Here is a 72,089-nt window from a genome sequence, read left to right on the forward strand (position 1 = left end):
GGGAGTCGGCTGCAGGCCGAAGTGCTGGGCACGTTGGGAAGGGGAGGTCTCTGTGAGAACACAGACACTGGAGGTCCTGAGTTGTGTCCTGACATCACAGTTCCCTGGACCTTCTTCTCGGATTCCAGTCTTTCCTCCTCTTCGCAGCTCGGGTGTCTGTGTTGGGGATCCCCTGGAGAGTGCATTTCTGAGGGCACCGAGACCCTATGTGCAGTGGGAGGCTGCAGCTGATGCCCCCGGGGATTTCCTCCAGGGTTTCTTCTAGGGTCCCCCCCACCCCTGTCATCCCATCTCATAGACGCCTCTAGGCGATGCCCACTGGGGGCTGCAGCTCCACCCGCAGCTGGGGGCCACATCAACATGACTGCGCCTCCCGCTGGCACCAGACACCACCACTCACCACTGCTTGCTTGAAAATAGCCCCAAAAGAACATAGATTCCAACATGGGTATTTCCATGAGAATAAAGGAAGTCTGAAAAATCCATGTAGAGTTACTTCGCACCGTGTGAAAATCAATAAATGTGTGTCTGTGTGTAAGTGTGTCCAAGTGCATATGAGTGTTGCCTGTGTGTGTGCAAGTGCATGTGAGTTGTAAGACCATGTGTATGCATGTGAGTGTGTGTAAATGTGTGAGTGCGTGTGTCTATGGGTGTGTGTGTAAGTGCATAGGTGCGTGTATGTGTGAGTGCGAGTGTGTGTGAGTGCATGTGTAACTCCATGTGTGTATGTGAATGCCTGTGTGAGTCCATGAGTATGTGTGTGTGTGCCTGTGAGTGCATGTGTGTGTATGGGAGTGTGTGAGTGCATGTGTGTGCATATTACTGTGTAAGTGCATGTGTGTGCATCAGTGCATGTGTATGTGTGTGAGTCCGTGTATGTGGCAGTGCCTGTGTGAGTGTATGGATGTGCATGAGTGCATGTGTGTGTGGTTGTGAGTGCATGTGTGAGTGTGTGAGTGCATGCATGAGTTTGTGTGTGAGTGCATGTGTGTGTTGCATATTTGTGGAGTGCATGTGTGTGTGAATGTGGCTGAGTGCAAGTGCATGTGTGAATGTGCTCGTGTGTGTGAAAGTGTGATTGTGTGAGTGCATGTGTTTGTGTGTGCATGTGTGTTTGTGTGTGCATGTGTCTAAGCGTGTGAGTGCATATGTGAGTGCATGTTAGTGTATGAATGCATGAGTGCATGATAGTGTGTGTGTGTGCAAGTGTGTGTGAGTGGTTGTGAGTGCATGTGTGAATGTGTGCAGGGGTGTGTGTATGTGTGCCTGTGTGTAAGTGCATGTGAGTGGATGTGTGAGTGTGCATGGGTGTGTAGAGGTGCATGTGTGTCTGTGAGCGCATGTGCGTGTGTGTGTCTGTGAGTGTGTGTATGAGCATGTGTGCATGAGCGTGAGTGTGAATGCGTTTGGGAGTGTGTACATGTGTGATTGCATGTGTGTGAGTGCATGTTCATGTGATTGAGAATGCGTGTGTGTGTGCAGGTGTATGAGGGCGTGTGTATGACTGTGCATGTAAGATCATGGTGTGTGCCTGCGTGTGTGTGTGTGCATGTGTTTGAGTGTGGGTCCATGTGTGTCTGAGAGTGCGAGTGTGTGCATGTGTGTGCATATGTGAGTGCATGTGTAAGGGTGTTTGTGTGTGAGTGTGAGTTGTGCTTTTTTCTTTTTGAGATGGAGTCTCGCTCTGTCGCCAGGCTGGAGTGCAGTGGTGCCATCTCGGCTCACTGCAACTTCCACCTCGGGGGTTCAAGCCATTCTCCTGCCTCAGCATCCAGAGTAGCTGGGATTACGGCGCTTGCCACCACGCCCAGCTAATTTTTTGTATTTTTAGGAAAGACAGTGTTTCACCAGGTTGGCCAGGCTGGTTGTGAATTCCTGACCTCAGGTGATCCGCCCACCTCAGCCTCCCAAAGTGCTGGGATTACAAGGATGAAATGTGTGTGTTTGTCTGTTTATTTTTAATCTCAGATCCCACATCCCACAGTTTTTCCTCCTCGTCACAGGCCTGGCTACGTTGCGGCATTCATGATTTCCTTCATGAGCAGCGGCATTTCCCATCGGGTGGGCAGGTGGGCCTGGGCTGCACCGTGTTCTGCTCTACTCGGAGCGGCCCCTCTGTCCCTGTGGCATCGCCTCTCGGCTCCCGGCCGGCTGGGCTCCCTGTGTCACCGACTCCCAGGAGAGGCTTCCGAGGCTGCTTTGCCTTCTCTCCAGGCCCGGCTGCGAGGGATGCCTGGCCAGGGACGGGACAAACCCCGCAGAGGGGGCCGTGCGGAGCCCTGAAGGGAACCGGGCAGGGCGGGAGAGACAGATGGCCTGAATTTCCCACCGATCGCCGAGCGGCACATTGGCCGGGGCCGTGATGGATGAAGTCCTTCAGCCTCAGTCCCATGGCGCGGGGGGACCACCACCCACACAGCACACACCACACACACACCACACACACAGCACACACCACACACCACCCACACACCACCCACACAGCACACACCACACACCACCCACACACCACCCACACACCACCCACACACCACACACCACCCACACACCACCCACACACCACACACACACCATACACCACACACCACCCACACAGCACACACCACACACCACCCACACAGCACACACCACACACCACCCACACACCACACACACACCACACACCACCCACACACCACACACACACCATACACCACACACCACCCACACACCACCCACACACCACACACACAGCACACACCACACACCACCCACACACCACACACACACCACACACCACCCACACACCACACACACACCATACACCACACACCACCCACACAGCACACACCACACACCACCCACACACCACACACACACCACACACACACCATACACCACACACCACCCACACAGCACACACCACACACACACCACACACACAGCACACACCACACACCACCCACACACCACCCACACAGCACACACCACACACCACCCACACACCACCCACACAGCACACACCACACACCACCCACACACCACCCACACACCACACACACACCATACACCACACACCACCCACACAGCACACACCACACACCACCCACACACCACACACACACCACACACCACCCACACACCACACACACACCATACACCACACACCACCCACACAGCACACACCACACACCACCCACACACCACACACACACCACACACACACCATACACCACACACCACCCACACAGCACACACACACCATACACCACACACCACCCACACAGCACACACCACACACCACCCACACACCACACACACACCACACACCACCCACACACCACACACACACCATACACCACACACCACCCACACAGCACACACCACACACCACCCACACACCACACACCACACCACACACACCACACACACCACACACCACAGCACACACCATGCCACACATCACACACCACACCCCACACCACACACCACCCACGTACCACACAGCATTTTCTGGACTGGCAGTGACTCCGGCCTTTCCTGCAGATTCTTCCCAGGAGCAGGCCTGGCCGAGGCCTGCTCTGAGCATGCGTGGCCTCACCGCCGCCGAAACCAGACCCAGCACAAGCCAGTGCATGCAAGGGGATGTTGATTTCACGTTTCCTCTCTGAATCCATTAATATTTTATGAGGCCACACAGAGGGTTCTTGCACTAGATGTTTCTCTCTCTTTTTAATCATGTAATGTGCTATAAAGCATGATATATTGACAAGAGGGAAGGGAAACCAAAGTTTGTTTAGCTCAGAGGGGGGAAAGCCAAACACACATTTTGAAGATTTCGACAGACATCCCTGAGGCTGAAGGGTCGCTCAGGTCATTTGACGTCTTGACAAACGAGTCTGTTCTCTTCTGGTTTCACAGCTGGAGTCGTGGGCACGTCCCAGCAAAGGGACACCGTTCGCAGAAATAGCATAACCTTCCCAGCACGGGTGCCCCAGCCTCCAGCCAGACCACAAGCCAGCTCCTTTCTGAGACCAGAGGCCAGCACTGTTCTCAAAAGAGGGAAGGGGAAGCAGCCCCCAAAGCTGACCATGAATACTCCAAACACGTCGTCCAGTCTCCTCTCTCTCCTCAGCCCCCAGGCTCCAGCCGCACCTCTGCAGTACCTCCTGGTATCCCAGATTCCAAACTGGATGGTCCTCAAGGGCTGCCGTGACTCCCCTCTCCGCCCTCAGCACTCACCCGCTCATGGGGGAGCGTGGGGACTGCTGGGAGCTCCAGAGGCATTTGCAGCACGGGAGAGCCAGTTCCCATTTATGAGTGACTGCCACTGTCACGGGCACCGCCCCCTCGGTGCCGGGTGCATTACTGAAGAGTGAGGCCAGCCCCTAGTGTGGACAGTCCAGAGGGAGAGTAGAGTGAGCCCCACCGTGTGCGCAGTCCAGATGGGCAGTAAGGCCAGCTCCCCAGTGTAGAAAATCAAGATGATGAGTAAGTGGATTATCCAGTGTAGATAATCATGATAAGGAATAAGGTAAACTCCCCAGTGTAGACAGTCAAGATGAGTAGTAAGTAAACTAGTAAACTCCCAGTGTTGACACTGATGTGGGTAAGAAGATGAGTTCCCCAGTGTAGACAGATGAGATGGATATTAAGGTGAGCTCCCAGTGTAGACAGCTGGGATGGGGAGTAAGTGAGCTCCCAGTGTAGACAGTCTAGGTGGGTAATAAGGGGAGCTCCCACTGTAGACAGTTGAAAATATTGATTCATCATTTTTATTTAAAATGCAGAAATGCAGTAGATTCCCTGCATTAGTGAACAAGCATTTGTTGCTTTTGTGACTTGTGAACAGTGTCACACTTCCGAGACATGAAATAACAGGCCATTTGCTGATCCCATGCGAAGTGAGGTTCTGTGTGAGAGAAAGTATCTGAGCTAGAGAATGGGTTGGCCAAGCCCCCTGTAGCTCAGTTCAGCGGGCTTTTTTCTTCTTTCCTCCTTGTCAGACATACATTTTACCAGTTAATTTAGAAGCTGCAGGGATAGTCACCAATAAGAGGATTCCAAACTGTTAAGAATTAGAAAGCGAGGTTATATGGGAAACAAAACACGTCATTGTAACCACAGAGTGGCTCAAGTCTATGTAGGGTGAGAATGAATTTCAAATCCTTTCAAACACTGTGAGAAGCTGATCTTGATGTTCTTTTGAAGTTTTCAGCTGGCAGCGAGCTGAGCTGAGGCTGGCACGCCTCTCCTGGGTCCTGTCACCTGAAGAGGAGGAAGGCCTCCAAGGCTCCTGTGGACAGACAGCAGGGGCACTTTCCCAGCTAAAGCACGAGCTCTGGCATAGGTCTCTGCCTCCAACTTGAATAGACCACATCAGCTTCTCCCCAGGTGATAGTTCCCCCAAGCAGAATGCACATTGCCAGAGTCCCTCCGCTAATTTGTACTCCTCTGTTGTGATAGGAAATGCGAGTTCCTTGGCCGGCATTCCTATTTACCCCTTTTTCCCTGATTTCCTTTGAAGTGGCGATATGCCCAGCTATCACCTTTATTTCCAGCCTGTCTCGCACCTAGGAATTTCCAAAAAATGTAATTTACAGTGATAGAGTGAAGTTTCCAATAAAGGAACTTGAATTTTGTGCCCCCTTTGCCTTTCTCTACATCTTTCTTCTTCTGACCTGGAATGTGAAAATGATGGCTAGAAGTCAGCAAGCATCCTGTGACCACAGGGTAACTTCGGGGAGAGAAGCAAGGAGGCATTAAGGATGGCGGGACCGAGAGATTAAACGAGCCTCGGATGTCGTGGACTTACCGCACCAGCCCTGAATTGCTTGTCTCCAGACTTCTCATGAGAAAAAAAAATCTAATTTATTTAAGCCATGATCATTTGGGGTCTCTACTACCCTACTACAGCCAAACACCATTTGTAAATGGCACATTGTACTTTTTAATCTTAAGAAAACAATGGACATATGCTTCACATTTCACCTTAATCATGCAGCTGTAGCAACAGCAGCCTGCAACATCTCATTATCTAAGGGCGGCTTCACTCTAATGAACTAACAGATACCAACGAGTGAATGTATCACTCCTGCTAATTAGTTGTTGTGTTTTCAAATAGGGTCTTCTGGAGTGATGACTTTACCTATAGCAGTGAAATTTTGTCACTTGGCAGGCTAAGACAGATGCTGGGGTATATGAGTAATTTAGGTCTCATTAAGTCATAGTGTACAGGTGGCACCTTAGCTTTCTGTGTGCTGGCCCAGCCTTTAACCAAAACAGCTTAAAGACTGGGCCTTTAGAGGCTGAGTAAAGGCCCAGTTCTACCAAAAACGGTATACCCTACCCTGATTGCACTAGACACGAAGATGGTACCTGAAGCAGGATGACTCACAGAGAATATAGCAGAGCCAAGGCAGAAGTGCAGACGAGTAGGATATGACTGGAATTTGAGGAACTACATTTCTCAAGTTATCACTGTCTGTCCAAGAGTTTTGACCACAAATTGAGTTCCCTTTTTTTAATTGTGATTAACAAACATCAGACCAGCTTAAACATCAGTTAGACAGTCTATGCATAATGTGTACCTTTTCATCAGAAAGACGGTGCAGACACAGAAGGGCTGGAATCCATCAGGGTCAGCAATTGAGGAAGATGAATGGAAGAGCGGGGGAGTAATTTGCTGCCATCCATGAAAAATGCGCTGGCAGAGAGTCTCGGGGACTTGCCAAGCCCCCTTTTAGAGCGTTGTCCAACGCTAATTGTCACTCCAGATTTGATATTCACATTAGCCACAACAAGTGTTTCCAGTTTGGAATCCCTAAGAACTCTTCAAATATCTGGCATCCATGTGTTAAACAAAAATTTTCTCCTAGCTGAATTTGTTTATAAGTTATGAGTGGGACGTTAACAAAGCTTTCCGTTGACCAGCACAGCGCTCATTAACCAATAACAAAGGCTTAGCAGGCAGCGTATGATCTCAGGAGTCATTTAAAAATTAAAAGGGACAATAATGCTGATCTAAATGGTCAGTTTCCTTGCTCTCTGCAGAGACAGGTACTGTATCTGTTCTTAATTTGAAGAGTAGCCAGCTGGCTCCCCACTGAAATGTGATATTGTTATAAACAAACTCGCATCATAAAGCAATTGAGCAAGGAAGGCCCTCTGGAGGGAGGGGACTGCCTTTTAGTTATTCAGACAGATAAAGAGGGGCCAGGATTGCCCTGCGAAGCAAAGCAGGATGTGAAAAGCAGCTACGGCGGGGCTGTCAGGCAGCAATAGCAGCGTCCAGCTGGTCACCTTGCACACAGCAGCAGGTGTATTTATTATATCAAGAATCCACCTCCTCAGTGCACATTATAGGAGCCACCTCTTTCCATTAAATAACAACATAATCAATTGCATGAATCGTGGCTGAAAGAAACATTACCTTGCAAAGGTGGATGGTCTGGCAGAAATCTTGCCACCATTCTAAGGGGATTTAGAAAAACCTGTGAAGTTAGAGTAAGAGGAAGTTGAAATTCTATCAAGAAGCTTCTATTTTTCACCCCAGCCTGAAGGTGGGGATGATAACCACAGACGTATAGTTGGCCTCTTAGGGCTGACGAAACAAGTGTGATGTTTGACAGTAATAGCTGTTACATAATTCACTTCCTACTTAAGTTTTTAATAGTACTTGGGCACACATACACGAGTAATGGAGGAAAGAAAAAATTGGGTGAGCCTAATTTCTCACAGCAATCTCCACACAGCTGGATGTTTCTCAAACATTTTAAAGTGTTTTGATCAGTTAAAAAGATTTAAAGCATTATTTTCTTAGAAATTCTGACAAAATGTTTCTACGAAATTAACTAGTTGTTCTAAATTACATATTATTTCATTAATTGCCAATACAGGTTATATTTTTAAAGCAAAATCACATTAACAATCCTTTCATGTAAGAATCTTCCATTTCCAAAATTCTTTGGTAATGTAACTTGCAAAATAATCTGTATCCTCTCAGCTTTCAAACTTCTGTCTATTGGGCTGTTCATCCAAATAAGTGTGAATTAATTAGATCCATAATTCCACGTTAATTTTGCAATTAAAATGAAAAATATTACAATACCACCTTTTGTGTAGTAATTTAAGCTTCAGGTGTGAGTTTATTGTTCCTCAAAATGGGCCAGGAGAGGAAAATAAAGGAGCTAGGACCAGGCACACAATTTTCCTGCCTTGGAGGGCACAGGTGCTGGAGAAAGTGGCCCAGGAGTAGAGGGTGACTGTTGAGGGCCACAGGTGAGCAGATGAGACGGGCATCCAAGGGAGTAGCAAGCAGTGTGTTGATTCCGGCCAGAGAGTACCAGGGAGATTCAGCTGGATGGAGCAGCGTCCACAGGGTGGTCTCCACAGTTGGAATCCACACAGGTCCCAGTACCTGGGCCTGGGGACCAGGACTCTGAGCTGTCGAGAGGTGAACTTGATGACGGCACGAAGAGCATGGGCCAAGCCCGAGTCCGTGAGGTCAGGACCCTGTGGAGGAGGCTGGGAAGGGTGGTGGGGGTTTCCCCAGGAACCAGTGCGGAACGCAAGTGTGGACATCCCCAGGACAGGACCCTCAGTGGTCAGGGGGCTGAGTCTCGTTCCTACCACGGCCCTCCTCAGCGTGTGCAATGCCTAGGAGGGGGTGGCCATGTCTTTGTGGGTGCTCAGCAGGTGCCTGGTGCGCAGATGACGGAACGTGGAGTGGAGCAGAGTCAGAAAGGGGCCCGAGGGAGGTGCGCGTGGCCTTGGCACATGGAGTCACGCACCAGGGCAGGAGACCGCATCAGCACCCTTAGAGCCGCGGGCAGCCAGCACTCCTGGAGTGCCACTGGGTCCACGATGATATCCTGGGCGTCCACTTAGTACTAAGCCCCACGGAACCCAGGATCAGGCTAACAGGTACTGAGTCTTCCAGGGTACTTTTGCCCAATCACAAAATGGTTCAGGGTCTGAATCAAGTAGAACCTGACGGCAGGAGGTGCAGAAGTGCACCTGAGAACGTGGGTGGAGGCTCATCCCACTGAGATGGGAAACGAGCTAGAGCCAGCAGGCTTTGTGGACTCCAGGTCTTCCTTTGAAATGCAACCCTTTTTCCTAAACTGTCCACATGGAGAGCATCAGATAAACACAAGGCGTCTTCCCCATAACAACCTGCCAATTAGATGTGAAACCCGCAGCAACATCAAGGATTTTCTGGCCCAATCCAGGAATCCTCCCTTTGGTTTGTAAAAAGGAACTCCAAAATCATGTTCCCAGATCTGGGTAAGTCCGGGAAGAACCAAGGTGCCATGCCTCTAATGAGGGCCAAGCCCTTGCCTCCCCAGGGCTGGCACCGAGGGGGGCGCAGACACCAGCTTCAGAAACACCCCTGTGTAAGTCCCGGGCCAGGCCTCGCCAGCCTCACTCTGCCCTGACCTCGGTCCTCAGCTGACAGGGCATAAACCCCCATACCCCAGCTGCCTGCTCCTCCACCAGGCAGGACCCTCCTGTCTTTGTCCCTCTCGTTGTGGAAAGCTGACTCAATTTACCCACCGGCCACCTTTCCCACATGTACAGGGAAAGTTTGATCACAAATAGGAATATTTTTAAAGTCATGTGATACAGAAACGGGAAAAACTTCATCAAGAAGGACATGTTGTAAGCAAAGTCAATGTCGACCTCAGTTGAAACCACCGCTCCTTTCCATGCCTCAGCTGCGCCGTCGCGGGGCTTGTCGGATCCACGTCGGCGGCTTTGTTTTCACATCTGTCAGTTAAGGATCCAAACGAACACGGTGGCACCGAACCTCCCGCTAGGCAGCTTTCCTGCTCTCCATCCAGCATCTGATGTCTATGAATAATAACGATATGTTACGCAGAGTCCCAAATACCACATTTGCAACTGGAATTGACAGACTGTTGCATCTAATATGATCTGTGTCACATAAATGAAAAGCATAGTCAATTCTTCAAATCGACAATCCAATATTTAGGGACTTGCAGGATGAATGAATTTAAACCCACATTCAAAATAAGATAATTAGTCTCTCTTGCTTGATGAATGATACTGTTGTCAAGTGATATCTTTCTGTCACAAGTTTCGGACCAATAGCCCAAAATGAAAATTATCCAGTAAAACGTGATAATTCAGCATTCTGCTGCACAAAGTTATTTGAGATGGGACCATAAATCTTTTGCTAAAAGATGCCAAGCCCGAGGCTCAACTTCGCTGCAGAGAACGCGCTCATTCAGCGTTCGCCATGTCTTCTCAGCCAGCACTGCTCCCCCCGGCAAACAGCATCAGAGTCAAAAATGTGGAGACCAGCCCAGAAGGTCAGGCACATTCCAGGTATCAACATACTTCCAGTGGCTGATGAGCCCTGGCCCTTAAACCGCCAACCCTCCAAATCCCAGGGTTTCCATCCTGCACCCCCAAGCCTCACCTGGCAGAACACCACAGGACCCCCTGTGTACCAGGCTGGGCAGCCTGGCTTCAAGCCCTCCTGCCGGCATCCTCAGGGGCTCAGGCCAAGGCCACGTGACCACTCTTGGAAGCACCTGGGCTGAGCAGATCTTCCCACGGGCCTCATCACAGACCCGTGGTGGGAACACAGGCCCAGACCTCAGCGCCTCGGGGGCAGGCGGCGAGACCACAAGTCCACACCAGGCCCAGACCTCAGCGCCTCGGGGGCGGGCGGCGAGACCACACGTCCACACCACGCCCAGACCTCAGCGCCTCGGGGGCAGGCGGCGAGACCACATGTCCACACCACGCCCAACGCTCAGCCTGCCAGGCTGGCCTGGGCGCCATGTGGCTGATGGGCACCCACAGTGAGCACCGTGATATGCTCCTCTCTTGCCTGGAAGGCTCTAGACGCTGGTCCTCCTCAGCGTCACACCAAGCCTGCTCAGAGGTGCTGAGAAATCCGGGGAGTCCCTGCAGGGAGGACACGCTTCTGACCCCTTGCTGGTCAGAAATGAAAATTAACCAATGAAATGTGAAAATTCGGCATTTTGTCATACGTGTGTTTACATGTGTATATAAACACGTGAAGATGAAGGGAAAGCAGGGTTGCTATGATAGCAAACAGATGAATAAAAATAAAACACACCATGTTCTCCATATTTTCATATTTTTCAATTGTGAGACTTTACATTCACTTCTGAAACTTTTTAAGACAAAACTTAAAATGGAAAATATCAATCCACTGTGAGTTAATTGCATGCGTTTTTGGCTTCTCCGGCACGTCAGCGGCATAATGTTCACCTCGCAGGAGGAGCTCGGCCTCAGAAGCTTCCTTCCTCTGGCTTCTCTCCTGGGGCGCGTGGGCTGGATCCCCCGTAAGGAGGCACTAAGGTCAGCAGGGCCGTGCGGCCGGGAGGTCTAGGTCCACGGTGAGATCAAGGCTGCGCTGTGTCCTTCTGAGGGGCACGTGTCCAGCGTCCCTGTCCATCTAAGCAAAGGGCGCTTGTGCCGTTGGTGGAATCCGTGACTGAAGGCCAAAGCACCTGCACCTGTGAAAACATCAGAACATGGACTTTTCCACGGCACTGACCATGGCACGAAACTAATTGTGTAGGGAGACAGTTAGAAACGACAAAGATGGTGCAGTGTGTGCTCAAGGTGGGGGTCAGCAAAGCATCTCAGCTTGCAGAGCAGCACCAGCTCAGAGCAGGGGCTCTGTGTGCCTTGGGGATATGAATGGATGGATGGACGGACGGATGGATGGATGGACAGACGAATGGAGAAGAGCTCCGCAGTTGAGGAAACGCGTGAGATGAGATGCAGCGTGGCCATGGGTTTCCCCACGTTTTACTTCTACTCTGGGCTCTCCTGGACATCTTCCTTCACATAGAGGGTGTAAACTCATTAACGCCGTCTCTGCTCCCTGTGTTTAGGACCTGGATGGTCTTTGCATGGCAACAAACCCTTTCCCTCTAAGCCAGGCCCACCCCAACAGCCCCCATCATCCAGCAGGACCCCCATCAGCCACCAGCCCCAGACGCCAGCCCCACCTGCTCCCAGATCCCCTGTTTGCCCTCCTGGCCTTGGGAGTTGGATCCAGCCCCAAATCCTTCATGGGACCCTTCAGGCCCTGCCACGGACAATTATAAAGGCCTCACCCGGCTGGCGTCTTGGAGCAGCCTCGGGAGAGCTGCGCTTTGGACTCCGGCCCCTGCCGGCCACACTCTTTCCACATCTGCATGCCTGCCCCGACACCTCCACTGGGGACCCCTTCTTAGGGCCTCAGTTGAGGGGCTTTTCTCCGTCCAAGCCAGTGCCTTTCCATTTCCTTCCCCAGCTCCAGGTCCGTGAGGGGCAGGAACCCATTGTTCAGGCTTCTTGGCAGTGAAAAGACTTCGTCTGTGCCATGTGCCCAGACCTTCAGCCAGTGTGGGTCTGTGGAGAAGAAGGGACATCAGGGCTGCTGCCCTTCTTGCTCACCACATGCCTATGCCGTCACAGAGAGGCTGGATGTTGACTTTCGGTGACTCATAACCAAAACTACACACTCACCACCCAGTGCTCCACAGGCCCCTGGCCTGAACTGCAGACCCCAATTTCAGTGGCCACCATGCCTGTCTCAGTTTCAGCAACTCTGCAAGCAAGGACCCCATTTCTGAGCCCTGGTTCCTGCACAGGCCACAGCCCAGGGTGAGATGTGCACCCTCCATGCCTGGGCAGAGGCTCCTGGTCCAGCCCTGCCCTGCTCCATCTGTGGTCCCCGCAGGAGCAGGAGGCGGAGGGAAGGACAAAGAGGCCTGGACCCCTGCACTGATTACTCCGAACTCGTACTTATGGGACCTGACCCACAGCAGCTTGCTTTCTCTTTCTTTCTCTTTCTTTCTTTCTTTCTTTCTTTTTCGTACTGGAGAAGGAAATTTTTGTTTGCTTAATCTTTTGTTTGTTTGTTTGCCTGTTTTAGGAACCCTGAATTAACAGAATGAAGAATAAGATAATGGAGGAGTTGGCATCGAGTCTCCCCCCTGCCCAGCGCATAAGCCAGGCTTGAGCCCCACAGGTAGAGGCAGAGAAGCCAGAAGCCTGGTGGGCTGTGACTCTGAGAAACCAGTGCACTTGGCACTAGGAATACATCACAATCAAAATGAACGGTAAAAATTAACAAATATAGAACATTCACACTCTAACAGGACTGAGCCCTTCCATGATCTCACTTAATCCTCACAACCCTGGAGGTCATTGCTCTCTTCAACCCTGTGGAGATGAGACAAGACACAGAAAGCAGTGCGCTAAGTTGCCCAAGGCCACGTAACTTGCTGCAGCACAGTCAAGATTTGAGTCCAGGCTCTTAAACTTCACATCAGGAGCTCTCAGCTATCACGTTAAGCCACCTTATTTGCATCTAAGAAGCAAGGATCTTGAGTCTTCTGATTCGGAATTGGGCGTGATCTTTACTGTGCTGCTTGAGGGGTCCAGTGTAAGGTGCTCATTTGAGGATCAGGACATTCTGTCTTCCAGGATTTCATCACCTGCCCATCTAATTACTCATAGACTGGTGGCTTGGAAGACAGTGGAAGAAGTATGCATGGCAGGGCAAGGTCAGGGCAGCAGCCAATGCCAACAAAGCGGAGAAGGAGGAAGAGCCAGAAATGTGGCTTCCTGACCATCTCAGCCATGAGAAACATAGCCCTGAAGACCAAACCCAGGAGCACCGCTGTGAAGATCCACAGCTCGGAATACCATGGCCATGAACACCACAACCATGAACATCACAGCCATGAACACCACAACCATGAACACCACAACCATGAACACCACAACCATGAACACCACAACCACGATCACCACAGCCATGAACATCACAGCCATGATCACCACAACCATGAACATCACAGCCATGAACATCACAGCCATGAACACCACAGCCATGATCACCACAGCCATGAACATCACAGCCATGATCACCACAACCATGATCACCACAGCCATGATCACCACAGCCATGATCACCACAGCCATGATCACCACAGCCAGGAACATCACAGCCATGATCACCACAGCCATGAACACCACAACTACAATCACCACAACCATGAACACCACAACCATGAACACCACAACCACAATCACCACAGCCATGAAAATCACAGCCATGATCACCACAGCCATGATCACCACAGCCATGAACACCACAACCATGAACACCACAACCCTGATCACCACAGCCATGATCACCACAGCCATGAATACCACAACCATGACCATCACAGCCATGATCACCACAGCCATGATCACCACAACCACAATCACCACAACCATGAACACCACAACCATGAACACCACAACCATGATCACCACAACCATGAACACCACAGCCATGATCACCACAGCCATGATCAGCACAGCCATGATCACCACAACCATGAACATCACAGCCATGATCACCACAACCATGAACACCACAACCATGATCACCACAGCCATAATCACCACAGCCATGAACATCACAGCCAGGAACATCACAGCCATGATCACCACAGCCATGAACACCACAACTACAATCACCACAACCATGAACACCACAACCATGAACACAACCATGATCACCACAACCATGAACACCACAGCCATGATCACCACAGCCATGATCACCACAACCATGAACATCACAGCCATGATCACCACAACCATGAACACCACAACCATGATCACCACAGCCATAATCACCACAGCCATGAACATCACAGCCAGGAACATCACAGCCATGATCACCACAGCCATGAACACCACAACTACAATCACCACAACAATGAACACCACAACCATGAACACAACCATGATCACCACAACCATGAACACCACAGCCATGATCACCACAGCCATGATCACCACAACCATGAACATCACAGCCATGATCACCACAACCATGAACACCACAACCATGATCACCACAGCCATAATCACCACAGCCATGAACATCACAGCCAGGAACATCACAGCCATGATCACCACAGCCATGAACACCACAACTACAATCACCACAACAATGAACACCACAACCATGAACACAACCATGATCACCACAACCATGAACACCACAGCCATGATCACCACAGCCATGATCAGCACAGCCATGATCACCACAACCATGAACACCACAACCATGAACACCACAACCACCATCACCACAGCCATGAACATCACAGCCATGATCACCACAGCCATGATCACCACAGCCATGAACACCACAACCATGAACACCACAACCATGACCATCACAGCCATGATCACCACAGCCATGAATACCACAACCATGACCATCACAGCCATCAACACCACAACCATGAACACCACAGCCATGATCACCACAACCATGAACACCACAACCATGAACACCACAACCATGATCACCACAGCCATGAACATCACAGCCATGATCACCACAGCCATGATCACCACAGCCATGAACACCACAACCATGAACACCACAACCATGACCATCACAGCCATGATCACCACAGCCATGATCACCACAACCATGAACATTACAGCCATGAACACCACAACCATGACCATCACTGCCATGATCACCACAACCATGAACATCACAGGCATCAACACCACAGCCATGATCACCACAGCCCTAAATACCATGACTGTGAGCACCACAGCCATGATCACCACAGCCATGAACACCACATCCCTAAATACCATGACCATGAACACCACAGTCCCAAAGACCACAGCCCAGAATACCATGACCATGAACATCACAGCCATGAACACCACTATCCCAAAGACCACAGCCATGAACACCACAGCCCTGAAGCCTGCTGCGGTGAAGACCCCCATTTTGGAAGTCCCAGTGGTGCCTGGAGGGGTGTGGATGGAGCCCTGCTGCCCACAGAAAGAGGCCTGGCGCTGTGCTCCATGCTAATGTCCATGTAACTGCTCTTCGGCACCATGTCATGCTGTTCCTCATATCACCCGGGCAATAAAGAATATCCCAGAAGTTCTCCCTAATAGATCAGGCTTTGATAGCCAGGTTGGATGAGGTTTTTCTCTTGGGATTAATGCATTTTATCGGGTGGATGAAAACAGATTCCTAAATCACCTGCGTTCAAGTAATGGCCTCATCCCTGAAGCCCTGGAGGCTGAAGCGCCACCTTTGTGGGTGACGTGCCCCCTCAGTCACCACCTTTTGTCTCGTTCTGCGTGATCCTGGGGTTTGGCCTGAAATTAGAGAAGGAGTGAGCTGATTGGTAAAAGGCAGAATGTGGGAAATTTGCATGAGCTTGTTTCAGAAATTTGCAGTCAGCACAAAAGAATCCCTCTCAGTCCACGGCAAAGGTTCAAAGAAGCATTGAGAAAGAGGTGCAGTGCTCATGGAGGTGTGAGGGTCTGGTTTCCTCAGAGCCGTATCTGAAGCCAGGAGAGGAAGGTGGGAAGGAGCTGCAGAGATGCGGATGGGAGATGGGGCTCTGACACCACCCAGGGAAGCCAGCCAGCTGCACCCAACACGCGTCTGCGGAGGCAGGGCCAGCCGTAAACCAGGTCATCTGGGCCAGGCCAGGGCTCAGAGGGCTTGGCGTGCATTGGGCCAGTGAGGGCGGCTGCCGCGTGTGCCCACACACACATGGTCTTCTAGAAGCTGTCCTCTCTGGTGCTCTGTGAGACTCATCTGCCCTATTCATGCCACTCCCCTCACACTCTGGCTGCTGCTGGAGCCTCACCTGCAACTGGGAAGGATGCAGTGGGCATCCATGACCTTTGCCAAGGCAAAGCCGGCTTTGGGAGCCCCTCACCCTCACGCTCCACACTGCAGGGCCGCAGAGGTTGGCACCCCGGGCCTATGTGCTGCCAGAGTGCCCAGGAAGGATGGACGCCCATTCTCAGCTCTGATGGCCTTCTGACACCCCAAGCCCAGGAGCAGAGCCCAACTGTTTAATTTCTGTGCTTTTTATCTCACTGAAAATCACCATAATGCATCCTCATATAATGAGAACAGCAGACAGTATTAATCAAATAACAATCATGGCTGATATTTGGTAACCACAGGCTCTGCATCATCTGTGAGAGCTTTCACAGCACCTTTCTGAAGCGAGTGTTTTTCTCTCAGCAGAGGAGAAACATGAAGATTAGAGAGTTAAGTCTGTTGCCCATGGTCACACAGATAATTTGTATGAAAGACAAGATTCAAATCCAAGTTCTGCCTGAGTTCGAAGCCTATGCTTTCAGGTTCCACACTGAATTCCCTCTACCCACTTCTCCACCAAACACACCCAGGAGAAGCATAACAGACGAGATCTTTAGAGGTGTCCACAGCATCGGGGGATACAGATAGCGATATCATTTTGCATGTTCTGTATATACCAGTATACCTAATGCCAGTCAATATACCTAATGCCAGTCAATATACCCTGAACAAGGGAATTTCAAAGTGCACATTAGGGGTGTGTGGTGGTGGTTATTGGAAACAGAATTTTCTTTCATATGTATTTCTAGAAAAGCAACTTTTTTAGCCTTGAAAATCAGAAGTGTTGCAGCCTCATGAGCTGACACAGTTGTTTTCTCATTTCCAGAGCCTGGGTTCACGTGATGCTGATGCTGTGGCTGGGGCTTGAGAACAGGAGTCTCGCTGCGGTCCCGGCGGGCTCTTACTTAAAGGAAATATATGTGCACCAAAGAACATGCCATGCTTTTATGCTTTCATAAAGGTACCACCAAAATAGCCCAAAGCATGAGAATTTAGAACCCTATCTGCTCCACATGGCTGTTCAGGAAAGCTTAAAAGTGGTATGTGTCTGTTTGGAAACCCCATTTCTTCATTTGAATGGGAACAACTGGCTATCACAATCATTAATTTCCTCTCATTCCTTTTGTGACCCACACAATAGATAGGAAGTCACTTTTACAGCTGATACTAAGGCGCTGGCCAGTTCCCAGAGGACTTACCACTTCCTATTGTTTGTCGCTGAAGCACATTAGGAAAACGTGGCATCGCTGGTGTTAATATGAATTGTGGTTGTTTTCTCAAACACTCGGGGTTACCTGCCTTCTGCCAATGCCCTGGGAAGCCAAGCTAGACCCCCCTTCCAAAGCTGTTTGCTTGCCCACAGGCAAAGATGGGTGTTTGCAGCCATACAATGTGAAATGACCACCCTGTAGAAAAGAAGCCGTGTCCACTAGCCCAGAGAGGCTCTCACTCACCTCCCCGCAGGCCTGGAGGACTCACCTGGAGAGGCCCCTCTCCTCCGCCGGGCGGCCTGTTCTCCTCAGATCAGTGCCCACCATGATCACTCCCCACACTCCGGGACCCCAGCCTATGGTGAAGACAACCTCCAGGGAGACCTTTCATCCAAGCGTGACAGTCCCAGTCATCATCAACCTAGGGAAGGGGAGAAAGCGGGTTTCCTGCATATGCCTGTTTTAACGCTTTGGTTTTTCATCTTCCTCCTGCTTCTAAACATAGCTGATGTCTCCTGGGCACTCCTTTTTCATAGAGGGAGGCTTTCATATGGCTGCCCTTCCTGAAGCTCATCACATTCCTGCAGATGGGGGTCCCAGGACATGCCCCCTCCCATTTATCCTTCAGAATGCACAACCCTGAGGACAGGATTGCAGGGCCAGAGGGTGTGTGGGGGCACCTGTGTGCACAACCCTGAGGACAGGACTGCAGGGCCAGAGGGCGCGTGCGGGGGCACCTGTGTGCACAACCCTGAGGACGGGACTGCAGGGCCAGAGGGTGCGTGCGGGGGCACCTGTGTGCACAACCCTGAGGACGGGACTGCAGGGCCAGAGGGTGCGTGCGGGGGCACCTGTGTGCACAACCCTGAGGACGGGACTGCAGGGCCAGAGGGTGTGTGGGGGACCTGTGTGTAGGTGTTTGCTGCAGGTGGGGAGCTGGGGCCGCTGGAGGATGAGGCGATGGTGCTCGGAAGCTTCTTTTCAGTGCATTGAAAACAGGCAGTTGGAAGGTGACACTACCTTCCTGAGCTGTGTGGATCTTTATCATTTACTTGGTATTACATATTCCAACTCACCCTGAACAAACCAATGAACAACAGATAAATATGTCCACTTAGAATCCTACTGTTGGGTCCAAGGAACTTTTACAAAGAGAATTCCTCAAGTTCTAATTCATAGATGAGTAGGGAGTCATACAATACCATGTTTTAGCTGCTTCTGCTAAAAATAAGTCTCTGAAAATCTCTTTCCTTAGAAATTCCCATCGAGGGAGGCTCTGAGAACACTTCCCACCCAACTCCGTGGGCGTCCATGGGGACTGTTTGAACCGGAGGCATCTGAACCCAGGAGGGCAGCTCCGGGGCTGGACATGGGTCCTCCGGGAGCGTTGCCTTCCTCCTGGGACACACCACGATGGAGGCTCGAACATCAGGAGAAATTCTGCGAGAATGGCCAATCCCGGAAGGTGTGCCCTTTTGTATCAGAGGAGGATCAGTTGTTTCTGAGTAGCCCCTGCCTGGTGTGGGGTGGCCTGAATGCACCCTGGGGAGAGGGATTATAATACCAACTTTTGTCCACTTGAGGAATATTGATTGAACTCCAACAAAGTGCCTGGCACAAGACCAGCAGCCGAAGAGAAGGCTCTGAGCACAGCAGGAAAAAGTCCCTGCTTGCTGGGAGCTCGTGTGCTGGTGAAGGAAGACGGGCGGACACGCAGGAAATGTGCACCCTGTTAGATCACGACCGTGAGTAGATGAGGACAGGCAGGCCAGGGAAGAGGAAGCAGCAGAATCGGCCTTGGGCGAGGTCGGAAATTTCACAAAGGTGCCAAGGAAGGCGGCGGCCACTTGGGCTAAGTTTGTCGGGGACTTTCCTGGGTTGCGCACTGAAAGTCCCAGTCCCAGGAACCCCCTCAGTCCCAAGATACCCCTCAGTCCCAGGAACCCCCTCAGTCCCTGGAACCCCTCGGTCCCGGGAACCCCTCAGTCCCGGGAACCCCCTCGGTCCCGGGAAACCCCTCAGCCCCGGGAACCCCCCAGTCCCAGGAACCCCTCAGTCCCGGGAACCCCTCAGTCAGGAAACCCCTCAGTCCCGGAAACCCCTCAGTCCCGGGAACCCCTCAGTCCCGGGAAACCCCTCAGTCCCGGGAACCCCTCAGTCCCGGGAAACCCCTCAGTCCCGGGAACCCCCTCAGTCCTGGGAAACCCCTCAGTCCCGGGAACCCCTCAGTCCCGGAAACCCCTCAGTCCCGGGAACCCCTCAGTCCCGGGAACCCCTCAGTCCCGGGAAACCCCTCAGTCCCGGGAACCCCCTCAGTCCCGGGAACCCCTCAGTCCCGGGAAACCCCTCAGTCCCGGGAACCCCCTCAGTCCTGGGAAACCCCTCAGTCCCGGGAACCCCTCAGTCCCGGAAACCCCTCAGTCCCGGAAACCCCCTCAGTCCCAGGAACCCCTCAGTCCCAGGAAACCCCCTCAGTCCCGGGAACCCCTCAGTCCCAGGAAACCCCTCAGTCCCGGGAACCCCTCAGTCCCAGGAAACCCCTCAGTCCCGGGAACCCCTCAGTCCCGGGAACCCCCTCAGTCCCAGGAAACCCCTCAGTCCCAGGCAAATGGTGGAGAGCAGGGCAGGTGTGTTTTGGGTGCCGCCATGGGGGATGGGGCACCTGCCGTGAGGACGCCCTGGAAGAGCGTTCTGAGCAGCTCTGTACAAAGGAGCCCAGAGCGGCACGCTGTTTACTCCCTCACTGACGCCATAAAACTTATCTGCCTGCGGCCGGGCACGGTGGCTCACGCCTGTAATCCCAGCACTTTGGGAGGCCGAGGCGGGCGGATCACAAGGTCAGGAGATCGAGACCATCCTGGCTAACACGGTGAAACCCCGTCTCTACTAAAAGTACAAAAAATTAGCTGGGCGTGGTGGCGGGCGCCTGTAGTCCCAGCTGCTTGGGATGCTGAGGCAGGAGAATCGCTTGAACCCCGGAGGTGAAGGTTGCAGTGAGCCGAGATCGTGCCACTGCACTCCAGCCTGGGCAACAAGAGCAAGACTCCATCTCAAAACAAAACAAAACAAAAAACAAAAAAAGAAGAAGATGAAAAACCTAAGTAAGGTAAGAGGTCAAGAGAATGCCCCAGGAAAATAGGAAAATATTAAATGTGCTGAATTTTAAAGTAGTTTGTGCCTCAGCGTTGGTTCCTGCGACTGTGCCCATCAAGCTCAAACCATCTCCACTTTTCTCTTTGAAACACCAGCACGACGCACTTCAGCAGCCATGGTGAGACCCGAGGCTGGGCAGGGAGGTGGTGCTGCCTCTGGTCACATTGCAGAGAGAAGTAAGGGGCTCGGCAGGAAGGCTGGGGCACTGGCCAGCACCTGCCTTCTTCAGAGGACGTTCTGGGTTCGTCCCGAGGATGGCTGTCTCTCCTGGCTTTCACACTGCTACAAATGGCACCTGCAATTCAACTTCCTGAAATGTAGATGGTGGTGTTTGGTGACTCTCCCAACGTTTTTTAAACAATCCATTAGAAAACTCACAAGATGAAGCAAAAGCAGCCAGGAGCCCGCGACTGGTGTCCATGCCACTCAGTGCTCTGGGTCTGCACTTGGTAGCCCCAAGGACAAGGCCAATGGGAGACACTCCTGCCCCGGACACAGCTGGCACGGGAGGCTGGAACCACGAGGGTGTCTTCCTCCCTCCTCTCTCACTCCCACATGCAGGGGACAGCTGGGCATCAGGGGCAGGAAGCCAGACCCCACTGACACGCGTGGCCTGTGAGCACCAGCACCCAGCCATGCCAACTCAGGCTTCCATGTGACCACTGTCTGAGGGTCCCACGCAGCGCCCACCCAGCCTCCTCCTGCACCATCCCTGGGAGCCTCCGGGGTGGCCTCTGTCCTCGTGGCGTGTTCCATAGCACATGGCCCCGTCTTGGCCTCTCAGAGTTCTGGGATTACAGGCGTGAGCCACCGCATCCGGCTTGCAATCTCTTAAGAAGTTAAACATGTGAGCTATCGTATGATCCAACTTCTCAGTGCCCAGATATTTACCCAATAGAAATGCAAGCACGTGTCCATACAAACACTGGGTGCAGATGTTCATTTTAGTTATATTTGTAATAGCCAAAATCCAGAAACAACCTAAATATCCATGAACTGATGAATGATAACCCAGCACGTGTGCTCAATAGAGCTCTGCCCTGCGGTGAAAGGAACAAGCCACTGCCGCATGCTGCGGAGTGAGAGGCCACAAAGTCACTGTGCCTAGTGAAAGAAGCCAGGCCCACAGAAGAGCACTAACTTTCCAATCCATTCACAGATGAGAGACACAGACACATGCACAGTTAGAGCAGGGGTTTTCTGGGGACAAGAGTGGAAGGAGGGCCAGGAAGGAACAGAGAAAAGTTTTAGAGGGAAGGAGGATTCACCCTCTTCACGGCAGGGATGGCTTCACAGTTAGACACACGTGTCCACACTTATTACCAAATGACACATGTTAAATATGTGTAGCTTATTGAACGTGACTATACCTCAATAATGCTGTTTTTAAAAGTAGCTTAAATGGTAGGAAAAAAGACCTTCACACATTAAAGATGAGGCAACATACTGCTCACAAATTCAGAGACAGCCGTTGTGTCCATGAGGCGTGATGGAGTCCACACCGTATGCATTGGCCGCCCCAGGCTGCAGCTGTCCACAGCCCACCCCCAGGTCAGGTGCCATAAGGACAGAGCATGGTAGGACAGCAGTTCACTGCCTCGCACAGAGACATTAGGATGAATGTTGGCTCCTCCAGCACCTGGTCAACACTGACTGGTATCTTATTATTTTTTCCACGCCAAATGCTCGATCTGCATCTCCAGTGGTAGTAACACCTACTAAGGCCTTCGATAATTTATGAGAGAAACCATGTTGTTCTCTTTGGTTTCCTTCTCTGTGAAAAAGAACAAGGTTCAAATGACTAATCTGCATGGAACACAAAATAATGATAACAATCCTAATTAACAATTTATATTAATAGAACCTTTTTTCTCGGTAGCTGAACACATGGAAAATGCCGACTTCTTTTGCAGAGAAGGGCAGAGTTGGTGGCGGAGAGAAAGGAGGAGGGGGAGGTGCCCCTGCAGCAGGAGGAAGGGGCTCTGTGCTGGAGCTGCAGAGAGGGAGGCAGTGCAGCCGCGACAGACCCACCCACCCGCCGGTTCGTCCAGGGGTAGGAGGCTTTTTGACATCACAGAAACAAGACAACAGGTAGATCAGGATGGTGGCCCATTTTTTCAGAAGTCCAGTGGCCTTGTGGAAGCATGGCCTAAGCCCCCAGGGTCAACTTTAAAGTAATAGTGATTTTCATCTGTTACCCAGCGTGGGGCTGTGTGGACACAATACAATGAAGGGGACGGTCACCTCTGCCCATCCGCCCCTCAATGCAATGAGGGGGACGGTCACCACTGCCCATCTGCCCCTCGACGCAATGAAGGGGACGGCCACCTCTGCCCATCCGCCCCTCGATGCAATGAGGGGGAAGGTCACCACTGCCCATTCGCCATCCGATGCAAGGAAGGGGACGGCCACCACTGCCCTTCCACCCCCCAACACAAGGCCCCACAGGTGAGGCAAAAGTGGCTCTCGGCACATCCTGCCTTGGAAAACAAAGCAATCGCACCTCCACGGCCCACAGGCCGAGAGCACCTCATGGATGTGCAGAGCCAGCCCTGGAACTGTGGTGGCTGTGCTGCCCTTTCCCTGGAGCGGGGAGGGCAGGGGCGTGAGTGTTTCATTCTCTAGTTGGTGCTGCCATGTGCCCCATTGGTAGAATGACAAGCTGCAAGTCTTGACGTTTTAGCAATTAGAAGAAAGAGCCACCTGTTTAGGGCCTGACCCAGGGGTGTTTGGAAAATGCAGCCAGCGCCGTAACTAGCTGTCTCCACACAGATGTCACCCCATGAGAACCACGTCATCCCTGCACCCGGCTTCTCCAAGAGCCTTTGGCAAGAGCCGTTGGCATGAGGTTGGGTGGTGTAGACCACATCGTGTCTCAGGGGGGCCTGTTAGCTGTTCCAAAGGACATCCCAGGACACTGTCCTATAGACCTTCCCGAGAGATGTCTCCTTTCTCCCTCAGCTCCTGGCACATCTGCAGACCACCCATGGGCTCTCCTCCATGAGACCTGCCCGCCAGGCACCCACCATCCCCCAGCTGTCCCTGGGCACTCCCCACAGCCACCCTGGGGCATGGGCTTTGTCTGCCCTATCACCAGATGTTGGCAGGCATGGGCTGGACCACCAGCCCCTCCGGCAGACGGCTGGATGCCAGGACTTCCGACGTGGAGGCTGCGAGGCTGCGGCTGGCCAGGTGGTGGCACTGCTGCCTTGAGGCATCTGTGCCCACTTCCACACAGGCTCCTCGAAGGAGCCCACCAGGCAGCCCCGCGTCCCTGGACGTCACCCTCCTGCCCTCACCACTCCACCTGTGGTGTGCGGCACCCACTGTCGTCCTCAGGGCCTGGACATCAACCTGCACCTGTGGTGTGTGGCACCCACTGTCATCCTCAGGGCCTGGACATCACCCTCCTGCCCTCACCATTCCACCTGTGGTGTGCGGCACCCACTGTCATCCTCAGGGCCTGGATGTCACCCTCCTGCCCTCACCATTCCACCTGTGGTGTGTGGCACCCACTGTCGTCCTCAGGGCTTGGATGTCACCCTCCTGCCCTCACTGTTCCACCTGCAGTGTGTGGCACCCACTGTCATCCTCAGGACCTGGACGTCACCCTCCTGCCCTCATTATTCCACCTGTGGTGTGTGGCACCCACTGTCGTCCTCAGGCCCTGAACGTGAGCCCCCAGCCATGCCCCATGGGGCTTCCCAGCTGCAAAATGCACCATGCTGCTGAGGACAGCCAGGGAGGCTCCTCTCGCCACTTGGCCTCTCCCCACTGCAAGACAAAACCAGTGCCTACAATCGTTTCAGAGTCTCGGGGAAACTTTGTGATTTAAGACCTTGTCAATGCAACTTATCTTCCTAGTTCTTGTGGAAATGAAGTTTTCAAACATGTAATTGTGCCAGGCTACTGCCAGATTGCCAGGGAGTTCCGTTTTCTCCAACTCTGAAAGCTGCATGTGACACTGCATGCCAGTCTCCCACCCGCTTTCTCACTGTGAGCGACACCCTTCTCTCCCTCCTGCCCTCCAAGAATGCCCATCTTGCCCACACTGGCTTCAAGTGGCCTAAAGCGAGGCCCATCCATCCCACAGGACCGGGAGTCCCACAGCCTGCACTGCTGTGAATAATGCAGCTTCTCTCCCATGGCCAGTTGAGAAGGTCCCAGTCTCTCCAGGCCGCATGCACGAGGGCTTTGCTCCTCATGGTTTCCATCTGTCACATCACACGTCTAAGCAAGAAGTCATTGCCATGCAATCCATCAGCATTAGTTTTTTCAGCTAAAATAGACTGTGAGGCCCCTAAAGACAAGCCTGAGATGTCTCCTTCCTTCTGTCATCCATCCTACTAGGGAATTAGCACCACCAACAATGCAGGCAGAAAGAAATAGGACCTTGTCGTAGAACACGTCGCGGGTGATGAGAGAAGGGAACATATGTCAAGGTTTGAAAATACATTGAAGCCTCCTGTAACCTGGGCCTCGTGTGTAACCCGCGTGATGGCAGCCAGTGTCGAGAAGGTTCACAAACCCCTCCCATCTGTAGCACACACTAAACCCACCAGCCAAAGCAGGAATGATGCGTGGCTGTGCGTGAAGCCCCGTGATTATAGCAAGCGGTACAAAGACCCTCAAACTCCAGAGCAGAATGGAGGTCCATCACCCGCCCCAGCAGACATGGATAAAGGCACAGGAAGGTGCAGAACGGAGGTCCAGCACCCACCCCAGCAGACATGGATAGAGTCAACTCCAGTCTGGGGATGGCTGCCTAGTAGAACTGGTGACCAGGTACAGGATCATGGCCATGAGCCGCAGGACCTCCTTGTCCCTCCTCCAGTGAGAGAATGGCCCGAACTCACCTTCCCTCAACCCACCTCCCACTTTTGTTGGGTGGAGCAGGAAGAGGAGGGAGTCTGGGGATCCAGTGTTGAGGGCAGCAGAAAAGGGTCTGAAATATATGGACTTGTGAATATGAGACCAAAGAGCTTCAAAATCTATTTTTCATAAATTTTAAAACATTGCCTCAGGAAGTAAAAGACCAACATATGCACCTTAGAGAGTTACCCTCTATAGCTACCTTCATTTCTTCTTTTTTTAATTCACAAGGAACTGTGTAGATCCATTAAAAGTATTCAAACAGGCCAGGCATGATGGCTCACACCTGTAATCCCAGCACTTTGGGAGGCCAAGGCAGGCAGATCACTTGAGGTCAGTAGTTTGAGACCAGCCTAACCAACACAGCAAAACCCTGTCTTCACTAACAATACCAAAATCAGCTGGGCATGGTGGTGCATGCCTGTCGTCCCAGCTACTCAGGAGGCTGAGCCAGGAGAATCACTTGAACCCGGGAGGTGGCAGTTGCAGTGAGCCAAGATGTCACCACTGCACTCCAGCCTGGGCAACAGAGCGAGACTGTGTCTCAAAAAATTAATTAATTAATTAATTAATTAATATTCAAACTAAAACCCACCATCATAAACTACTCCAATAAGAAAATAACAGGAGAATTCAAAACAGTTCTGTCATCTGCCTGCATTTGAACAGAGAAGAAGCTTGATTGTCATTGATTTCCTTATAGCTTTGTACCAGAAAGAGGTACAGGTACCACACATTAAAGTCCAAGTAAAGGAACGATTGTTGGCCTGTTTGTTTGTGGAGGTGTCACGTGAATTGTATTTTTAAAATGCCATTGCAGTCAAGTCGTTTTCTCTTTCTTTTTCTTTTTTTGAGATGGGGTCTCACTCAGTCACCCAAGCTAAAGTGCAGTGGCAGCATCATAGCTCGCCACAACCTTGAACTTCTGGGCTCAAGTGATCCTCTGGCCTCAGCCTTCCAAGCAGCTGGGAGGAAGGATAGAAATGAAAGGTGCTGTGCAGATGCTTCTACACTCACAGCTACCCAAGCTATAGAGGCCGTGAGATGTGATTCTCTCCCCCTTGGAGAGCTCAGAGGGCTTAGGTCCCCTGCACAAGTTCTCAGGCCAGTGACCCAGGTCGGATCCTCACCCAGCCATTCTGCACATGAGTGTGATCATGTGCTTAGCGTCGGGACTGGACACGTCAAGGTGTGTGGATGGGAAGTAAAGCCTGAGGGAGACCTGCCACACGTGACAGATGTGTAAAGCAGAAAAGAGAGGCAACATCCAGAATGTTCTGTGGGCTTCACAGGGTCAGGCTAAGAACCTCCGAGTCATTCTGCAGCTAATGAGGAATCACAGGCCAACTCAGAGCCAGAGCAGCTGTGACCAGCCCTGTTCTTCAAGACAGAGTTGGCAGGCACATCAGGGGCACCATGCAGGGAAAGGGACGGGACCCCAAGGTGGCCGGCAACTGGGGACAGCATGGCCCTGGGGGAGGGCCGGGTGGGAGGCGCCCGCCCCGCCTATGACCAGAGATTGAGAAAAATAATAACTGGGAAAAACACATACCCAACTTCTTTCTTTTCTTCTTATGTCTAGAATCTAGTCTGCAATAGCATTAGGATTTTATGTTAAGGTTCTCAACGAAAAGAAGTTAACTCCCCAGGATAATTTCACTAGGGAAGTCTGAGGACGCTGTTCTGTGTGCCAAGCAAACTCCTAACCTCAGCTAGGCTGGGCAGACCCCAGCCTTGGTCAGCCTCTTCTTCAGTTCATCACCAGGCAGGCTGTAGACTGTTCAAAGTAAAGATATTATTTTCCCATAAGATTCCCATAAGATTTCTCAAAGTATAAGATATACAACTATCCCCGGATTTTTTGCTTTTTGGTCTAGGAAATCCAATTTTAAACATGAAGTCAGGATTATAAACAAATCCTTCTGATGCTTTCTTCTCTTTGTTACCCCTCTCCCCATTTCCTTGCTTACTTAGATAGGAAGAAATGCAGAAGGAAAGATGACAAGAAACCGTCTGGAGTTCACTTCAAGAGACTCGGTGTCTTTATTTTTGAAAACGATCAGAATCCAGGGAAGAAGCTGTGAAGTTGCCTGAATATGAACTGCAGTTTTGGCCCAGGGCGACTTTTCAGAGGATAAATACCCGGGAGGTTCAATAAAATGAGTGACAATTGTCAAAGGCTACATGTAGAGGGATCTGCATACCAACAACACAGACACAGGAAATTTCTTACGGATCCTGGACCGTCCTCCCGTGGGGTACCCCGCACTCAGGTCCCCCATCCCCCTAAACGTCCGCTCTCAGGGGACCTCCTCACACACTGGCCACTGCTTCTCTCCTGGACCAAAAGGCCACTGTCCCGATGCCAGGAGGGTTGGAGGTGTCAGCAGCCTCAGAGGTGGACACAGCTTCAGGGGCAACAGGACACTCAGGGAAGAAAGAAATACGTAAACTCTCGCACACTCTCTGCTAGAGGAGAGTGCGGAGGTGACGGGCTCCCATAGCAGGGTGTGGCCCCCAGCCCTGCTCAGCTGCCTCCGCCACCGGCGTTCACTGGCCCCCATTCTCACACCCCAGCCGGTCATCCCAGAAGTGCTCAAATCCCAGCAGTCGCCACAGCAGCTAAGCAGCACTGTGCACTCCTGAGAATGGCTGTCCTGGCAACAGGATGGAGGCTGAACGCTAGCATTGTAATCTTAGTTTATCAAAGCACTTCATTAAATTTCCCCCAAAATTCTAGAGTTTCAGCTGTAAATAAAATTAACAATTTTTATTTAAACATTTAATATGTTATCATCTGAATTGTACATTTTAATTTTAGTCATTTTGAAATATTTTGTAAGAAAAATAACTTTGAAGCATTGTTGAATTTGCTTTTTTATTTTTAACATTTATGTTTTTGATAAAAACTATATTAAAATTTGTTATACCAACCGGATGCAGTGGTTCACGCCTGTGATCCCAGCACTTTGAGAGACCAAGGCAGGTGGATCCCAAGCTCAAGAGATCAAGACCATCCTGGCCAACATGGTGAAACCTCATCTCTACTAAAAATACAAAAATTAACTGGGCATGGTGGCACGAACCTGTAGTCCCAGCTACTCAGGAGGCTGAGGCAGGAGAATGGTTTGAACCAGGGAGATGGAGATTGCAGTGAGCCGAGATTACACCACTGCACTCCAGCCTGGCGACAGAGCAAGACTCCATCTCAAAAAAAAAAAAAGAAAGAAAGAAAGAAAAAAGAAAAAGAAAAAAATTGTTATGCCTTGGATACAATAATATTTTACTTGTCAGTCCTTTAAATCAGGGGTTGCAAAATATTTGCTGAAAAGGGCTGAGTCATCAATATTTTAGGCCTGGTGGCCACAGCCTCTGTCGCAGCCATTGACTCTGCAGAGCAGAGAGGAGGCAGCCATAGATGATACATCACAAAATGGGAATGGCCATGTTCCAATAAAACTTTACTTACAAAACAGGTGTCTAGTCCATGGGCGGCTGACCCTGAGTCCATCATTACTCAATGGAAGATAACTTATGTGACAACTTTAATTATAAAAAAAAAAGTAATTTCATTGAAATAAAGGCCTAACAAATACATTTTACATATTAAATATAAAATGATTAATGGATTGTCATATGTTTTTGTTATTATTCACCCAAAACTCATGGCCCTAGCAAGGAAACTTCGAGACGTGCTCCACTGTGATCAACTTGAGCTGTCTTTGAAACTTGCTGTTTCAGGCCTGTATTTTTACATTTATTTTTCTATTTCATCATCATGATGGTCCACAGGTGAAGGCAGGAAAATAGGAGCATGAGACGAACCCGCAGCATTTAGCTGGGTCAGTATGGTGTGTGGCAGAAGCCGCGTAGGCTTCCGTGTGCTCTGTGATCCCGCCCTCCGACTGTGAGGGGTGCGCCTGTACAAAGGTTCAAACGCACTGTTTCCTGGGGCCACACTGAAGAAATTAACAGGAAGTCCACATGAGAAGTGAAACATTCTTCCCAGGGCACTGGACTTGTCTCTCACTGGTTTTGGGGCTCCTGCCTCCTCCAGTATGATGTTTTTCCAAAACTAGATCAAGAGACCTAGTGCCGGATGAGCACTCAGCGAGGCTGTTTCCGGGTGTGTCTCACCGCATCACAGAAACAACCAAACAGACGTCACCGTGGAGGGCATGTGGCTGGGAAATGAAACATAGTTTGCTTTTGATGAAGCCAAAGTCGGAAAATTAATTTTTCAATGTATATTTCCTCTCTAAGTCAGTCTTTGCCAATGAAATTTTGAGATAACTAGTAAATTCTCCCTTAAAATATTTCCCCCTCATAATGTGTACAACTGGCTGGAAGTGGATTCATGATGTTTAAGCAAATGGGCAAAAGCATGTTTCTACCAGGATAATTCAAACCTCGACCTCGCCCACTCCCCAAGCGGTTATTCTCGAATTCACACATGCGCAGTATTTTCAGCGCACTTTCGAATGAGGAAACCTGGAAATAGGAAAAGTGGCTTTTTTAGTAAGTATTTAAATACTTTCATTAATGCAAAAGAATCAGATAAATTAACTCAGGCTTCAAAATATTTTTCCCTGAATTATTCAATTTAACTCCTTTATAAAATTAAATCAAATAATTGACAAATCTACTTTTTTTTTTAAGTAGATACCTTCCATCACAAGCTTTTATGGGAAATCTACATACATTATTTTAGAAGGTAAATTTCTAGATTTACCCAAACCCAAATTAGGTTTGCAAAAATTACCAAAAAAAAGAAAAAACAAACAAAGTTATTATTTCCTTGGTGAAACCTTAAAGCTAGCATCCCAAAATAATTTTAAGATCAGTAATTTTTTAAAAAACAATATCTGTCTTAAATAGTGTTTCCTACAAGCAGATCCTGAGAGGGGGATGTGGGACCACATGCTGTAGGGAAGAACCAAGAAGAAACCCCTTCGAGGGTGGGGTGTGCAGGAGAGGAAGGGGGGCTCCTGGCGAACTGAGTCTCAGGACAAATCCAGCCCAGAGCACAAAGCCAAAGTGCTTTTGCAGCTCGAACCCTGCTCTGAAGTGCCTTGCAGTCGGTGCTGGCCGTTGCCTGGGCTGTGGGAGAAGAGGGCCTCCTTCTGCAGGGCGAGTGCCCTCGCAGGCCAAGGGCAGGCACCAGAGAACGGGCCTGGGCCGCCTCCATCCACAGCCACACTGTCCCTGGGAGGCAGGGGCAGCCAAGGGCTTCCTCAAGGAGAAAATGCAGGGGTCTGATGGAAGGAGAAATGAGAACTGGGTAGGGGACCGAGGCGGACATTGAACAGCGAAGTAGCTGGGGCAGCAGCAGGGTCAGGCACGGAGCAACCCAGGATTCTGAGAGGACATAGCTCGTGGAGGGGGAAGAGAAGGTGCCAAGTGGGTGAACAAGGCCGGGTCCTGGTGTGGGTCACCCTCGGGCCTGGAGTGGGGCAGGAGGTGGCACAGCAGGACTCACACTCAGGGTGGAAGAGCTGAGCACTGGGCACATACGGGCCCCCGGGCCCTCTCATAAGACAGGAACGTTGGAAAAGACACACAGGAGAGGATGAGGAGGGGCTGCTGTTCACTGTTTAACTAAAGTCACTTACAATTTATTCATCACACACTATAAATTGTTTCAAAAGTCAAAATTCAGTTCGATTCCAAGCCATAAGGAATAGGGAAATTGTTTACGTACAAGAGAATAATACCTGAGTCCAAACTGAAATTCAAAGTTGCCTTTTTGTAAAAACGATGAACAAGTTACCGCCTAAAACATTAAACCTTAAGCATTTAAATAGCCTTTAGAAACATGGAGTGGAGAGCAAGAGGGGGCCCATGGGGCTGCCATGTTTTGAACGTTTGTGTCCCTCAAAAATCCATGTTGAAAGGGAAGCCCCGAAGCAGCAGTATTAAGAGGTGGGGCCCAGGAAGTGATGAGGCCCTGAGGGCTGCTGGAAGGAAGCAGCTGGGCTCTTCCCACCCTCCCGTTTGTCTCTCATCCTTCCCCCATCCCCCCCATCCACCCTCCCACCCCTCCCCCATCCACCCTCCCACCCCTCCCCATCCACCCTACACCGCTTCCCCATCTGCCCTCTCACTCCTCCCCATCCACCCTCCCACCCTTCTCCTTATCTGCCCTCTCATCCTTCCCCCATCCACCCTCCCAACCCTACCCCATCCGCCCTCCCCCATCCACCCTCCCATCTCTCCCCTAGCCACCCTTCCATCTCTTCCCCCATCTGCCCTCCCATCCAACCCCCATACTCCCTCTCATCCGTCCCCAATCCACCCTTCCTCCCTCCCGTGTAAGGACAGGCTCTCATCCCCTCAATGGGATCCAGCAAGAGGTGCCATCTTGACAGAGACCAAGCCCTCACCAACACCAAATCTCATCCCCTCAGGGGCGTCCAGCAAGAGGCACCATCTTGACACAGACACCAAGCCCTCACCAACACCAAATCTGCCAGTGCTTGGATCTTGGCTTCCCAGCCCCCAGAACTGTGAGAGATAAATTTCTGTTCCTTATAAATGACCCAGTCTCAGGTGTTTTGTTGCAGCAACACAAATAGGCAGACACAGAGAGGAGGCATGAGCTGCTTCTCCCAGGCCCGGGGCTGGCATCCTCAAGGGAGCTTGATGCTGGGGCCCACTGGGGAGGGGTCATTTTCAGAGGATCCCTGGTGAGGTTTGCATGGAGCCAGCTTCAATCAGATGAAAATGACCAGCTCTTTCCAAATTTCCTACAGCAAGGCCTACCCATGACACTCAGCTTCAGCCAACTCTCCTGTCTCTTCAATGTCATGAGGCCACATAAGACCCACAAATGCAAAGCAACAGTGTTGTCTGATTCAACTCAGACTCTCCTGAACATGTGGAGATACAGGAAGGAGATGGATTGGAGATGTGTTTCATGTGAAAAATCAAAGATTCAATTAAGTTCAAATGGGAAGGAGAAAATTCAGAGGGAAGCCAAAGCTCTTTCCCCCATTAAAACCTAAGTCCTCGGCTGGACACAGTGGCTCGTGTTTGTTGTAATCCCAACACTTCGGGAGGCCAAGGTGGGAGGATAACTTGAGGCCAGGAGTTTGAGATGACCCTGGGCAACATAGTGAGACACTATCTGCAAAAAATAAAAAACGTAGCTGGGCACGGTGGGGGGCACCTGTGATTCCAGTTACTTGGGAAGCCGGGACAGGACGATCTCTCAAGCCCAGGAGTTTGAGGCTGCAGTGAGCTGTGATCGCACCACTGTACTCCAGCCTGGGCAACAGAGTGAGACCCTGTCTTGAAAAACAAAACAAAAACCTAACTCCTCTTAGGAAACTCTACCCTTTCTACACTAGATTTTTTTTAACAACCTTGTAACCATTTGCTCTCGTAATTTTTGCTCTGAGACTTTATTCCCAAATTATTCTGCAAAATCCTCTGTGATACTCAAATCATGAAAAAACTACATAAAAATGCTTTTCCCAAGGCATGATTTTCTATCAAAAGATTTGGAGCACGCAGAGTCCCAGACATTAAACTGCTCCCAGCATTGAAGAGCCCTCCTGATCTGGAGCAATAAAAGCATTTTTATTAAAGTTTGCAAGACTCACTTTGAATGTCTTGCCTTTTGTTGATTGAAGCCATATTTCTGGTGTCATTTTAATAGTTTCTGTGTGCATTTTCATTATCTATTAAACTTGTAGTTTGATTATAGGTATAATGAATAATTTTTCTGTCATTTACATTCTAAAAGAAATGCATTCATGAAATAGCATGCAATCTGACTTCACCATAAATTCTCTTCTTCGACATTCATTTGGTCAGATTCACAAAGGCTTAATGTCAGATTATTATTTCTGGCATTCACTCATCAGCACCTCCCAAAAAAACCCCACCTTAAGATGTGATTCTCTGATACTCACACCAGAAATAATTATCATGACATCCGCTGGCTGATGGAGGCTTTTCATTTTGTTCTTCCACAACACATTTAGTCAAACGTGGGTACCAATTGCAAGATCACAGAAGCTGTATTTTTTGCTACAATGAGAGCATATACTCTTACTCAACAGTACTAAGGATTTAGTAGATGAAATGGTGAGACTTACAAGATCCACTTCAACCTACAGGGCTGAGCTATATGGCTGCCTTCCACACACCCCCAAGATTTCAACCTATTGCCTGAGAGGTTCGCTGTGGCCTAAAGTGAAGTTACATTAAAAGACTGCACAAAATAAAGTATCTACGAAATACCTTTTCTTTCTGGGTTAAATTCTTTATCTGCAAGGCTGGACTCAGCATGCTCGGGGGAATGAGTAGGTCTACATGAACGGTGAGCCTCCAGGAAGGCAGCTTCTCCACAGATTTTATCTTTTTCACTTTATATTTGAATCAGAATGTACTGATGGGTGATCATTTGGATGCAGAAGTGCAAGATTCCACTCATTCTTCACTTCTCTCTCCTGAGATAACGGCCACCCGCCCATGCACACATGACATAAAATACATAATAATAAATACCAGTAGTAAAGAAAAATATTAACTTTTCTTAAATACTAGCTTTTCTTGTATTGTTTTCCTAAAAATGCAAACTTCTCTTTACAGCTTATGTAAAAGTCCCAGGAAATGTTAAGCAAAGTTTGAAGGGGAGGATCTTTTTTTCCTACCAAACACCACCCCCTCCCCACCTCCATCCCTCCTTCCCCACCCACCCCACACCATCCACAGAAAATGCCTTGGTCACCTGGAGCCTGGGGCAGAGTTTAAAAGAGCAATGAAAGTTCCCAGTACCCAGAGGGAAAAAGAGCTCCCCTACACCCCAGGAAGTTTCAAAGATTCTCCCCAAGGAAAATCAGCCTGGAATACTCACCCTGAAGGTTATGGGCAGGCCGTACACCCCAGGAAGATTCAAAGATCCTCCCTGAGGAAAATCAGCCTGGAATACTCACCCTGAAGGTTATATGGGCAGGCATGGAAGGCCCTGTCTTTCCAAACCCGCTGTGGCAGGGACGGTGGGGAGAGCTGTGTTCTCCTCTTGGAAGGCGGCTTGGTGCTGCCCACTGCTGTGGTCCGTTTATCAGCCCTGGAATTGGACATTAATTAGCACTTTATTTGCTGTTGTGCTCCTTTTTCTGCAAATATTTCCTCTGAGGCCACAGCAGCCATTTCCTGCCCTTTCATCTTTCCCCACTCGTAATTGAACCCTGGGCCTCCTCACCTGGGGACACTGAATAGCCGGGTGGGGGAGGGAGCTTGAAGGGAGGCCCGTCTTCTCTCTGATCACAGCAAGAGTGAAACCTGCGCAAGGGGGCTCCTGGATAAAAGGAATAAAGTTGAGATGTGACCAACTGAATTCTGCACGCTGCGTGTTTTTAAGCAGGGGAAGCTTAGGAGTTTGGCGTTTTCAGTTTGGGAGGCGTTCATACTTGCAGTTGTGCCGTGGTAGTAAACGGAAACAGTGAACAACACTAATGATGCGGTAACTGTGTCCCAGGCTCGCTTTCCACACCCCTCCCACACTCAGGCAGCCTGGCCTCAGGGGTTTCCGAGAGGAGATCCAGGCCGAGTGTGTTCAGGGCATCCTCAGAGACGGCACGGCTCTCGCGGTGGGGGCAGCTGGCTTTTTGGACCCAGGAAGTTGAACCCAAAGTTACACTGGCCTCGAAATGAAGGAACAGCACATAAATAGCACATTAAGAAGGTCACAGAGCCACAGCAACCAGGCAATTGTCAAACGCAGTGGAAGTGGACCCGCTGCACAGATGGACACCCGTCACATGGACTTTCTGGGCTTGCAGGAGGAAAGTCGCAGACAAATGCTCTGTCCATGGTCCATGAAGCCACGTGGTCCTGTGTCGTACCCCGGAGCTCCGAGGGTCCTCACGCATCCTCTGGAAAACAGAAAACAAAACACAAAGTCACTGGGGTCATGGCGACCCAGTTTGATATCACACCCTCAAGTTATATCCAACAGCGTTCACACAGGTAAATGCCCCAGTGTTCATTCCAGGTCAAATAATTTACTAAACCAGCTATGAAAAATGCCAGGAGATGACCCCTTCTCATTCTGAAGATGTCCAATGCAGGTATGAGGAGAGCGTCAGAAATAGAACAGAATGTGGATTGGGCATGGTGGCTCATGCCTGTAATCCCAGCATTTTGGGAGGCCGAGGTGGGCAGATCACGAAGTCAGGAGATCGAGACCATCCTGGCTAACATGGTGAAACCCCGTCTCTACTAAAAATACAAAAAATTAGCCGGGCGTGGTGGTGGGCGCCTGTAGTCCCAGCTACTCCGGAGGCTGAGGTAGGAGAATGGCGTGAACCTGGGAGGCAGAGCTTGCAGTGAGCTGAGATCGCACCACTGCACTCCAGCCTGGGCGACAGAGAGAGACTCTGTCTCAAAAAAAAAAAAAAAAATAGAACAGAATGTGTTTCTTGCTTCATCTCTCAGACATTCCCCCACAAACACAAAAACATGGAGGGGATCCAGGGAGGCAACTCCACCAATCATTTTGTTTAAACATGAAAGTTGCAAGGACCACTGCTCACCAACGAGGAGAAAGTTCTCGTCAATCATATTAACCACTATTATTTCAATGTGGAAAGTTTCATAGTGAATAAGAGTTTATGCAGTGCCTCTTTATCTCCTTAGATCTGAAAATAGTTAAGAAACTCCAGTAAAGGTTTATTTTTCTTTTGATCTTAAGTCATATGAAATAAGCCATATGTAAGGCCATTCCCATCTGCGGGCTCACAAATTTCCTCATCTAATGCAGTTCTGCCCGGGGAAGGCCGCATGAATTATTATATTAATGTAAAAATGGTAAACACCCTTTTAGTACAAAAGGACATGTAATCTGAAGTACTCTTCTTTCCCTGTTTTCCATTTTCCAGAAGCGACTTTAACTTGGACTTGACAAGACAGGCAGTTCTTGGCCATCAAAGAAAGGAATGAGAAGCCGGGTGCACAACACACTTCTCATGGCACCCCCTGGGGAGCAGATCCTCCTGGGCGGGCAGAACTGACGCCAACTACCGGAGCAGCCCAGGACTGCGCTGGCCACAGAGGCCTCCCAGCAGGTCACAGGGGCTGAACAAGGCCTGGGCTCGGAGCGTGGCCCTCGAGGGGGCTGGCACGGGTTTGCAGCTGCTGCTGCAGTTTGAGTGTTTGGCCCCTTCCACCACCTACTTGTCAGACACCAGCCCCACCCTCGGGAAAGCACTCCCACTTCTCTGTCCGCACAGCAAACTTCTCTGGAGAAGCCTGAGTTCACATGTGGAGCCGCTGCCCCCGGATTCTGCACGGTGGGTCTCTTCCAGCCCCCTCTGCTCCCTTAGGCTGGGTGCCGCGGCCCCCACCAGCCCCTGGGGTCCTGCTGTGGGTCACCTCTCAGGATGCGTGCTCTCACACCAGAATCCACGCCCCATGCTATAGACAGAGCCGTATTCCCCAAAGAGATGTGTGGACGTCCTACCCACTGTGCCAGGGATGTGACTATTTGGAAACAGGGCCATCAAATACCATCAGTGAGTTAAGACGAGGCCACAGTGGAATGTCAGGTGAGTGGCCACTTCATGACACGAGGGAAATGTGGGCGCAGACACGGACACCATGGGAAGACAGGGCTGGACTGAGGCTTCCGCAAGCCCCGGGGCCGGAGGACCAGAGCTGGGGGAGGCAGGGAAGGGTCCTCCCTGGAGCCTCCAGAAGGAGAACCGTGAGGATAAATTTCTGTGGTTTAGACCATCTGGTCCATGGTGCTGGGCACAGCAGCCCCAGGCCCCTCATGACCCACCATGGGCACTGGCCCTCTTCTGGGAGCTGCATCCAGGCAGGTCTGTGCAAAGGGACCACGGGACCACTCCCCCATCCATAGTCACAGTGGCACTAGCAACACAGGCATTTGTGTCTGGATGTCTCTGTTCAGCCTCAGTCCCAGCTCCTGGCGAGGCTGGGAGGAGTCTCGGATAGTTAATGCCACACTCAGCGCAGAAGAGCCTCTGCCAGGACACGAGCACATGGAGTGACACGCTGCTGCCCCTCTCTCCAGGTTCCTAGGAGCTCACGCGGCTACCGCTCTCCAGCCCTCATGCACGTGGACCCTGGTGGGACAGACTGCTCTGTGCTGCTGCTCCACCACCTAGGCTCAAACCTCAGCCCCCACACCCCTCTCAGGAATCCCCGCCATGGGGTCAGCTCCTGAGGGCCCCGTTTGTGTCTGTCCACCCCTCAGCGGGTAGTCGGGCCGCACTGGTAAACAATTGCCAAACTGAGCCACAGCCCTTTGAAGTAAGCATATCAAAGTTGTATTACCTCTGGATGAGGAAATGAGGTTTAAGATATCACATAGTTTACAGTTAAGACCCTCTAAGGAGGAGCTCTATTCTTACACATCTTTGTGTCCTGACTTTGTACATTCCCTGGGTGACAACCAGCAAGGTGGGGGTAAGGAACGGCGCTGGGCACCAGCTCACTCGCCTCCCTCCCCTAAGTGCCTGGGAAAACGCACGATGAAAATTACTTGGAGCTGCAGCAGAGACTCGAGTTCCCTCCCATCAAAGAGCCTCCATTATTTTTTTTTTTTTTTTTTGAGATGGAGTCTTGCTCTGTCACCCAAGCTGGAGTACAGTGGTGCCATCTCAGCTCACTGCAACCTCCACCTCCAGGGTTGAAGCGATTCTCCCGCCTCAGCCTCCTGAGTAGCTGGGATTACAGGTGCATGCCACCACGCCCAGCTAATTTTTGTATTTTTAGTAGAAACAGGGTTTCACCATGTTGGTCAGGCTAGTCTTGAACTCCTGACCTCGTGATCTGCCTGCCTCGGCCTCCCAAGGTGTTGCGATTACAGGTGTGAGCCACCACTCTCGGCCAAAGACCCTCCATTCTAAGATGAGTGACATTTACATGGATTCACGCAAACTGAGATGCTTAAATGAAAACGTGACTGTTCATGGTCCATGTCATTTTACGGCATCATTCTTCCTCCAAGTGGATGGAGTTTCTCCTAGGGCAGAACTCTTACTTCCTGACACCCCTGCCTCCCTGAGAGCAGGAAGGAAACCCATTGTTCCCCTCCAGCCCTTTTCCATCTTCCTTATCTCAAGGTTTTGTGGGAGGTTGGAGTTTTTCTTTTTTCCGGATGGGGGAAGTGGGGGTGTACCACTCAGACCAGGAAAACACCGAGATACCTGCCTGGGTTTGCAGAGCCGTCTCACAAGACCTGAGTGTTCCCCAAAAATCAAAAGTCTGTGTCCTTACAGGCTGCAAACTCCTCACCTCACTTCACTACCACATCCCACTGCTGCTGCCCACCTCAGGGTCTTGATGCTCATGGGGACCAAGAACACAGCCTTGGCCAGGTCAGCTCCCATTAGAGGAGGCCAGGACGCCCTGGAGAACACTCTCTTGGGAATACAGGGGCGGGAGCAAGGGCAGGGTCCCCTGGCACACCCCGATGGTGCCGAGAGCATCCCACACTTTCCAGGAGATGTGCACACAAGACAACACGGTGCAGAAGGTGCCGCCTGGAGGCCCAGCCAAGCTCCGCTGCAAGAACTAGTTTTGCAAACTAGACCACTCACCCTCCTTCCAAAGAGGGAAGTAAGGAACCCAGGAAGGACCGTGATTGGCCTGGGCTCTTGGGGCGAAGGTGTGATTCAGCACAAGGCCCTTAGGAGCCCGTGGCCCCTGCTCTCCCACCCTTCCTCTGTTTGTTTCTACACTAACTTCTTTTTTCTTTCTCTACAGAATGCAAACAGTAGCAGATAGAAGGGCTTGGGATGCGGTGCTGTGGAAGGGAAAGTTGGGAATTTAAATCCAGGCCATCCGGAGCTGGTCCTGGTTCAGCCTGGTAAAGACAGATCACTTCCCTTTCCTGAGCCTCCATTTATTTATCTTAAATACAGACGGTGCTTGAGTCACGGATGTCCCGAACGTTCGAGCTCGAAGGAGCCTCAGCCATTGAGTGTCCCACCCGCCCACCGTTCACTCAGGAAGCCGAAGCCCAGAAGAGTGAGGTCTCAAAGTTCACAGCACGTGGCCTAGAATTCAGGGGTGCAGAGCTCCTGCTTGGTAACTCATCCCCTGTGCGGTGATGCTTCCGATCCCACAGCAATGCCACGCTCCTCCAGAGCTGGAGCAGATTCCGATCCCACAGCAATGCCACGCTCCTCCAGGGCTGGAGCACATTCTGATCCCACCGCAATGCTGCATTTCTCCAAGGCTGGAGCAGATTCCGATCCCACAGCAATGCCGTGCTTCTCCAGGGCTGGAGCAGATTCTGATTCCACCGCAATGCCGCGCTTCTCCAAGACTGGAGCACATTCTGATCCCACAGCAATGCCGCATTTCTCCAGGGCTGGAGCGGAGCACAAGCTGAGATGCATTTGGCGTCTTTGTGACCTAGTGTGGACTCCTCGCAAGATTAGCGAAGCATATTGATCCACGCATCTGGTGGATTTTCGGCACTGCTCTGCTGTATCCCCACCTGTGTCTTCACCATGATGGAACCCTGGACCCACATCCTACCTTCTTCAGTAAGAAGAGCTGCCAGCAGCAGGAGGCAGCCACGTGAGCAACGGATTTGCTGAGCCCATCCCACACCCGCAGGACCCCTTCCCGAGGTGCAGCCTCTGGAGTGGGCTCCCAGTCTCCTGAACACCTGCTCACACTGTCTATTTAGCCCCCACAAGAAAAGAGATGAGGAACATCACAGTGAACAGAGGCCATCGTTGCAGCTCCTCTGCCCTCTGCTGAAAGCCCCTTGGCACCCAGGAGAGTTGCCAGGTCCACCTCTCCACCTTCCATTCCTTGGGTGTCCCTAGCAGGTTAGACATTAAAACAGACAGAGCATCTGGGGTTGGGGGGTTCCTTCGCTGATACAAAAGTGCCACCAATACCACAGTCAGAGGCCCAGGGAAATGACCCCCAAGGATGGGGATGCCTGGGAGGAACCAAGTGGCTAAGGGCAGCATGCGGACGCTCCAGAGGGAACAGTGGACACCAGACCGGTTTGATTGGGGCAGGTGATTCCTCTACCCCTGGGGCAGCCACGCTGTGAAGAGAGGTGAGGCTGTGTCCACACAGAGGTGCAGGCGCTCCTACTCAGAAGAGGAAACACACTTTAGTGTGGGCCGCGGGGAGCTTTGTTTGAAACAGTTCACAGCCGTCTACTCAGAGGGGGAAGTACACCAGTGTGGGCCGCGGGGAGCTTTGTTTCCGTGTGGGCCGCAGGGAGCTTTTCGTTCAAAACAGTTCACAGCCTTCTCGTGTTTTTAATTATCTCCCAAATGTTTTAAGTCCAAGGTCTGGAGCTGCAGACAGCCTGTCAAATGTGCTTTGCACGCCCACCCAGTTGTGGAGAGACACTCACACCCTTGGCTGAGCCAGGCCAAGGACTTTTGTTCCTTCTGCAGCGGGTTCACCAGGGCACCGAGGCCTAGGGACCCTCCCTCAGGTCTGCGGTGACCTCTTGGGACCCTCCCCTAGGTCTGCGGTAACTTCCCAGGACCCTGCCCCCAGGGTCTGTAGTAGCCTCTCAGGATCCTTTTCCAGGGTCTGCCATAACCTCTCGGGCGCCTCCCCCAGCTCTGCAGTGACCTCTCGGTCACCTGTCCTAGGTCTGCAGTGACCTCTCGGGACCCTCCCCCAGGTCTGCAGTGACCTCTCGGGACCCTCCCCTAGGTCTGCGGTGACCTCTCAGGACCCTCCCCTAGGTTTGCGGTGACCTCTCGGGACCCTCCCCCAGGTCTGTATTAACCTCAAGAAAGGCTTTCCTTGTATGTCTCACCTCTGCTTCCCAGAGCCACCACAACAAAACACGGTGTGTGCTGGAGTGAAAGCACCCAGGAGAGGCCAGGCTTCAGGTGCCCACAGAAAGCACCCAGGAGAAGCCAGACCTCCGGTGCCAGCACAGCGCTGCCGGCTTCACTTTCAGGGCAGCATCCGATAAATCATGAGATCTTCAGCTCTTACTGTACAATCATAGGCTTCGCATTAGATGACCTTGCCCAACCGCAGGCTAACAGGAGCGTTCTCAGCATGTTTAAGGCAGGCTGGGCTGAGCCATGATGCTGGAAAGATTCGGTGTATTAAATGCTTTTTCGACTTAATGATTATTCAACCTACGGTGGGTTCCTCCGAAATTAACCCCATGGTAAGTCGAGGGGACTCTGTACCCAAACTGAGTGGCTTAAAACAACAGAAACGAATTCTCACACAGTTCTGAAACCCACAAGCCCCACATCAAGGTGTCATGGGCCCTGCCCCCTCTGGGGCTCCAGGGGAGAATCCTTCCTGCCTCCTCCATCTTCCGCTGGCCCCCGGTGTTCCTTGACTGTGGCTGCCTCTCCCACTCCCTGGGTCTCTGTCCTCATCCTCACAGAGCCCTCCCTCTGCCTGCGCCCTCTCCTTTTCTTATGAGAACACTGGTCCTCAGATGCGGGGCCCACCCTAAGTCTAGGCCTCTCCTTTTCTTATGAGAACACTGGTCCTCAGATGCGGGGCCCACCCTAAGTCTAGGATGGTGTTGTCTTGAAATTCTTAACTCATTAAATCTCCCAAAACCTTGTTTTCTAATAAAGTCATATTCTGAAGTTACAGGTGGACCTGAATTTGGAGGGGATACTGTTAAACAGCCACAGGACTTAAGGAAGATTCTGCCCCCCAAGAGAGCGGTGTTCTGAGCTAATTTTCTTTCCCCCCACATCTAACTAGGAAGACCATCTACCACTTGGCAATTCTCTGCCAGTTTCCAGGAACAGTGCTAAGCCGTTAGGTCTATCATCTCAGTTAATCCTCATGATAACCCCAAAAGGAGTCATCATCGCTCTTCTTTCATAGGGCAGAAAACCGAGGTTTAGAAAAGTTAAGCTACTAGTAAGTGGCAGAACAGGAACTTTAACCAGGCCTTCACCTCTGCAGCGGGCAGCCTCTCTTGGAATAGAAATAAAGGAGACTCCCTGAAGAAGACCTAAGGGCTGAAAAGATGTCACCAGCTGCAAGAGATCCAGCGCCTGCGAGGTCCCTGGGAGGATGTCTGTCCCAGTCTGCAGTGGGCTAGATCCTGGCAATGGCTGAGGAGGGCCGTGGCGCCCCAGCCTGTGAAACTGTACTTCCTGGCCTTGTGTTTGAGATGACGGCTGCCTGATATGGCTAATGAATTTTACAATCGAAAGCTAAAGTGAATTAGCTGTAGCAGATGTTTTTACTCTGGGAACTACCAGACCTTTCTGGCCATTCATTTATCCTTCAAGGGGATAAAACTTTCCCCCTCTATTATGTGTTGTCATTGGAGCATTGCACAACTTTATCAAACTTTTTATTCTGGAAACTGAATTAATTTTCTGCAAGGGGGTTTTTGTGTGGCTCTTTAATCACATTTACTGGGGAACATGTGTACGGAGGGCTGGAGAGCCGATTATGGCTTCCAGAAAGGCCACTTTCAAAAGGAGATTGCCCTCGCTCCCAAGGCCTCCATCTGAAGGTCCCTGGGTTTTGTGAAGAGGAAAAAATTAATTACTATTTTAATAACGAAGCCAGGCCTGCTGAAAATCCTCTTAGAGAGTAGCCGGGTGATGTAATGGCTCGCAGGGGGGATATTGAAAGCGCTGGCCACACAGCCTGCCCTGGCCTCCCTATTCATTCCCTGTAAGATGATACGGACTGCCGGGTCACACATTAGGGAATTAAAAATATAATAATAACACTTGTTTCTTGGGAAGGGGAAAAGTTGTGATCCTGAGATAACAGGTTGGCAGAAATTCACTCTCAGGCCTCCATCTTTGCCAGACGCTCCAAGCGGCGGGACAGGAAATTGGGGCCCTTCTCCCTCAGCAGGTTGGCTCCACAAAGCCCCCAAATTCTGGCGGCCGCCGACAGAGCACCCCCAGGACAGCAATGCATGAGCTCTCGGCAGTGCTGAGACATGGGGGACTCGGGGGTGCAATGGGTGGCTCTTGGGCTCGTGTCTTTCCAGGACCCAGGAGGGGACGGGACTTGCATTCCAATCTTTAATCCTCCACACACATCGTCTTTCTGGCTTCTAAAAGAAAAAATTGAGCTTCAGGTTTTTTCTTTCTTTTCATGTGTTTTTTTTGTTTGTTTTTTTGTTTTTCGGTTTTTTTGGTTTTTTGTTGTTGGTTTTTTTTTTTTTTTTTTTTTGAGAGGGAGTCTTGCTCTGTCACCAGGCTGGAGTGCAGTAGCACAATCTTGGCTCACTGCAACCTCCACCTCCTAAGTTCAAGCAATTCTCCCACCTCAGCCTCCCAAGTAGCTGGGACTATAGGCACTCGCCACCACACCCAGCTAATTTTTGTATTTTTAGCAGAGACGGGGTTTCACCATGTTGGCCAGTATGGTCTCGATCTCTTGACCTTGTGATCCGCCCACCTCGGCCTCCCAAAGTGCTGGGATTACAGGCATGAGTGTTTTGTTTTACTTTTCCTGAAAAGTGAACATTTTGCACCAGAATTCTAACTTGGGGTGTTGTTATTGCTATTGTTAATTCTGCACTGTTTGTCTTCTTCACCAGGCAGTGGCCATGTCAGCAAAGTGAGGGCAGGATCTCAGCCAGTGAGTGCCGTGGAACTCAGATCCATGCGAGCTCTTGCCACACTCTCACTGATACAGATAAAAATGCTAATGCTTGGGAAGCAGGTGCAGAGACAGTAAGGCAGAGTCTGTTCTTCATGCAAGAGAGCCCACCACCAGCCTGCCTCTGTCCCATACCCGAGTTCCCCATCTTTTGCCATTTTTCTCCTTACCACCTTTCCACTCGTCTCTTCTCCCTGCCTTTTCCTCTCCTGCCTCCATATTCAGAAAGCATGCCCCTGGCACCGGGTTCTGTCTGCACTCGGGTTGGAGGCAGTAAGTCCCCCGCCCTGAGAAACACACAGGACCAGGTACAGGACACGCGGAAGGTGGCACCCAGCCAAGGAGGGTTCTAATTTTAGATCCATTCTCCCTAAGGAAGAAAGAAACTCCCAAAGATCACTGCAGTGTTTGTGTGTGTGTGTGTGTGTGTGTGTGTGTGTGTGTGTGTGTAAAACCTGTAAAGGAAATGTACATCTGATCAAAGAATCCGGAAAGAATCCCAGGGCTGTAGGAAATGGCATATTGATGACTATCCTGTAAAATCACATGGAAGCAAACTGTATAAATAAATGAGAGAGCACCATCTCAAAATGTTTTTCAGAAAGTCAGAAATGGAGGGTTCACTGCAAAGAGAGACCTACGAATAACAGAGAAGGGCACCTGAAATGGCAACACATGCAGATGCTGATGTCATAAACATGCCGATTACTTTAAAGCAACAACGGATGTGCATGTGAAACATCCATAGCACCCCAGGCGAGGGTGGACGTCAGTCTGCACGGCTGTGGCCTTTGTCTGAGGGCAACATGCATGGCTTTTCTGCTCTCCATTCCCGTCGGGAGCCCCAGCCGGCATTGGGGTGCTTAAGGCTGTGGATGTGGATGAGTTGCACAATGGAACATGAGCACGGCAGCCTCGATTTTGGATGCAGTCACCAGCGGCAAACACAGGAGCAGGGAATGAAATCATTAACGTGTGCAAAGCAAAGGGGACCTGGATGGAGCTGAGACGCCTCCAGTGCCAGCTTGCAATCAGGAGGGGCTTCAGCTCCTTGTTAGGGACAGGACAGGGTGGGCAGTGAACTTACCTGTTAGTGGGAAAGTGTCAAGGGCAGGCCCACAGCTCTGATGATGGCCTCCTTACAAGCAAACAAAACAAACCACCCTCCCAGGCCTCAATCTCCACTCGTAACTTTAGAAGGATCCTGGTCTCCTTCCTGACCTGCATGGGTTAGAGCAGGTGTCCCCAGCACCCGGACCATGGACCAAAGCTGGGCCACACAGCAGGAGGAGAGCCATGGGCAGGCGAGTGAGCAAAGCTTCATCTGTATTTACAGCTGCTCCCTATCCCTCCATCACCCCCCGAGCTCCGTCTCCCGTCAGATCGGGGACAGCCTCGGATTCTAATAGGAGCGCGAGTCCTGCTGTGGCCTGCGCATGCGAGGGGTCCAGGCTGCGTGCTCCTCATGAGAATCTAATGCCTGATGACCTGTCACTGCCTCCCATTACCCCCAGATGGGACCGTCTAGGTGCAGGAAAACAAGCTCAGGCCTCCCACTGGTTCTATGTTATGATGAGTTATAGAATTATTTTATTATGTATTACAGTAATAATAATAGAAAGAAAGCACAATAAATGTAATGAGCTCACATCATCCTCAAACCACCCCCACCCTCATCCATAGAAAAACCGTCTTCCATAAAACCAGTCCCTGGTGCCAAAAAGGTTGGGGGCCGCTGGGTTAGAGGCCACTCTCCCTCTTGGTGAGTGTCAGTGTGCACTTAGTTGTTTGAGAAATTTCTGATGAATCTCTTAACCACCCCATCAGATAATTCAACTGGATTTCACCCTGCAAGATAGGTGTCTAAACACAAATATACACATAGACAAAGCTTAGAAGGAATCCTACCATTCCCTTGTTCTTTATCTGCCATTTTAAAATTACTATTGCTGTGGTTCATGAATTTTTAATTAAATAAAATTAAAAAGTGATGGCTATGTTTTATATTTACAGGAATAAAATTTGGAGACTGGCCACTGTCATTGTGCAACATCGGGCTCTGGCCCCCGGAGCCCCTTGTCTCTATGAAGTCTTGTGTGCTTTTTAAAGTAGAGGTCAGAACGCGCCCGCCCACTCCCTGGAGGCCTCATGCGGCTATTTCACCTACCCCGAGTGGTCGGCCCGTTCCCAGAGAGCAGTTCACACAGGAAGCACCGTCTGCCCTGAGAACACTCACACGTGGGAAGGAAACCCCAAGGACATGGGGCATCTGGCGTCCTCAGTCCCTTCTCTGCTCACGCTCCTGCCTCACTGCTCCTTCTCCCGTCCCTTCCTGACACCCTACTTCCTGCAAAGTGAAAACTGTCAGAGCCTCATTTGCAAGGCAGCTCGCCTTGCGAAGGCGGGAGTGGGGGTGTTGCGGGGTTGGGAGGGAAGGGGGTGGAAATGGACAAACAGAGAGAGGATTTTTAATGCAGTGGTTTCTACCGTTGGGATGGTAAAGCCATCCAAACCACAAAATACCCCCTAATTCCCACCCATGGAACCAGCACATTGCTCCGTTTCCCATGGCAGTCAATGGGGCGCACCACCCCCCCTCCGGACACACTCCCCTCCTCATGTGCCTACTGCTCTGACCTGGGGTGTGGGCATTGCATCCTCTCCTGAAGATGGGTTTCCGAAGACGGGCGCCAGAGCAGATGACCTGGAGGAAAGGCCAGGCAGCAGCAGGAGTGAGGCCCACGTCACCACGGGGCACTCAGTGGACGCTGGGCCTGGACACCCAGCCCAGCTAGCCAGGAGCATAGCCCCCGAAGAAGAAGAAGGGAGGGCAGCCAGCTTGCCTGTCTGGCAAACTCGGTCGCTGCCCAGTGGCTTGACAAGTCACCATGCTGTTCAGATTTTGGAAGCTCGTTCATCTCTAGGTGAGGAATAGAATACACTCAATCCAGTCTGCTGACAGCAAGTGCCCCGGGCACCCCCTCCAGGGGCCCCGAACCACCACAGCAAGCCTTCGTGGAGATGGCGAGGTGGCCCCCACATCAGACAGATGGGGTCACAGACTGGGAGGGCGAGGCAGGCACAGTTTCCCCACTGGTGGACGACGCATCCATCACTCCACAGAATCAGAGCCCAAAGCCTGGCTCCGGGGCCTCTGAGCAGGGTTCACCCACCATGGCCACAGCCAAACCCACCTACCACTGACTTTTGTACAAGCCACGAGCGAAGAATGACTTTTACATTTTTAAACACATGGAAATATGAAGGGAAGAAGAATATGTCATGATGTGGAAATCTCACCAGTTCAGAATCCAGCTGCACAGATGACGTCCTGTTGGCTGCATCGCACGTAGCGGCTGTCTCTGCTCCGAGGCAGAGGTGAGTGGCTGTAGCCGAGGCCGCAGGTCCGGCCATGGCCACATCCAAGCTCTTCAGCCCTTTACAGAAAGAGGGTGCTGACCCTTTGCAGGCCCACCACACTCTGGGACCTCAAATACACTCAGATTTTGGAATGGACTACCCTGGATGTCTCTCATATCCATAGTTTGAAACACCAAAAACTGAACTCTAAAGCAAAACCTGCCGCAATTAACCAGGCAGGAAGCTGGGTAGGTAGCTCTTCTGGTTGGACACACAAACTCTTCTCCTCTCCTTCAACTCCTGTTCTTCCTTCAAAGTCAAGAACCACTTGACTCTGGAATGGGAAGAAAACGTATCTGACTAACAAATGGGGAAGTTTTATTAGCTGTTTATGACCTGTATTTTTTTCTGAATTGCTAGAGTTAGCATAAAAGAGACACGTCACAGTGATGAGAGATCCCCCAGTCAGGATTATGAATTCCGTGACAGCACATTTGTCTTGATATCAATATGTTTTTTCATGAATTGCAAAGAAAAGCAGGTGTATAAAAATAAAACTCGCATAAAATATAAATTATCATCGTGCAAGTTAATTCTATACCCTCAGGATACAATAGCTCACGCACTTTATATTTGCAAAAATGTTTGTGAGTTACTTTTTGAGACTTATTTATTTATTTCTATTTATTTAACATTGTTTCCTCACTGAGAGGATTCTGAGATCGACACCTTATTTCCATAACCATCCCTGGGGGCCAACAGTCATAAAGGCGTCTGTATTAACCTCGATATCCCAGGTAATATAATGCAGAGTGTGACATCCCAAGTGCGCAGACACTGCAGGCAAGCCTTCTCCTTTGAGGGGCTGGTAAAGGAAAAATGGAAGCAAATGCTCTTCCCTATCAGAGCTGGCACCTCCAATTCCGCGCCTCTGCTCGTTACGGTGATTGATGTCTAGGAGGTTTTAGCGCCCACCTGCTACGGGCACTGTTTCTGTTGTTACATCAAAAATGTCCTAATTATTTTAGTGGATCCATTTCTGTGTTGGAGATCATTTTCCATTTTGTCTCTATGGAAAACAGAAGAGTTGGGAAGCCCTTGGTGAACACATTCCTGTCTGTTTTACCCCACAAAAGATTGAAGACTCTTCAGGAACTCTCCAGGGAATCATCCCCTAATATAGGGTCGCCACCAAACATGGTTCTGGCCAGAGCGTCTCAGCTGCCAGCACTCACCAGAGGGCCCGGTTAACAGGCAGCCTTCAGCTGGGCGGGTCTGGGTGGGCCTGAGCACTTGGGGCAGGTCTCAGGTGATGGTGATGGGGAGGCCAGGGCCCAGGGACCAGCAGGGACCCAGCTGCTGACAGCCATTCAGGTGTGGTCCTGAGATTCAACTCATCCCTCCGCCCCCACCATCCACCCCAGAGGCTCGAGGCTCTGACGCTGCTGCCCCAGGGCCCAGCTCTGCTTCCTCCCCAGTGCCAAGATTCTGCCGAAATGCTGCCTTCTGGACTTCCCCAGCATCCACACCCAGAAGGAAGGGCTTGTTTCTCCCAATCTCAGCCCTGCCACTTCCCACACTATGAATGTCCCCTGTGTCCACCATCACCTCTCTGCCACCTTGCCCCACTGTCCCACCTAGGAGGGACTGGAGGAAGAAGCCATGACTAGACGTTATATTCTGGTCTGGGGAGCTTCTCAGTGGACGTCCAGCTGAGTGAATGAACGTGGCTCCAGAACTGTCGCAGAGGAAGCTGCCTCCACATCCCGCCTCTCGCTTTGCAGCGAATTCTCACAAGTCTTAACGTCCCACCTTTTGCAAAATATCCACGCCAAGCCTGGATGATTTTTATAGCTGAGGCCATAGCAAGCACTCAGGATCCTTACCAATCCGTCCTCCTCTCTCTGGACACAGAAAAGCTGTGTTAGACGGGAGCTGCGTGCCCGGTTTCTTGCCCACGGGTGGTGGTGGCAGAGTTCACACCTGTTACACCGGAGCTGACTGTAACTGTGGTGCACGACCTGCAGGCTGTCTTTGCTTGTCAGTCCCCTAAGGGGAAGGACCCAGGGCCCAGCGTTAAAGATGGTACCCCACCCCGTGCCCCAGATCAGAGGCGCCAGGATCCTGGAGCCCCTGGGTGTCAGGGAAGACCCGGAACGCCGAATCCTGTTGGGAAGAAAGAAGCTAACCCAGCGAACTGAGTCACTGGGGTGTGGACGATGCCCAGGGCAGCCGCTGGCCTCCTCCACCCCAGCCCCAGCCGAGTGAGACTAATGCTTCGCACCACACTCCCTGGACTTAGAAACCACTTCATGCGTTTTCCAAAAACCTGACTTAGGTCCTCCCTCTGCTTCTATTTTCGGATGGAGAGACAGTGAAGGTGCACTCTGTCACCTCCTTCTAAGCAAACCCGCCATCCAGAGGCACAGTTGTAAGATAATATGACTGATCTTTTCATTAACTGAATTTTCTCTGAATACTATGCCTTGGGTATTTGGCACAGAAATAAGAATACTTGGGAACGCTCGTCTGAATGTCTGGAGCTCAGGTTTTCTGCCCCGTCGGTAGCATCAACCACACCCTCCCTGTGCTGTGTGGAATTATTGTACTGGAATAGATTCCTTAGCAACAAAATATATTTTGTGGATCCTGTAGCATCTCGCTGTGCTTTGATGCTTGATAAATATTTAATTGCCCATACAATATCAGTTCTGCTAGGATATACTGTTCATTAGTCTTTTTATTGAGAGTGCATTTCTTAATTATATTGATCACTCATATCATGTGAATGATAATTGGTTCTTTCTTCTGACCATATATTTTTAATGAAGTGCTTTTGACCTCTTTGTAATGGCAAAGTATGTCTTCCAGATAAAGTATATCACTTACAGTGCAATGCCTGCCTCCCCTCCTTTGAATATTGTAGATCCAGACTTGAGTTTGAGGGATTATTCGTTTATGTACCTATCAGGAAACCTGTCTTGGCAATCGGGTGCCACGCTGTTCGTGACAACAGAATGAAGTAGTAACAGCTATGGTGATTTTCAGATAAGCTCTGAGCGCACACCCACACAGCTCTCAAACCCTCACCATCGGGCCCTATGGCTTTGCTCTTCATGGCTACATGGCGGCTTCTCCAGTCCAAGGTCAGATGAAAAGGCACAAGCTGCAGGCTCAAGTGTTGTGGGGCAGTTTCAGAGTCTGCTCCCGAAGACAGGACTTCACCTGTCACAGTTTCCTGTAACCGGCATCACGAGGGGGACCGGGGTCAGACCACCTCCTCCAGAGCCCTCCCCTAGGGCTCCCCATTCAGGCTCCTCCCTCCGGAACCCCCTCTGCTCCCCCACTCAGGCTCCCCACCTTGCCTTGGGGCCCTGCCGCCAGCCCCTGCCTGAGGTTGTGCTGTCCACCTAGGTCTAGATCAGCTGAACTGAATGGCAAGGACACCTGTCCCCCCGCCACCTGTCCCTCCCCACAACACACAGGTGCACCCGGGCTCTGACTGCGCAGCCATGGAGGCCTCACCAGCCCCCAAAGTCCTGAGAGAGCCAACATTGCTTTCACGGGGCCCCAGGCCCTGGGAGCTGTCACCACCTCGCCCCAGAGCCGTGTTGCTGGCCGACCACTCGGAAACATGCCTGGCTCAGACCAGAACCCCCAGAGGGCTGCGCCTCTCTCTGTCACTGCAGCCAACACCAGCCTACCAGTCGCCAAATGTGTCCCCCCAAAATTCGTGTTGAAGTCCTAAAGGTGACGGTGTCAGGAAGCAGGGCTTTGGGAGGTGATAAGGTTGTGAGGGTGGCACCCTCAAGGAAGGGATGCATCCCACTGGAAGGAGGGCCCGTCATTCACCACCACACAGGGCACAGCAAGAAGGAGCTTCCAAGAGCCAGAAATCGGGCCCTCACCTGACACCAGACCTGCCAGGGCCCTGACCTGGATGCTCAGCCTCCAGAACAGTGAAAACTAAATGTCTCTGTCCCTCAGCCACCCAGCATGTGGCATTCTCTGTCCCTCAGCCACCCAGCATGTGGCATTTTGTCATAGCAGCAGGCGTCGACTGGGACACAGGGCCCTTCAGGACCGCCCCTGCCTGTGGGCTGGCACCACGGACTCTCCGTGCCCAGGGCAGACTCGGCCTGGCCAGGTGGGGCCCGACCTTGCTCCTTTCCTGCCCTCTTTGCTTCCCTTTCCATCCCTGGCCTGAGGACACGCCCTCAGAACATCCTGAAAGCAGGTTCTCTGCTTCCACAAATGCAACCTAAGAGTCAGGGACCCATGAGTCCTGGGAACAGATGCCAGGATCGGCCCGGGCTGGGTAGAATAGCTACAGGCCCTGGCACCCCTGGGGCAGGAAGGCTACTCAGGTCTCCTGCTGTGTTTGACTGATTTGGGGTGAACGGGTGCAGGATTTCCAGAATTTCAGAAGTATTGAGGGGGGGAAATAGTAAACATGGAGGCTGCAGAGTTGGGGGCTGTGACCAGAAGCCACCCATCCACTGAGGACACAAGGAGACAGATTCCCCTGGTCAGAGACCCCAGCCCCCAGCTGCAGGAAAAGAATGCCTCCCCAGGCAGGTGCAGGTCAGACAGGAGGGGGTGAGACAGGGGGAGGCCGGCGATAGGCATGAGCCAATCTGGCAAAGTGCTTATGAGAGACGCCTTGTGACACCGACAGGGCCAGTCACAGGCCCAGCTCAGGCCTCACCTGCCAAGGCTGAGCAGCCACCGCCACGACAGGAGGCCCGACCCACCAGCAACAGAGACCTGCTCCAAGAGACCCCAGCTCCAAGCCCCCAGCTCCGAGCCGCTGGCACAGAGCCATCTTGGGAGGCGTCCGACCAGCCACTTCTTAGCAAGTCTCTTCTAGGGAACCCGTCCCACCCCAGAAGGGCACCATTCTGTCCCGGCCAGCACTGATGTGGACTCTGGGTACAGTTTCAGCCATCGCCACTGCCTGAGTGGCTGATCATCGCCCCAATGTCCACAAAGGAGCTGCCAGGGTGGTCTCCTGGCCTGGGACACCCTGTCCCACCACTGGCCCCTCCAGGGTGCCGAGCTGACAGGCATGGAGTGGGCTCTGGAAGATGTAGTGTGGGCCGTGGGAGGTGACACAGAGACGGGCACTTTCTGGAAAGGCAGAGAGAGACCTGGCTGGAAGGATTCATACAGATGGCCTGATTCTGTTGGATGCTAATTTCTTAACAGAAAACTTCCCACCTCTGCAGAGCGCTCTTAGAACAGAAGCTTACATAGCAGGGACCTCGTTTCCTCGGCTGATTATCCTCAGGTTTACAGACAGCAGTGGAAGCGGGAGGTCAGGAAACACCGAAGCAGATGCCGTCCTGACCACAAGCTTTCCAAGAGAGTAGACGGGAGCTGGGGCATCCGGGCCTCACTCCTGGGGCACCCAGTTTACATTTTGAGTATGTCCCTTTCTGACAGCCGCCTGCCTTCAAACCACTTCCGATGGCTGTTGGGTGGACACCTGCGCAAACCACACCAAACTGGTCCATCATGGAAAGGCTGATGTGGAAAGGGGAAACTGCTTTTTCTCTTTTCCAGATGTCTAAATGAGACTGATATTCCCTCTGAATACACAGCCTGTTCCCAGATGACAGGCTCTGGGAACGCCCGAAACAATGCGGAGGAGACAGTGACATGTCCCGTCTCCAGCGGAACACACCGAAGGCACTGGCCTTACCGCATCACCCCAGAGTTACCAGGATGAGGATGCTGCAGACTCCACACAGAGCCAGCACAGTGGGCCATGTCAGCGCCATGGCAGGGTTTTGGGAATTGCAGGCCAAGTTGGAGAATGGTTCTTTTCAAGACAACAGCAAAAGTAAGAGAAATGGAAAGTTACCACTTGACTGGCACTGTGCGGAATGCTTTGTGCAAAGCATCCTACTTAATCTGCACCATGATATAAGCCAGAAATTTGAATAAAGAGAATAATTGTTGTCAGCGCCAGAGTCCAGGTAGAGCCTGGGAGCCCCTCAGGCAGGGAAGGCTCCATCTTCTTAGGAAAACAGACCAGGAACAAAACAGCAGGTTTGAGACTCTGCACCTGCTACAAAGGCGGCTGGTGGCGTTCAGGTGGCAAACCAAACACTCACTCACTCAGGTGGGCCTGAGAAGGAAGACCACCAACACCATAACTCCTGCTGCAACGCAGCTACACAACAGCGATTTAATTTGCTCTTCAGAAGGATTGTATGAACAGCGATTTTGTCTGCGCAGCTCGCTTACAAAACAAAACTTAGATGGCAGGGAAGCATGTGCATGTGAAAGGTGCCCTCTGAGACCCTGATCATCACCACCTAGTACATCTTATGTGACTGCAGAACACAGTCTTAGAAGCAGGGGGATGAGGCAGGGCTGTCAGCGAGCAGTTATGACTTGTGGAGAGAAACTGCTTCTTAAGCACTGTGCGGGCTGGGGCAGCATTTGCTCAGAGCTCACTCCCCTAGGCTGGCACAGAGTAGGAGCCTCCTACCAGAGTGTGAAAGCAAAACAAATCCAAACGTCGATGAAGGCAGACAGGGATGAGGCAGCCATCTTTGTTTAAAACAGAGCTATCCAGATGCCACTTTAGACTTTTTTATCTGCAGCACATCAAAGCAAGGAGCTCATTTCTTTCTCCAGTGAACATTATCTGTTGCTTACTAACTGCAAGGCCCAGAGCTCCGCCTTAGAGATGGGGTGGAGAGAAAATTCAGACCCAGCTCCCCTCCCCTCTGCTCATGATCCTGTGTTTGGCTACCTTAGTATTCTGCTTTTTTTTCACCTAGGTAAACATGGAGAAAGTTTTTAAATGCCAGAGAGAACTGAAAGAAGGACCTCAAAAATATGAGTGCAAATGTTCCCTGAAAATGTATGGATACTCGAACAGATGCAATTTTAAGTATCTGGATTCTCTACTAGCTATGTTACATACTATTCATGGGAAAATAAAACAAAAAATACCTAGGAGTGGAAATATGGTCTAACCTCTCCATCATGATTGATTAAACATTAGAGAGAAGAAAGTGTAACTTTACCGGTATACAGATTGCGCCACTAAGACTATAACGCCTGACTGAGAAAGAGAGGAATTAGATCAATCACTTGGACTATTTTTAAGAAAATGAGAATTGACTATATGATTTTTAAACAGTATTTGTCTGAACAACCCAAATCAACAAAGTAAGTGTTTCCCCTCATCCCCTGCTCCGCCTGTTGTCTCCAGCTCTAAATACCCTCACACACAAGGGACATCACGAGGCTTCCTTATTTGGAATAAGTTGTCCTGAACTTATCACTTTATTATCCCTTTTAATTGTTTATTTAGCTTTAAAATAATAACTCACATATTTCAAAGTTCAAAAGGCAGGAAAAGGCACCCAGTGAAGTTTCCCTCACACCTGCCCACTGGCCTCCCCCTTCCCCTCCCAGAGGCACACAGTGGTAAGAGCGTCTTGTGCACGACTAGAAACATTCTAGGAATATACCTACAAATGTGCACTGGGTCCTGTTTTCATTTTCTGTAGGTTTTAGGTCATGGTAGCTGCATTGTTCTGAACCTTGCTTTCCGCTTTTGTTGTTTGTTCGTTTTGCTAGGGAGCATTTAAGGTATCATCACATGGCAATTATAAAGACCCTTCTCATTGTGGTAAAGATGTGCATTGTTCCTTGTATAGATCCCTAAATAACTAAATAAGAATGAGAGACCACTGTGTGGTACCAAAGAGTATTTATGGGGCCTCCTATGGAGAGGCATTACCTTCTTTCCTACCTGTTGCTTTTACAAAAAAAAAAAAAGCGTCACTTCACTTACAAGTAAGTATGCCTACAGGATAAATTTCTTAAGGCAAGATTACTGTGCCAAAGAGTACATGTGTAATTTTTATACTTCTTGCCAAGAGACCTCCTTAGAGGTTTTACCAAGTGACACTCCCATCACTGTTTCAAAGACCTGTTATCTCTTCAGCAGTGCGTTACCAAGCTTTTAGATCTTTGCCCATCCCATGAGTACAAAGTGACAGCTCAGTGTTCCTTTCATGTGACTTTCTCTTACTCAGAATGAAACTGAGTATCTTTTCATGTGTCTGAGAGCCATTTGTATTTTTTCAGGCAGTTTATGTCTTATGCCCTTCATTCCATTACATTGTAGATCTTTTCTTCTTGATTTGTAAGAGCTCTTTACATATAAGGGAATTAGCTGTTTTCCTGTTACGTGAATTATAAATATTTTTGCCAGTTTGTTATTTGTCTTTTGGCTAAGAAAAGAAGAAAAGTTATATAGCTGAATTTACCAACTAGTTTCTAAATGTTTATGTCATAATTTAAGATCTTTCTATTTGTAAGAATATTTTTTAATACCCCCGATAGTTTCTTCTAGTACTTTCATGGTCCATTTTTTACACTTAATTTTTTTGTCCATCTGGAATTTATTTTGGTATAAAGTATGAATTATGGATTGATATTGTTTTCTAGTTCCATACTTAACTGGCTCCAAAATTGGCCCAATCAAACTCAGTGTTATATGTATTATATTTAACCTTATGAGAAGCAGATATCATCACTCCCCTTGCACATGAAGAACTGTGGCTGAGAGGAACTAAGACTCATTCCAGGCCAGGTATCGTGGCTCACGCCTATAATCCCAACACTTTGAGAGACCAAGGTAGGAGAATCGCTTGAGCCCAGGAGCCTGGCAACATAGCGAGACCCTATATCTACAAAAAAATTAAAAATTAGTGGCATATGCCTGTGGTCCCATCTACTCAGGAGGCTGAGGATGGCTTAATCCCGGGAAGTTGAGGCTGCGGTGAGCCAAGGTTGCACCACTGCACTCCAGAACAAAAGAATCATTCCAAAGCCAGAGAGCCAGGACTTGATTCATTGAATCTGAGCCATGCTTTCTGCTTCACTGGTCACCCTCGTCCTGTGCAGGTTTAACTTCCTCACCACAAGAAGCTTTAAGCATATGCATGCAGCATTTAATGCATATCCAAAAGGACAGATCAAGAAATCAGTGGTAGACAGATAGATGATAGATAGATAGATAGATGATAGATAGATAGATAGATAGATAGATAGATAGATAGATAGATAGATAGATATAGAGATATAGAGATAGGCAGACAGACAAGGGTGATGGATCAGTTGATCACTAGACAGAGGAAAGAGGTCTTGAAAGAAACATGGAGCAAATAGCTTCAAGGAAGATAGGTCCGTTTGAACCAGGAGCGGGAAATAGGCACACTCCGGAGCCAGGCACCAACCACTGAACTTCCTCGGGACCCATATGGGGCATGTCCACACCCCAGCACGTCCCAGCATGGAGCCCACAGGGAGAACTCCCATACAGAGCCCCCAAGGAGCCTTCACTGACACTGGGCGACCGGACCAGCAAGCACTGTCCGCACAACCAACTGCCCGCAACAGTCACTGTGGATACTTAAGAACAAGGCTGCTGGTCCCTGCCCTGGGTCTCCTGAATTGACACCAGGATGGGGCTGGGAACACACATTCTTAACCTGTTTCTCGTATATCCCTATGATCCTAACAACAGAGAACCTCTGAGCTAAGAGCTACAAAATAAACCTGGAATATTTCCTTTCCGCAAGAACCTTTAAGGAGAATGTGAGGCTTCGTTTTTCTTTCAGGGATATCTCATACTTCCCTGGATCAGAATTTTCAAGCTAATTTCCTTCTTTATAAAAATAAATGACTTGGAGCTAACTTCTCTCTAAAATCCCTCCTGTACCTCACCTTATAGATAACCGCCACCATTAAAGTATTGTGATCATATGATGTAGCCATTCCTGTTTAAAGAAGTTGGCTAAGGCATCCCAAAAGTTGACCAACACTTTGTACCATCCGTCCAGTGCCCATTTTGGAGTTTTTGAAATTGGTAAGTTACTTTAAATCAGAATCTTAAATGAAGATAATTACTAAGTATCCTGGCTGTTGGATGAACATTGGTACAAATTATCTAAAGATTATAATAAGCATCTTTCTCATTAGAGCTTTTTTTTTCTCAAAATTATAGCTCCATGAAAAGTCCAGTCAGAGTACTCTTTGAAATTTCTCAAGTTCTTACTAAAAAATTCTACAGGTCCTCAGCCGTGGTGGAAGCGGAGCAGCACATTAGTGTAACATCATAAGGAAGATGGCTGCGGCCCGCTAACCATAAGCACCTGCACCCTGCAGGGCCACCTGCTCTGGGCGTCATGCTCCGTGAGACACCATGGGGTAAGTTTGGAGTCCTGACCATCACTCCAGACACATCCTGCTTAAATCACAAGCAGCACGGACTCCCCTGAGTGGCTGCCGCTGGTACCCTGCAGAGGGCACGACGTGGGCATCACACCCGGGGGCATCGGTGCCTGTTTCTTGAGTTTAAATAGCCAGGATTCTGAAGTCATTCCATAGTTATTTACTGAGGACCTACTATGCAGCAGTCATTTTTTGCTGAAATCTGGGGACACAATAATTGTCAAGAAATAGCCCTTTCCGGCCGGGCATGTTGACTCATGCCTGTAATCCCAGCACTTTGGGAGGCCGAGGAGGGCGGATCACCTGAGGTTGGGAGTTCGAGACCAGCCTGATCAATGTGGAGAAACCCCGTCTCTACTAAAAATAAAAAATTAACTCGGCATGGTGGCGCATGTCTGTAATCCCAGCTACTCAGGAGGCTAAGGCAGGAGAATTGCTTGAACCCAGGAGGTGGAGGTTGCCATGAGCCAAGATCACACCATTGCACTCCAGCTTGGGCAACAAGAGCAGAGCTCAATCTCAAGAAAAAAAAAAAAAAAGAAAAAAGAAAGAAGGAAACATCCCTTTCCCTGAAAGAAAATGCAGTCTCGTGGGTGAGATCAGCACAAACTTAATCAGGGCAGTTATGGAAGCATTGCAAGGAGAGGTGCCAGCTCCCCCCCCCAATAGTATGAGAATCATCATTGTCAAAGGAAAAGCTTCATAAAAATCATAACCTGTTTTTAACTATGTGAATGCTGATAGTGAAAAACTGGCATAGAATAGTAAAATATATATATATAATAGATATACGATTTTTCTTATCCCTAAGCTCACTGAAATCTGCATCGTCTCAATGCCCTGCCACGGCTTACACACATTGAGCTATTAACAGATTATAAGAAACAGCTGAAAAACTGGCCCTGATCTTACGACAGCCCACACAGCAATGAAACAGCACTGGCAAAATCAAAACATGGCTGATGGGCTAAGTTTTATTTGTTTCACTGGGTTTTTGATATTTCATTGTGTTTCGACATTCCAGATACCCTAAATCATCTCCCTCAAGTTCAAAGTCTCACAAATCTCTAGGGGAGGGGCAAAATGCCACCAGTCTCTTTGCTAAAACATTGCAAGAGTCACTTTCACTCCAGTTCCCAACATGTTGCTCATCTCCGTCTGAGACCAGCTCAGCCTGGACTTCATTGTCCATACCATGATCAGCATTTAGTCAAAGCTATCCAATAAGTCTCTAGGAAGTTCCAAACTTTCCCACATCTTCCTGTCTTCTTCTGAGCCCTCCAAACTGTTCCAACCGCTGCCTGTTACCCAGTTCCAAAGTCACTTCCACATTTTTGGGTATCTGTGCAGCAGCACCCCACACTACTGGTACGGATTTATTGTATTAGTCTGTTCTCATGCTGCTAATAAAGACTTACCCATGACTGGGTAATTTATAAAGGAAAGAGGTTTAATGAACTCACAGTTCCATATGGCTGGGGAGGCCTCACGGTCATGGTGGAAGGTGAAAGCCACGTCTTACATGGCGGCAGACAAGACAGAAAATGAGAACCAAGCAAAAGGGGCTGCCCTTATAAAACCATCAGATCTCATGAGACTTATTCACTATCATGAGAACAGTGTGGGGAAAACCGCCCCCATGATTCAATTACCTCCCACCAGTTCCCTTCCACGGGAAGGGAATTATGGGAGCTACAATTCAAGATGAGATTTGGGTGGGGACACAACCAAACCATATGTTGTTTGCTGAAGAAAACCAAAGTTAAGTATGGCACAAAGCTCTGAGTTAATCATTTGGGATTGTACTCAAGAGGAAAGCCATCTTACAGACAATGATGACGAGCACTGACAAAGCGTCCAACATGAGGTGACTCCAGACTCGAGCCTTCAACACTGCTGGGCTAAACCCGACATTGTCTTCCACTTTGGATTGTCAAGAGAGGATACGAGAATGGGTCATTATTTGTTGAAACAGCAGAAAAAAAATCTTTACAAGTTACTTTTCTTAAATTATTCTGTCTCTGAAGAAAGTCAGATACCAAAGATAAATTGTGTCTGATCCCAAAGTGCCTGATCTAACAGCAAATGTGAGTGACCATCATCAGTGAGCAGCTTGCTCTAGTCACAGATGGGTTTTAATTTCAAATGCCAGAATTTTGGTTGGTGCAATGCTACCTTTTCTCGCTGGAAGATTGGAACCAAATTCCTTCCAGCTTCCGGGAAGGTGGTGAGATTTAAAGCACTCTTCCTGGAGCTCTGCCACGGACAGGGCAGCTGCCAGTGGGGAGCATGCCCTGCCACCCAGCGCGCACCGCAGGCATCTCAGGAGCCCAGCCCCTCTCTGACCTCATCCTGCCGCCATCTCCACAAAACTCAGCCTCACAATCATCCCCCAGATGCCCCAAAGCCTGCCTTCTGCAGGTTGTGTTTATGCCCCATTCAGAGCACGCACTTTCAGATCAGGCAGGTTTGGGTGAAAAACCCCGAGTTACGTGAATTTGGGCAAAGTATTTAACTTCAAGTTTCCGTTTTCTCATCTGGAAGATTAAGATACTATGGTCTGTCTTAATTTTGTCACAAAGATGAAATGATCTGTGAACATTCCTGTCATTCTCCCACACAAAACGCTCAGCAATGGCTTCGGTGGTGGTGGTGGTGAGCGCGGCGCTCCCCCTGCCCACCCCAACCTTGGCCGTTTGATGTCCAGGTCCTCTTTCCTCTCTCCTGTCTGGTGAGCCACTGAGCCCTGTCAACTCCACCTGGGTCTGCGTCTGAGCCTTCACCCCTCAACTCTGAGTCTAATGGTGGCAACAGCCTCTAGCCTGAGCCCACTCCTGTCCACCGGACATGTCGGCACCCATGTCCTTGATAGACCAGGTTGGTTTCTTCCCATTTTAAAACTTTTTAACATCCCATCCCAGCCTACCTGACCAGCCCGAAATATCAGCTCCTTCAAAGCCCCCCACCCCTCCAGGCGCTGGAGATTCCCTTCTGCCCCCAACACGACTTTGACCATGAAGCCAGTGCTGTGATTCTCTTGTTCTTCCGGTTCCATTTGTTCCAGCCTCTCCTCGCCCATCAGACCCTGAGCTCTGAGGACAGGGGCCCTTCTGACCCTCACACATCGCGGGCTCCTCTGCGGTCAAGTTGCTGACCTCAAGTATCTGCAGACACCGTGGTAATCACGCTTAAGCTAGTAAACTGCACTACCGGGAAAGTCTTCAACGTAGCTTTTCCTGCTAAAATTTAAGTAACATTTTTCCTGTTCTGTTGTAGAGAGATATCTACAAAGCTGTTCACAATTGATGAGAGAGTACCATTAAATCATGACTTAGCTTATTTAGCTTTCTCTTCTCTGGGGTGGATAATCCCGATTATTTTATTTCCATGGATCAGCCCACCCATGGGTCGTGCCTTTGTCTTGCAGGTGTTGTCCTTATCCCAGCTATCTGGCCGGCCACAAGCAGGGTCAAAAGTGTCACAATTCTGACAACTGCTAAACAGATGACAATGACTTTGCCATCCAGATGCCAGCTAATTTAATCTGAGCTGCACTGCCCTTCTTGGAGGGGTTTGGGGGTGATACTTGCCTCATACTGAATTTCTTTGAAAACTTTATTACATCCACTCCAGCCAGTTGGGTCTCCCTGTCTGTTCTGACGACCCGGCACACAGCCACTGCCTGAGGAGTGAACATTTATTAGGCGAATGGTGATGCTACAGTCAGCGCCCCAGAAGCCCCACCACAGGGTCCTGACTGGCACTGGCATGAACAGGTTTTCATTCTCTTCAGGAATGAGCGCAGGTGGCCCCATGCTCCCCCACCGCCTCCCTCCCCTCTCCAGCGAGGGCCAATGACCATCCAGAAAATATCGTTTCTCAAACCCAAGCTCTTTCACCCTCACCTCTGAACTTCTACCTTGTGAGACTAAAACATAAAACAAAACAGCACCAACTCATCTCTGTAGAAAGTCCAGGCAGGCCGCAGTGGCTCACACCTGTAATCCCAATACTTTGGGAAGCCAAGGCAGGTGGATCACCTGAGGTCAGGAGTTCAAGACCAGCCTGGCAACATGGCGAAACCCTGTCTTTACTAAAAATACAAAAACTAGCCGGGCATGGTGGTGCATGCCTGTAATCCCAGCTACTCAGGAGGCTGAGGCAGGAGAATCGCTTGAAACCGAAAGGCAGAGGTTGCAGTGAGCCGAGATCAAGCCATTGCACTCCAGCGTGGGCGAAAGAGCGAAACTCTGTCTCAAAAAAAAAAAAAAAAAAAAGAAAGTCCAGTGATTTTGATCATGCACTTTAAAAAGATTGCAAAGGGAACACAGGTAAACATCTTCAACCTAATTCAGTCTGAAGAAAATGATGGCCTTTGTTTTGGTTTCAAATTCGTTCCATCCTCCCCAGAACACTTTTCTGGATGGGGCTGTGTTCAGCCCTGTGTTTCTGTCTCAACTGTGTCTCCTATCAACAGTGAGCTTTCCTGTCCTTGGCCTTCTCTCCTGGAATTTGCATAAATGTCTCCTTGGTTTATGAGGCCCTCTCAATGTGGCACCATCATCCGTGGGGACCTCTCAACGTGGCACCGTCATTCATGGGGTCCAAGTGTGGCACGAGGTTGGCAATGCCCCATGAGATTTTTGTTTTGGGTGAAAATTAGAGTTTTATATTGTGGCTCCTTTTAATTCAGTCAACAGGGTGCTGTTTTTCATTAATGAACTTTCACTTTGGGAAAACAAGAAGCCTTCCAAACTTTAAGGAGACTGGACATGGATGAAATGAAGAAGCAGAGGCAGGAGAACTTAAGAATGCTCAATGGAAAACCACGAGTACAAAGAAAAAGGAAAAAACAAAAACAAAAAAAGAAAAAAGCCAGAATTCTTGTGATGTGTGCAGACGTGCCGAAGGAGAAATTTGAGCGTTGCATCCAAGGACAATGCCTCTCTAATCATGACCCTGAAATGGGAATCCATGCAGCCACTGTGTCCCACTGTGTCCCACTGCCCAGCTCTGTTCTTCCTGAGGGACACTCTGCAGGAAAACACAGTCCATGTCCAGGTGCCAGCTCGCTCCCCGTTCCCACTCGTCCCAGGTGCTCGTGCCATCGTGGGCATTGGCCTCTGCTGTAGATCTCGTCCAGGCCCCTGAAGGTGCCACTGTCTGAAGCCATGTTCCTCTGCTGGCACCGGTGCCCACGGAATGACCAAGGCGCTCCAATAAATGTCAGCTCCGGCATGAACATTTCGATTAATGAGACAAAAGCAAAGAGAGTGTGTCTGACTCCCAGCTCTGTAGAAAATTAACGTTGAAGCTGTAATTTACTCTTGCAGTCAGCAAGACATTCCAAGAGACTCAGATACCTACCAAGAGTGAATAATCCACACATGTGAACATGCATGTGAGCCGCCCGGGGAGCAGATAATCCTCATGTGTTAACATGTATGTGAGCCACCTGGGGAGCAGATAATCCTCACGTGTGAACATGTATGCCAGCCACCCAGAGAGTGGAAAATCCACACGTGTTAACATGTATGTGAGCCTCCCAGAGAGCAGATAATCCTCATGTGTTAACATGTTTGTGAGCCTCCCAGAGGGTGAATAATCTGCACATGTTACCATGTATGTGAGCCACCTGGGGAGCAGATAATCCATATGTGTTAATATGTATGCCAGCCACCCAGAGAGTGAATAATCCACCTGTGTTAACACGTATGTGAGCCACCTGGAGAGCAGATAATCTGCACATGTTAACATGTATGGGAGCCACCTGGACAGTAAAGGAATTCAGACTTCTGTGCTCTGCCCTAAATACTCTGATTCTGTAGACATGGTGAGGGATCCACGAAATTGTGCTTATTTACACTTATTTATTTATTTAGAGACAGAGTCTTGCTCTGTTGCCCAGGCTGGAGTGTAGTGGCATGAACACAGCTCACTGCAGCCTCCAACTCCTGGCCTCAAGTGATCCTTTGCCTCAGCCTCCCAAAGCACTGGAATTACGAGAGTGAGCCACCACACCCGGCCAGAGAAACTGCATTTAAACAAATTTTGTTGGTGATCTGGATGCAGCTGGTGCTCAAAGCCCACTCTGAGAAGCCTGCAGCGGACCCCGAGCCCTGCCAGGACCACCTTTGCTTTCCCCATGACTCCAACCCCAGGATCAACCATGGCACCTTTGGTCCTAGATAATATGCACACTTTAAAAGAATGAGTGGGTGGGAGCAATGGATGAAGGAATGAATGAAAGTTTAAGAAAGGCAATGATACACATAAGGACAGGTGCAGGGATCTAACTTTTAAGACGCATCTACGATTCCTACTACCAGGCATTATGCTAAATCCTTCCTCACAGCAGCAGTGAGGGGTAGCAATTCCAATTGTCTCTTTAGAGATGACAGAAAGGCTCAAGGAAGTGAAAACCTTGCCCACCATTCACAGAAGTAGCTAGAGTCCGAGGAATGAAGTGGGGACTGGGTTTCTGTTACACCAACACCAAGGCAGGCTCTTTCTGCAGAAGAAAAGACCCCAAGAGTTAATGAGCTGCAACCTAAATGGGCCATTATCTTGAATTCTAATGTAGAAAATATTCTCAATCAAGTTTGCCAATCAGCCTGGATAAATAATATATGCAGACCGTATTTGGGGGGTTTTGTCTAAGGTTTTCTTAGAGTCTTCTCCTACAAATACTCTAGGTCCACAGCATTTGATTCAGATGGAAGGAAAAAGAGATAATCTGTAAATAATGCTTTTGGTGTTGTGAAGACAGAACAGAGTGGTGAATGAAAAATGAGATTAAGAAAGAGAAGAGTAGCATTCTGCAACAGCATCTAGTGCCATTTTGGCATTGCATACTTGAGTTTCCAGCATTAAATTGCATCCTCTTAGAAGAATAGTTCAAGCCGCAGTAAAGGCACCTGATTAATGGAGCTTGAACAACTTCAAAAACCACTGAACAAGTTCTGACTATTTCTTATAAAGTTTCTTCTCTGCAGGCTGGGTAAACAGCACACTGTCTCTTTAACTGATTTATTTTATTTCTTTTCTTTTCTTTTTTTTTTTTTTAGTTTAAAGATTACATTTAATATCTATTTCCCAGCAGTGTACAAACTGACATCATCTACTCATAAAAGCGGAATGCTTTGCTTTTTTAAGCTTCAAGCTGAATAACAAATTGCCACAGATGACAGCATAAAAGAATAACAGAATGGAATCAAAAGAAAATTCATTGTCAACAGAAACCCCCTGCTGAGGAATTTCAATTTCATATATCTAATTATCCCTGTCAGTTGGAAGAACTGACAAAAAGCATTCTTTGTTCTCTCCTTCTGCCTCCTGCATCTCACTCTCAATTAATTCCGGCATACAAATATGACTAATTGTCTTTGCAGTGCTCAAGAGCGCTGTATATAAATGTTCACGAACTGAAAATGATTTGGAGGGTATTCATGCACCGATTTATGATATTTGAACACAATAGACATGCATAATTCAGGTGACCACGTTAGCACCCTCCCAAGCCCGCATTACAGAGATTAGGCAAGATTCCCTTTCACGTCCTTTTTTCATATCTGCTTTGTGACAATAACTCACTTTGCACCTATTAAAAGAGGGAGCATTATATGTCTGCGGCGGCTCATCGAAATTACCATGAACAAGATCATCAGCATTTAAATAACATGTGGGCAGTGAAGAGAAGGGGTTGGGGGGGCGCATAAAAATATCGGGGACTTTTTAAAAGCACAGCAAGATCCCTCAGGAGGTTAAAGTTTGAACTTTGACTTCAGGTTGTTGGTGTTTGGGAGATTTGCTTTGTTTTGTTTGTTTATTCTGGGTTTTTTCTCTTTCTTTCTTTTTTTCTTTTTTTTGGCCCCCGAGCTTGATCAATGTTGACAAAATGCATTTCAATTAATATAACTAATGATCTCCTTGTCTTCTTGTCATCAAAATAAGTAAAGATTTGTCTCAATTTAACTTTAGCAACTTGTCTTTACACTATTTGTAGCGGCATCTAAACAAAATGTAAATGGGATTCAACACACAATGAAGACGAAATAACATTTAAAAGGACAAAGGCTTTGCCACTAGAAAATAAACATTTTCTCTATATTTTAACAAAATGATTTTTATAGTTATAAAGTTCACTCTATAATTATAAAACTCTATTTTTATAATTATAAAGTATAACTCTAATCTGGAAAACGAAAGTGAGAGTTCTGTCCGAATTACGGCATCCAAATGGTTTGTTAAAATAAATTTATGTCACTATGACATTTATTTAACTGTCACCAGATAAGCTGAATTGAATGCTTGACCTAAACATATATTTTACTATCATCTGTGCTTTTCTGTTGCGAAAAACTAAAAAATGAAGCTTGCGTTGGTCATAGCGGAGCAGCCTCTTTAAAGTTCAGAGAATGGAAGCTATTCACTAACAAGTAGACATTTTTTGGAGTCTAATCATATTGTCAAGGTTACTAATAAAAGGCCAATATGACATTCTAAAGGGCTTAGTATAAATTACCAAAAAAAAGTGCTTTTGAGCAGTGAAAGAGATTTTTTTGTAAATTGTGTCTCCTGAATATTTTTAGTGTGGGAACTTGAAGAAGCTCGCTTCCGGGGTTATTTTCTCAGAGAAAGCACAACTCAGGGTGCCTGATCTCTGCCGAGACGCACGCCAGCGGCTGCTCACCTGCCGGAGACAGCTCAGTGACCGCCCAGGGAACCGCTCTTCCGACACACGGGACCCGCCAAACACACGGGACCCGCCAGGCCGCAGGGCGCTCCCCGGCCCTCACCCCTCCCCAGGCCCTGCTGAAGGCCCACGTTGGCCCCAAGGCTCTGGCCTGTCGTCTTCTCTTTGTGTCCTTTGCGTGTTCACAGGAGCACTCAGGCAGCCTTCAACATCCAGGGAAAGGGGACACAATTAATTCGTTAAAAAGCACGTGGTGGCCGTGAAACGTGGCTTTCGTCACCGAGGCTTCAGCGCTTGCCCGCCGCTCAGACACTGCAGAGGTGGGACAGAGGCATGGCGGCTATGAGTGTGTGGTGTGTGTGTGAGTTGGGGGTGTGTAGTGTGTGTGGTGTGTGTGTGTTGGAGGTGTGTGCGGTGTGTGTGTTGGGGGTGTGGTGTGTGTGCTGTGTGTGTTGGGGGTGGGTGTTATGTCTGTGTGTTGGGGGTGTGGTGTGTGTGTAGTGTGTCTACGGTGTGTGTGTTGGAGGTGTGGTGCATGTGTGGTGTGTGTATTAGGTGTGTGTGTAGTGTGTGTGTGGTGTGTGTTGGGGATGTGGTGTGTGTGTTGGGTGTGTGTGTAGTGTGTGTGTGTTGGGGATGTGGGGTGTGTGTGTAGTGTGTCTATAGTGTGTGTGTTGGGGAGGTGTGCTTTGTGGTATGTGTGGTATGTGGGGGCATATGTATTAGGTGTGTGTGTAGTGTGTGTGGTGTGGGGGGGTGTGTGTATTGGGTGTGTGTGTAGTGTGTGTGTGGTGTGTGTTGGGGATGTGGTGTGTGTGTTGGGTGTGTGTGTGCAGTGTGTGTGTGTGGTGTGTGTTGGAGATGTGGCACATGTGTGTGTAGTGTGTCTATGATGTGTGTGCTGGTGAGGTGTGCTGTGTGGTGTGTGTGGGTGTGTGTGTTGGGTGTGTGGTGTGTATGTGTGTGTGTGTATAGTGTGTGTGCTTAAGTAACTACAGAAGATCTTCTGAGATACAATGAGAACTACTTTCCCCAGTTCACCACTGAATCCAAAAAGGCCATCCCCACGAAGAAGAAATAGGTCCTGAATCTAGTGGTGAAACTCTGGGCTGAGGGCTGCTCCAGGCAGATCCAGACTGAAGCTGGGGCCAGCTGCCTGAATGCTCACCAGTTTTTGTGTAACATCTGATAAAGTGTTCTCATGGTCGCCTCAAGCAAAGAGAGACATCTCCGACCTTCCGTGATAGCAAATGTCATCGTTAACGCCTTGGTCAAGTTGACTCGTCTTCAACATAATGACAAAAATTCATCAACTGCAGGAAAACGTTCTGATATTCATTATCAACTACGAAAACCAAACAGTAAAACAATAGTGTAAATTAAAGTTCAATCAAGAGAAAATAGGTTTGTTTGTTCTCAAAAGATATTTAAAGTTACCAGACTGAGTGGGGAGTTTGAGAGAGAGAATGAACATCTAACAGAGCATCACAGGAGAAGGGCTTTTCCAGGAGAGCCAGAGCTCAGGGGAGAGCTTGCACGGGGGGCGGGGGTAGCTGAGCATCTGTAGGATTCTGAGTCCATCGCATTCTGCCCTGAGCACGTCACCGTCTGCCACCTCCACACCTGAGCTTGCTGACGGCACAGTGTCCACATGTCTCTGTAACCAGCCAGCCATGTGAGCTGGGCCACGAAGGACTCAGGGCCTCTTTCAGTCCTGTGGGCGAGGAACCAAAGCTCTGGCAAAGCCAGAAAACGCAGAGGGCAGCCAGACAGTGGCCGTCAGGCGTGGGCGGGAGGGGCCTCCCAGTGGACTGCTGTGGAGCAGAACAAGGGAGGCAGGCAGGCGGCCACTACTGCAGAGCCTGGGCCTCCCGGAGGGAGAGGGGGGATTTCCAAGGCTGAGCAACGAGAGGAGGCACAGAAGAAAGGCAGCCGGTGACGGGGACAGGATCTTCCTCGGCTTTGACAAGACCCAGGGCCCCTCGGGCCACAGGAACCCGGGATTGCTGGGAGACTCCAGCCGACACCAGCACCTGGCATGGCCTCAGGAGCCCGGCAGGGCTGTGGGTGAAGGGAGCTGTTGAGGTCCCTCAGGAATTCTGCCTCCGTTCACGTTCTCTGCTCATAATAGTTCATCTGCTGATATGCAGAGTTTCAAACTTCTGTTTTGCCTAGCTCCAGAGTTGCAGGGAAGGGGAAGCATGTGGAGGGCTTCTGTGATCTGCACGTAATCGCCTGGACAAAGTCAAGTGCTAAGTGTTTGGGTTAAAGTGTTTTCTAAAGACTACAAGCACTTTCAACTCTAAGCCCCTAGAAGGAAGGCAGACTCTTACAGGCAGAGGCTACAGAGCCTACGGCGCAAGGGTTGACTGATTGTAAAACGCAGGCACGTGGCTGGTTTTACCACATCCAAAAATACGATGATGATGCTGATTGGGTTGTGCCACAGATGACTGAACCAGGCCCAGCAATTGTATTTGCATAGAAACTGTAATTACTGGAAATTTCCTGCTCTCCTTGGTCCAATGACAGGGCTTGGTGAAGATGACACCAGTGTATCCCCCGGAAAAATGCTCAAGGATTTACAGAATCATGGACCGTTTTCTTCTAAGGGGACTGAGGAGCTGGCTCTTGGGGTTCAGCTGTTTTCTTTACAGCCCAGAGAGGTGAGGGACCTGCCCAGGGGCACGCAGCCAGCGGCCAACTACAACTGGATCCCACGGTTCTCGACTTTTAGTAAAAGCCCCACAGTGGCATTCTGCCCCACTGTAGGCTGATGGTGGCTTTAAATCAAACTGCACCTATTTTCGAAGCCGGTAAACTCTCCACAGGCTTTGCACCACGACGTTTCCTCACTTTCTCTGCCAAGGTTTTATACAGGTGAGGTTGTGATGGAACAAGGGTTGCTGGACACCCTGGCACATATTGTGCTATGGCTGTGGCAAATCCTAGCAATGCAACCGGAAGCCAGAGAGAGCCCAGGCTGGTGCTGGAGACGGGGATGGACCGGCCAGGGAGAGCCCAGGCTGGTGCTGGAGAGGGGGATGGACCGGCCACTGTAACGAGAGTGGCTCCGTTCTGGAGTTTCTGCAACACACAAACTACAAAAATAAAAATGTGCTTTGTTAATAGGTTTTCAAATTTTTACGTTAAGATGACTGTAGATTCACAAGCAGTTGTAAAAACTAGAAAAGAGAGATCCTGATAACACCTTCACCCGGTTTCTCCCAGTGATAACCTCCAGCATAACCGTGCAACAATATCACAGAGAGGAAATTAATATCAACAAAATCCACTGACCTTTATAAAGATTTCACCATTTTTACCTGCGCTCATGCCTGTGTGTGCAATTTTATCTCAGGGGTACGTTCATGTGACCACCAGCATAGTCAGTGCACAGCACGGCTCCTTCACCAGGATCCCTGAGCCGCCCTGTATGGCTTCGGCCACTTCCGTCCCAGTCCCCAACCCCTGGAAACCACTAATCTGTTTCCCATTTCTATAATTTTGTCATTTCAAAATACTATATAACGCCAAGCATGGTGGCTCACGCCTGCAATCTCAGCACTTTGGGAGGTCGAGGCAGGCAGATCACCTGAGGTCAGGAGGTCGAGACCAGCCTGGCCAACATGGTGAAACCCCATCTCTACTAAAGATTAAAAAATTAGCTAGGCGTGGTGGCACTCACCTGTAGCCCCAGGTACTCAGGAGGCTGAAGCAGGAGAATTGTTTGAATCCAGGAGGTAGAGGTTGCAGTGAGCCGAGATATCCCACCACTGCACTCCAGCCTGGGCAACAGAGCGAGACTCCATCTAAAAAAAACAAAAAACAAAAAACAAAAACATTGTATGAATTGTATCATACATATGGAACTTTAGAGACTGACTTTTTCTACTCAGGACAAGCCCTTTGGGATCCAACCAAGTTGCAGCATGGACCAGTTGTTTTTGCCTTTTTATTCCTGGGTAGTATCCTGCTAGATCAGAGTTTAACCATTCACCTATTGAATGACATTTGAGTTGTTTGCAGTTTTTGCTATTAGACATAAAGCTGCTAGGAACATGCATGTCCAGGTTTTTATGTGACTATAATTTTTTTCTCCAGGATAAATGTCTAAGAATGCAATTGCTGCGTCCTATGATAAAATATGTTTAGTTTTGTAAGAAACTAGCATTCTTTTCCTTTCCGCCTGCATATGGCATTGTATCTGAGGTGAGTTTCTTATAGACAGACTCTTGTTGGATCACGTTGTCTTCTTCTTTTGAATCTCCTCTGCCAGCCTCTGACTTTTAATTGTTCTGTTTAGACCATTTACATTTAAAGTAAGTATTAATCTATAGGGACTTATAACAGCCATTTTATCTGTTTTTGGTTTGCTTCTCTGTTTTCACATTTCTCTTTTTCTCATGTCTTGCTTTCCTGTGGGCTACCTGAACAATTTTCAGGCATTCACCTTGATTTATTTATAGTGTTTTTAGTATACTATTTTGCATCACTTTGCTCTTTGCTGCTCGGTAGTACAATTTACATACATAACTTATCACAGCCTACTGGTATTAACATTTTACCACTTTGAGTGAAGTATTAAAGCCTGGCTTCCATTCAGCCCCTTTCAATAGAATTGTGTTATTTTCCAATATGCACTGACGTCACATCACTTAGGGTTATCATTTTTGCTTCAACAATCAAGTATGCTTTAAGAAACTCATGAGGATAATATGATATTTACCTTTATTTTCACCCATTCTGATCTTCTTTCCTCTCTGAAGCTCCAAGTCTTCTTCCGTTGTTATCTCCTCTCTGTTTGGAGAACTTCCTTTAGTGATTCCTCAAGGGTGGACTTTCTAGCAACAAATTGTCTTAGATTTTCTTCATCTGAGAGTGTCTTGATTCTCCTTCATGTCTGAAGGCTGTTGTTACTGGACATAGAATTCCTGGTTGACAGTTCTTTTTCTCGGACTTGAGCCATGCTGTGCTGCTTCCTCTCATCCTCCTGGTTTCGGGTCAGGAATCTTCTGACATTCGGGGCTGTGGCTTGTGGGTAGTGTCATTCCCTCTTTCTCTCTAGTTTTCAGAAGATTTCTAGTTTGCATAATTGTGATGTCTCTTGGTGTGGATTTCTTTGAGTTTATCCTACTTGGGGTTTGTTTAGCTTCTTGAATCTGTGATTTTGTCTTTTGCCAAACAACAATTTATTAATTCATCAAATACTTTTTCAGCCCATTCTCTCTCTTCTCTCCTT

This window comes from Pan paniscus, chromosome 17 (assembly GCF_029289425.2).
Source record: "Pan paniscus chromosome 17, NHGRI_mPanPan1-v2.0_pri, whole genome shotgun sequence".
NCBI classification, from domain to species: domain Eukaryota; kingdom Metazoa; phylum Chordata; class Mammalia; order Primates; family Hominidae; genus Pan; species Pan paniscus.